General features: G+C 41.7%; 3 protein-coding genes and 1 pseudogene across 3 annotated transcripts; 2 read left to right on the top strand and 2 right to left on the bottom strand.

The window, feature by feature from the left end:
- The first annotated feature begins 5,741 nt into the window (after positions 1-5,741).
- Positions 5,742-6,698, top strand: LOC129515132 (olfactory receptor 6P1). The gene has a single exon (XM_055333860.1). It carries the CDS (start codon positions 5,742-5,744, stop codon positions 6,696-6,698), a length of 957 nt encoding a protein of 318 aa, XP_055189835.1.
- Positions 6,699-13,941: 7,243 nt separating this feature from the next.
- On the top strand, positions 13,942-16,666 carry LOC129515131 (olfactory receptor 6Y1). The gene is made up of 3 exons (XM_055333859.1): positions 13,942-14,062; positions 14,503-14,531; positions 15,683-16,666. Exons 1-3 carry the CDS (start codon positions 13,942-13,944, stop codon positions 16,664-16,666), a joined length of 1,134 nt encoding a protein of 377 aa, XP_055189834.1.
- Positions 16,667-24,673: 8,007 nt separating this feature from the next.
- LOC129515130 (olfactory receptor 10R2-like) lies at positions 24,674-29,536 on the bottom strand (annotated as a pseudogene).
- A 23,062-nt stretch (positions 29,537-52,598) lies between these two features.
- LOC129515129 (olfactory receptor 10R2-like) lies at positions 52,599-53,540 on the bottom strand. Its single transcript, XM_055333858.1, has one exon. The coding sequence runs from the start codon at positions 53,538-53,540 to the stop codon at positions 52,599-52,601; it is 942 nt and encodes a 313-aa protein (XP_055189833.1).
- Between the last annotated feature and the right edge of the window lie 7,408 nt (positions 53,541-60,948).

The raw sequence follows: 60,948 nt of genomic DNA, 5'->3' as shown, positions 1-60,948 counted from the left end.
TAAAGAATACTCAGCCATTAGAAATGACAAATACCCACCATTTGCTTCGACATGGATGGACCTGGAGGGTATGATGCTGAGTGAAGTAAGTCAATCAGAGAAGGACAAACATTGTATGGTCTCATTTATTTGGGGAATATAAAAAGTAGTGAAAGGAAATAAAGGGGAAAGTAGAAAAAATGAGTGGGAAATATCAGAGAGGGAGACAGAACATGAGAGACTCTTAACTCTGGGAAACGAACTAGGGGTGGTGGAAGGGGAGGTGGGCGGGGGGTGGGGGTGACTGGGTGACGGGCACTGAGGGGGGCACTTGATGGGATGAGCACTGGGTGTTATTCTATATGTTGGTAAATTGAATTTAAATTTAAAAATGTAAAAAAAAAAAAAAAAAGCAGCTGGGAGTTTCCTGGAGGGACTTGTACTCCGCCCGCCTCAAGTATGTGTCAATGGGCTGCAGGTTATAAGGACGTTTAACTGCATCTACACTTCCTTCTACCTTAGCTTCCCGCATCAACTTGACCTCTGCTTGGACACTGCCAGGGATGGGGACATCACCACCTAGCACGGGAGGTAACTGGCCCGTCTGTGGCAGCTCCAGGAGACCGAGAGGCCCAGGAGCTCCCTGGGCCTGCAAGGCAGGCAGGAACCCAGAGCTGTGAGATGAGGAAAACCCCTCATTTTCAGAAGCAGACTCCGATCTGAGCCAGGAATCTGGAGTCTGAAATAACCCCCTGCCCACCCTCGGTCCCCGGCCTCCCCTGCGCCCCCTCCTAGCCCAGGGTTATTCACAAAGGGACGTGAAAAGGGGTGAGCGGGGAAAGACGCCTCCCCTGTTGGATCCCCCTGATGTATGGACAGGAGAGGAAGCACCTCTTCTCATCTGGAAGCAGACAAATAATACAGACGGTCCAGGTTTGATGAGTATTTTCTCAAAAAAATTTAACGATCTGAAACACCAATTAATTCGTCTGTAACTTTCTTATTTTCTTGTTCTCCTTCCCCAAAGGACCTTAAACTTGAATCATCATTATGTCTGTGGACGTAGACATGGAGTGGGAAGACTCGGGCGGTGGAGTCGACGTCAGTTTGCTTCCCTCCAGGGCCGTGTCCCCCCAGGCTTGGCCTTTCCGTTGTACCGAGCATGGCCCGTGTGGCTTGGCCCAGCCTTGTGGGGGGAGGTGGGTCACCATGACAATGTGTCCTGAGGGGCCCTGTCCCTGAAGATGAAGGCATAAGAGCCGGCTACTGCTGCCCCTGTCTGCTTCACGGCTCACCTGCCACACCTCTGTGCCGTCACGCCACGGACGGACGACTCAGCTTGAAAAATCATGAAGAATCAGCTTTCTTGAAGAGCCGCTGGGTCTGACTGCACCTGCCCAGAAGGAGAGGAAAAAGCAGACCGGGGACAAAGCCCGAAGGCAGGGCGCGTGGGTGGTGAGTGCAGAGGTGAGGCAAGCCAAGAGGTAAGCAAACCTGCCCGAGAAGCTCTTGCCTCACTCAGGTCAGGTGTGAGGGCCTCGTTCACCCACTACGCGGCCCAGAGCGCTCATAATCCTGAAGATCTCTTGAATTTCTCCAGATGTTCAATTGGCTTGACATAAAAAATAAATAAATAAAAAAGAAAAAGCTCAGTGATGCCGACGTCTCATCCTGAGAGCCCAGCTATTTTACTGGCAGTCACATGTGTATGGCCGGGAGCGGATGCTAAGCAGCACATCAGCGGGCTCACAAGCATGAGGCATGTGCTCAGCTGCACCGGAGCCCGGGCTGGACGTGTGTGTCGAGGAGGACGGGAGACCGCGTGTGGAAGGGCCTGTGCGAGCAGAGGCGGTGGGGGCGTGTGGGGACCTGTCTCAGCACCTCGGGATCCGCACCCGCCCCACCCCGGTGCACGACCCATGTCCTATCTCCCGAGCCAACCTCGTGGTGCTGCAGCTGCAAACCACTCTGGTTGTGCTCAGTGACAAGCCTAGCATCCAAAAGGGTAGTACCCGGGGCTACACAGACCCAGGCTGTGCCCGGGTGCCGGGCCTTGCAGCGCCCGGGCCCCCTGGCCCTCACCTCCAGCCCTGCTCTCTGCAGATCATCTAATGCCTTAAATCCGCTTCCCGGACCCAGGCTTACGGGCGCTGGCGGATGCAAAAGGGCTCCTGGTGGGTGCAAAGGGCTCTTGGAGCCTGCAAAAGGGCTCCTGGTGGGTGCAAAAGGGCTCTTGGCAGGTTCAAAAGAGCTCTTGGCAGATGCAAAAGTGCCCCTGGCGGCTGCAAAAGGGCTCTTGGCGGGTGCAAAGGGCTCTTGGCTGGTGCAAAAGGGCTCCTGGAGCCTGCAAAAGGGCTCTTGGTGGGTGCAAAAGGCTCTTGGTGGGTGCAAAAGGGCTCCTGGTGCCTGCCAAAGTGCTCCTGGCAGCTGCGAAAAGGCTCCTGGTGGGTGCAAAAGGGCTCTTGGCAGGTGCAAAAGAGCTCTTGGCAGATGCAAAAGTGCTCCTGGCAGCTGCAAAAGGGCTCCTGGCAGCTGCAAAAGGGCTCCTGGCAGCTGCAAAAGGGCTCCTGGCAGCTGCAAAAGGGCTCCTGGTGGGTCCAAAAGGGCTCTTGGCAGGTGCAAAAGGGCTCCTGGTGGGTCCAAAAGGCTCTTGGTGGGTGCAAAAGGGCTCCTGGCAGCTGCAAAAGGGCTCCTGGTTGGGTGCAAAAGGGCTCTTGATCGGTGCAAAGGGCTCTTGGTGGGTGCAAAGGGCTCTCGGAGATGCAGGGATGGGGCACCCCAGGGAATCATTCGCTGGGCTGCAAATGTCTGATCAGCTCTTCTTAGAACTGATCCGCTAGACGAAGTATCCCTTCTCCTTCCCCCTTTGCTTTTCAAAACCTGTTGTCCCTCGGGTGAGGGAAGGCACAACCAACCCAGTGTGCGCAAGGGACGCGGGGGACGTCGGTGCGGTGCCAGCTGGGCGCTGGGGGACAGAAGGACCAATGCCGGGCAGCCCGTCCTTTCTCAAGTCCGCCGTTTCCAGTCCACTTCTTTCAACACAATTGAAGGGGAGCTGATGGAGTTGTCAGCTAATAGATCAATAAAAGCCATTTTCATGATAGATGACTCTGCAATTTCTGGCACATAACTAATAGAAAGTTCAAATAATTTAGTGTTATTACTATAACAAAACGACTTCCATTCCCCGAGCTGTGGTGTATCAATGTCATTTATTTCCGCGAACTGCTTTCCTCAGTGTTTATATCTCCAAAATGAAAAATAAGAATGGAATGGATTTGGAAACTGCTCTCATTCTGATGATAAGTCGTCTTCACGGATGTGCACGAGAACTGAGAAAAAGTGCAGTCCGCGTTATTATAAAATGATACGCCAGTAAAAAAAAAATAACATTTTTGAAGTATGTCATATATTTTTATTGTTTTGGTGAAATGTATGCTGATTACAGAATAAAAGCTAATAGGAAATCTTTTCAAAACATTCATAGCCTCCAGAGTACAAGAAACAAACCAACAACATTCAGATGGATATAGAGAAATCGACAAAAGGCTTGTAATTATAAAAATATATTACAATGTCTTGAATTATGAGTTCAGTGAGAAAAATAATGTAAAATTTCCATTTTTTTAAACGACTCATGCACTCATGTAATTTTTGAAACAAGTATTCGTGGCACCAATGTTAAGATTTCACTGACCAAAAAAAAAAAAATTAAAGAAAAAAGGATTTCACTGACTGATAAAGGACCGATATAATAATTTCACTTAAAAAAATAAATAAATACAAATAAAAATCAAAAAAATAATAATTTCACTTAAAATGTAATTACTCACATGTGGTGGACATTAGGTTTCGTGCAATTATTTAAATGTATGACCAAAAATAATTGATGTCTAGTTTACAATATGCAAGCTGATATATTATCATCTTATTTTGTGTTTGTGGTTGGGAATGGGTTTGTTGTGGTTGTTTTTGTCTTAATTTTTTTTTTTTTAAACCTGAATAGAGTTGAGCCACAGGGTTGCATGAGTGCTGGGTGCACAACACCCTGATTCAGCTTCTCTACAGGTCGTGCCGGGCCACGCCGAGTGCACCTGCCATCTGTCACCACGCAGCCATTACGATGGTGTATTGTTTTTTCATGTTTGCATAAAGAAAAACAAATGTTAAGTTCCGCCAAAAATGAGAAGGCTTGATGATACGTAGCACATGACCCAATCTCAAGTCAGATGTCCGTGTTTATCAGGAGCCCCCCGCTGGCAGTATTGAGAGGAGGAGGCTGGCCAGGCTCAGAAGGGAGGTCAGGAGGCGTGAGATGCTCTCTTCCAACCTGGTGCCTCAAAAGCGTATCAGCTTTCTGTTACGTTGCACACAAATTCCACACACTTGGTGGCACAGCAGTTGAAATCTACTCTGTCTGTGGGTTCTGGAGGCCAGCAGTGTGGAATCAACGTGAAGACGTCGCCAGGCTGCACGTCCTCTGGAGGCTCCGGGGGAGAACCCGCTCCTCGTCTCTGGGGGCTGCGGGCTTTCTTCAGATTAGAGTCACACCACTTCCAGTCCTCAAGGCCAGCATCTTCCAACCTCTGTGCCACCTCTGTGGGGCCTTCTTCTCTGTGTGTCTACTTCACGTTGCTCTCTGCCTCTTTCTTGTAAGGAAATTACAAGCAATCACACTTAAGGTCCAACTGAATAACGCAGGATAGACTACCATCTCCATAGCCTTAACTTAATCACACCCACAAAGACTTTGTCAGACGATGTAAAGTTTACAGGTTCTGGAGATCAGGGTGTGGGTGCATTTAGGGGGTCCATGTTTCAACCTACAGCACCACACCTAGCATGAGACAATCCCGGCACAGAAAATGTGCTCCAAAACAGCTATAAAATGAATGGGAAAATAATTCTTTTTTTTTTTTTTTTGGAGCAGGACTCTTTTAGTTCTCACACATCCTGCCTCTCTCAAAATAATTAATTAATCGATTAATTAATTAAAAAATAGGGCACCTGGGTGACTCAGTAGGTTGGACATCTGACTCTTGATTTCAGTTCAGTTCGTGATCTCAGGTTTGTGAGATCAGCCCCACACTGGGGCTCCGAAATGAGTGTGGGGCCTGCTTAGGATTCTTTCTCTCTCTCTCTTCCTCTCCCCCACTCCCCTACTTGCACTCTCCCTCTCTCTCTTTCTAAAAATAATAATAAATTTTTTAAGAAAGAACATTTTTAGCTGATCTGTATTGAATTATCTCTCCAACTGAGAGATAGTGGATATTTCCCAAACCAACCCTTCTTTATCCCATGCTTCTTTATGTCTTTGAGCTACTAATTCCCCATTCCCTGGAGAGTAAAGCCCTCAGGCTCCAGCTTGCTATCCCTCCTTCTTTTATTCACTCACCCAACAAATATTGAATCCAGGTACTATGGGGTTACGGCTTTGCAGGAAGTGAAGGAAGAGCATGTTATGGTTAAGAAAACAAGAATTGAAATATTAAGACTTGTTCCGAAGTCACCCAGCAAGCACTTACCAAATTTCTACTGTAGTTAAGATCACTAAATCGTTGAGCACAATCCTCAAGTCTCTTCCCTTGAGGTGGGAGATGAAACGGCAAAGTGAAGGAGCTAAATGTTGTACTAATAATCAATAGCATACTATGGAGCATCTTCAGAGGGTTGTAACCTGGGGTTGTGGGGACCCCAGTTTGGACCCCCTGTCTCTCAGCATCTTGTTCTTCCTTTCCTTTCAGGTAGGCAGGTGGACGGAGATGATAGGAAATTTGAGTGGAGGCCACATAGCAGAGTTTATTTTGGTGGGCTTCCCAACCTCTCCACCCCTCCAGTTACTTCTCTTTGTCCTCTTCTTTGCAATTTACCTGTTGACACTGTTGGAGAATGCACTCATCGTTTCCACAATCTGGCTCACTCCAAGCCTTCACCGCCCGATGTACTTTTTCCTTGGCCATCTGTCCTTCCTGGAGCTGTGGTACATCAATGTCACAGTTCCTCGTCTTTTGGGAGCATTTCTTACCCAGGACCGTAGAGTCTCCTATGTAGGCTGCATGACCCAGCTCTACTTCTTCATTGCCCTAGCCTGCACCGAATGTGTCCTGCTGGCAGTCATGGCCTATGACCGCTACCTGGCCATCTGTGAGCCCCTCCGTTATCCTAGTCTCATGCCGTCCAGCCTGGCCATTCGCCTGGCTGTTTCCTCTTGGGGTGGTGGCTTCTTCAGCTCCATGATGAAGCTTCTTTTCATTTCCCGACTGTCCTACTGTGGGCCCAACATCATCAACCATTTTTTCTGTGATATCTCCCCGCTACTCAACCTTACCTGCTCTGACAAGGAGCAAGCAGAACTAGTAGACTTCCTGTTGGCCCTGATGATGATCCTGCTTCCTCTACTGGCTGTGGTTTCATCATATGCTGCCATCATTGCCACCATCCTGAGGATCCCTACTGCCCAGGGACGTCGCAAAGCCTTTTCCACCTGTGCCTCTCACCTGGCAGTGGTTGTCATCTACTACTCCTCCACCCTCTTCACCTATGCAAGGCCCCGGGCCATGTACACCTTCAACCACAACAAGATCATCTCTGTGCTCTATACGGTCATTGTACCATTCCTCAATCCAGCCATCTACTGCCTGAGGAACAAGGAGGTGAAGGATGCTCTCAGGAAGTTGGTTCTGGGCAGATGCCACTATCCTAGCGATGTCCCAGATTGATGTACAGCAGAACCTAGCCAGGGTTCAAAGTCTTAAGGAAGGAACAGGGTCCTAATAGTGCCACCCCAAGGAATCATAAAACAGGCTGAGAGAACACAGATATCAACTAGTATGCAGTTTTGCTAGATAGTGTCTGGGAATCTCCTGATACAAACAAAAGTTTATGAATCATTAGTCTTGTACAGGGTTTCCAAACTATGGTTGAATTAGCTGCATAAGACTCTCCTGGGGGTTTAGTAAGACATGAATTCCCCCACCCTGCTGCCCTCAAATTGTATAGAGTCTGGTAGAGCACGTCTAGGTTGCAACTCCACCATGCACAATTTCCAACGTCTTAGCAACTCTTGTTTCATAGCCCGTTTGAAAGTCCCTACTCTAGACCAACTTCTTATTTCATAAATGAGAAAATATAAGAAAGGGGATTTACTGGTCGATATGTCAAAGTGATATAGGCTTTATTGCAGCAGTTTTCAAGGTCCAAATTCTCAATCCCATTTCCATGAGAAATCACAGAAGTACAATTATTATACCCCAAGAACTGAAACTCGTGTCACCTAATCGATATTCTGTACAAGTCTCACACCCACTGCAAGTCAAGGAGGAGGAAGATGTAGTGTTGATATTCAGTGGTGTGTCTACCAATGAACATGGATAAATATCCACCTGCATCTTCCTTCTTTGACTCCCAGTGGGACACCAAGATGGTTGACCTAATGAGTGTTGATTCAGTAGTAGGTAAAATGCAGTAGAAAGCTTTTATGTAGGTTGGTCTCAGAATCTTCTCCAGCACTATGGGCAGCTTTTGCCTTAATTAGTTGGGACCTGGATTATACCATTTGCTAAATATTTTAAGTTTTTCTCCTGGGGCAAAAGAACAGAAAATGTCTTAATAAGAGACAGAATGAAGGAGTGAGGGGAGCGATGCAGATATCCATCTGTAGAGTAAGTAACATGCCTCAAACTCAAAGCCTGAATTATAGGCATTCTTCCAAGTTCCTTTGATTTTTGGAAACTTGCTTGAATTGCTTACAGAGATTTTCACATCCCGACTCAGGGTTACATTCTGTACATTTGAACCATAGCCAATGTTTCTTTAGTAGTGGGATATGTAGAAGAGAAAAAAAATAGCAATATTGAACAAATATTCATAAATACAAATTGTCCTAATTGATGCATCTGCTCATTCTGGACTAGGCTTGGGGGGAGAAAAAGATGATTGTTTATTAAAGAATCTACTTGCTCAATAATCATTTTAGGTTTTCCAGAATCTAAAATGAAATAACAACAACAGAAACAAAGAAATCTGACACTTTTAAAAGTGTAAGTTGGTTTATTTCCGTGAAATTCCTAAATAGCCTTTTAAAGAATCATCTCTGGGATTGGCTCCGTGTACCTTCCCCTCATTATGTTCTCTTTTCCTTTCATAGAGTTATGGAAGGCACGGTGTTTTATGGGAAGAATTCTGCTCCTAAAACCAAGAAATGTCGCTTTGATCCTAGTTTTACTTCTGATAAGTCCCTGTTACAATCAAAATATTATCACCTACCTCATACGCTTGCTGCAAATATCAAATAAATAATGTATGTGGGAGTGAAGTGTTAAAAATCTCTTCTCTCTGTAGGTAAATTTCACCTTGAATTAGCTTTCTTTTCTTCCCCCAGCTTTATCGAAACACAGCTGACAAATAAAATTGAAAGTGTATAATGCGACGACTTGACATTCATACACACTGCGAAAAAATTCACCTTCCGTTAACTTTCTAGCTCAGGGCCCTCGGAAGCCTGGTAAATGCTACTAAGCAGCATTGTCTAGGGTACAAATGAGCTCCGATGAGTAAAAGTCCTCTGGACTGGGAAAATAATGACAGTATTAAAAGCTTCTGGGGTCAGTCACAGCTTCAGGCTACTTTTGAGACTTGGGGTGCCTTTCGTTGGGAGCCCTGGACACCGGGGACATCGCAGAACTGTTAGCAGAGACAACAGCTCTTTGGGCCTTGAGGGCTCCAAGTCAAGGTGGACCAGGTGTCCCTGTGTGAGAACCTCATGGCCTCACCCCTGCCCTGTGACTTTGAATTCCAGAGACTACTTCCCGAGTCGGCTTCCAGCACTCCTTCCCTGGAAGAGAAATCCCGGGTGTCGCCCTGCCCGCCTGCTGTGTCACTGTCCTGTTTTATTCTAAGGGAAGCTGATGCCGAGAGAGCATGCGTGCAAGTGGGCAGAGGGGCCGGGGGAGAGGGGGAGGGAATCACACACAGATGGCCTTGCTGAACCCAGAGCCCAGGCGGGGCTTGATCCCAAGGCCCCGAGATCATGACCTGAGATGAAATCAAGAGTTGGACACTTAACTGACGGAGCCACCCAGGAGCCCCTCAAGTATTTTTTTTAATTAAATGATAAAAATTAATTCTCATTTGTTGGAGTCACTGTAATGTGTGCTTTCTTTTATTTTCACCCTAATACACCCGATATAACATATTCATCTAATTTTTGCCTTGTGTTCTTTTAGAATTTTTCAATTGATTTTTTGTTTTAGGGTTTTTTTAAAAAAATTCAAATGAAATGTATTTTTCTAAGTTGCCAGATTAAGATCATGATGTCTCCCCCCCCCACCTCCTCTCTCGTCATTCCATGAAACGTGAGATTTACTGTCTCTTCAAAGTTGTAATTCATAGGTTAGCCTGAGAGAGGTTGGCCATTTCCCCGACGCTACACCACAGTCCCAGGCGCTACTACAAGTCAATTTTATATTCTTTTATTTTACCACACTTTATTTTATTTCATTTTGTTTTCTTTCTTTCTTTCTTTTTTTTATAATAAATTTATTTTTTATTGGTGTTCAATTAGCCTGCAAATGATGTATCAGAGAAAAGGCTAGTTTCCAAGATCTATTTCTTTGTCTTTAGGTTATGAACGTGCTCAGTGGAGCCGACTTTCCATGGGAGAGGGATAACAGAAAGGGAAAAAGGGAGGGCGTTGTGTTCATTATGAATCTTTAAATAAATATAATTTATTTTACAACAGGGGCACTATTCATCACAATTAACTAAAAATGCTCAAACACTTAAGAAGAAACCATAAGCTGTGTGATTTTTCATTCTTAAAACAATGCATAGAAGACACAAAATGTGGTTATTTGCCTCAAAATTTTTATAATGAGAGGAAATAGAAAACATACGATTTTCAGAAACGATGATAAAATGAAAGGAAAAATATGGATTTTTCCAGTAAACTTCAACTTTTACATTTAAAAATCCCTCTATTTCTCCTTTCCAAAGCTAAAGGCCTTATTGATCCTGAATATGCTTCCAGAGTCAGACATATCACAATATATAACCTCTGCGCTTTTTCTTGCTCAGCTGAAAGCTTGGTCTCTATATTTTTAAATATGATAATTAACTTTTTTCTTCTGTGACAAGAAACAATAAAGAGCTACTTAGAATTTCTTTTTTTGCTTTAAGCACTCAGAGTTCTAACTGCAGCTTTCTTCTTTGTACCAAGGAATGACTGTATACAGTCATAACAAGAAAAGATGCTATTTTGTTTTATTAACTTTTGGGTTAATGTTAGCACTGCCTTTTAAAGATGAGGAACGTGGTGCTTGGAGAGGCTTGGGAATTTGCCTCACAGAGCTAACAGAGAGCAGTGAAAACTCATGTGTTTCTTTTTTTATTGACTACATTTGATTTGACATGACATTGTGTGGATTTAAGTGTGTACAACGTGTTAAAATTTGATAATGTTTACATATTGTAATATGATTGTCTTCGTAGCTATATTCATCGCATTACATGATTATAGTCCCACATTGTTGTCTATACTCCTTATACTGTGCATTGAAAACTATGGCTTGTTTGCTCTCCGTTCAAGCGTGTACCCTAAACACTGTGAGTCTTACCACCTCCTCACCCCCGCTCCCCAGTAATCGCATCCTGACATCTGTTTTGTATGAGTTTGACGTTTTCTTTCAAGGTTCCATACATTAGCGATATCGTTTAGTACTTGTCTTTATCTGACTTAACTCACTGACCATAATGTTCTCAAGGTTCATCTGTGTTGTCTCAAAAGGCAGGATTCTCTCCTTTCTCGTGGCCAAATTCTCATGACATGTCTTTTTTCATCTATTCATCCACTGATGGGCATTTAGGTTGATTTCTTGGCTACGCGTCTTGGCTACTGTGAATAATGCTGTAATAATGAACGTGGGGATGTGTATGTCTCTTTGAAATGCATACGTGTCCCTTTAGCTATTGAGTTCCTGATGCGTGAGAGTCGCGTAGGTGTGTAGAGCTGATACTTGTGTGCATAACACCTAAGATGTTTGAAGTTTGTATGTGTGTGTGTGTATACTTGGGCCCCCAAATAAGAGTCCATGAATGCCATTCTGACTTTCTGCTGAATGACTTTGGTTATAGCGCTATCTTCTAGTATAAGAATGTGTAAGTATAAAGGATCCTGTTATTTGTGAGCCCATTCTCCGGAAAGAGAATACATGTGCACACACATGCACACACAGGCTTCTCCTCACCTTCCTCTGCCCCAGAGTCTGGCAGGGAGGAAGGCCATGTGCGTCAAGCCTAAGATCTCTCTTGAGCCATTTAGCTTGCCAGCTCTTCCCTTAGTATTCCACTCAGGTCCCCTCGGGGAGGCGAGGCGAAAGGCCAAATACTTTCCTGAGGGCTGTGTCTGCAGAGAGGTCCCCTGTGGGTGGGAGGGGGTTGGTGTGTGCTCCTCCAGTAGCTTGGAGGCAGGCAGAGCACAAATAGCTCATTCTGTGCCTTCTTCAAGCTGAGCAGAGACACAACCAGCACCTCTTGAGCTTGGGGATATTGTCTTCTTCCTTTTGGTCTACATAGTCTCTCCTCTTTTCTCAGTCCAAAGTGGCCATGTCTGACGAGGCTGGGAGAAGAGTCCTAAGTTATATCCCTGGGAAAATGGTGGGTTGAAAAAAGACTCTCAGGTATTTCCAGGGGATGACGGACAATCATTTTTATCTCAATCACTGATTCTTGGGAGCTTTCGTTTTATTGATATTTAAAACTAGTTGTCTTCTTTGAGCTTATCATGGAAGTAGCTACAGGGTATAGCTGGGGAGTGAACTTAGTACACATCTGCATTCATTCCACTTCAACAATATCTGTCTATCGCCTGTATATATTAAGCCACAGGAAGAGGTATTGTGTAATAAAGGTTGTCGTGTCATTTTAAGACTCTACTGTAATAACCCACTCTAGATAAAATAAGCCTGAGTCTGAACAGTTGTTCAGGGATGTGTGCTCCTGAAGATACCTCCCTTTAATGCATCAGCCCACCTGTATGCCTTGCAAAGTGCAGAGTTCATGCGTACTGTGACCTAGGGAACAGACAGAGAGAAAATGGCAGAGATAATAGAACTATTATGAGAGAACACGAAAGAGTATGTGTGTTGGGGGGGCGGGGGGTGGAAGACAGGTATGTGAGTATGTGTGTGTGTTTCTCCATTAAATGAGGACAGGGTCTGGCAAAGGGGATGGTGCCTGCAGGTTTGGTGACTTACAACTCCTTAGAAGATTTCACTTCTCTTCGTGCGTGGTTCCATAAGAGGAAGTTGGTGACAGTCACCTCTGGGTCAACTGGGCACCATGATGTTTGTCCTGGTTAATGCCCTATGGTGTGGATCACGTGAAATAATGCTCCTTCGGATATTGTACAGTGATATGCAAATGTGAGGCCTCAACTGGCTGTGAAAATGCTGCCCTAGAGTCAGCACATTATCCTCAGGGATGCACCTGCTGCCTAACTTCTGCTGGAACAAAGGCTGTAACTCTGAGCCTTGCTCTCTTCCTCCTCTATCTGTCAGACGGACCCAATAAAGGACCTTGGAAGCCACAAGATGGGACTAAGATGACCTAGTTCTGGAGATTTGAGACCTAGACCCCTCACTACATTTACATTGCGTGGGACTATTGGCAAAGCATACTACATATTCAGCTCTATATGTCTACATATATATACATACACATATATACGTGCTATGTATATGGAGGGTTTCAACTCTCAAATATGATCATACTGTACCTCCAATTCTTTCCCTCTTTTGTTTGACTTTTCCTCTTTTTTAAAGATTTTATTTATTTACTCATGAGAGACAGAGAGAGAGAGAGAGAGAGAGAGAGAGAGAGAGAGAAACTGAGGGAGAAGCAGGCTCCATGAAGGGAGACCGACGCACGACTCGATTCCAGGTCTCCAGGATCACACCCCGGGCAGAAGGCAGCGCTAAACCCCTGAGCCACTGGGGCTGCCCTGACTTTTCCTCTTTTATTTGACTTTATTTGACCTTTCCTCCTTTATTTGACTGTTGGAAAACAAAGCTAATTCCATGCTTAAATGATAAAACTTGCTCAGTCCAATGGTTTTGATATGATTCTATATACTTCCTTCTTTTCCCTTTTCCCCCATCCTCATCTTGTGCTCATGTACCCGTCAGTACTGCCTCTGGACGCTTACATTCCTGTGGGGAGTACAGGAAGGAGATCACAGCAGCTGTAAGAACATCCCCCGCTCACTGTATGTGCTAATTCTTAGTCTTAAATTCCATGCACTGCCTTCATTTCCAGCTTCAGGTCTGAGGCATCTCCTCTGAGAATGACAGTGCCTGTTGCTAAAGTCCTGACAATAATACATTGCATCATCCTATTTGCGGGGGACCCTGGGATGGGTTCCAGGGAGACAGGACTTCTGGGTATAATGCCCTCCCTACCCTTAGCTGGAATATAAAAATGCAAGTGGGAAGGAGCCCAGGGACATGGTTCTGGAGACCGGTATCTTATTACGGTGAATCAAAGATGTGCCTCCCAAACAGAAATGTCGCCCCCCTGTCCCCCACCCCCAGTAGCTGGAAAGAGGTTGATTCCAAGTGTCCATTTTCCAGGACAGAGGTGTGCTGAGGAAAAGCCTGGCTGGAGGGTGGGCCTCAACTATTCATTAATAGGCTTCAGGCTGGTTGGACTCTCGGACTCAGAGAAGAGAAGAAAGTAGCTGAGAGAAGCTCGGGGTTCACAGACCTTGCCTTGTTTGTGAGCTCCACCATCCCCACTCTGCCTCGTGAATGCTAGGCCATGGCAAGCAGGGGCCATTCTGGGGTGTGTGTGTGTGTGTGTGTGTGTGTGTATGGGGGTGTGGGTGTGTGTGAATTAAAGGCTGAGTTCCAACAGAAAACAAATTAGTTGAATTTGCACTATTAGACATTGTGTGGTTTTGGTTTATCCATGTCTGTTTTCCTCTCGAACGTGGATAACTACGAGGTGACCGTTATGCCTTTCTGTAGGGGCCTAGCGCGAGGTGTCGGTAGCAAGAGGCCAGAGCATGGCGTGGGAAGCCATTGTCCAGGTCAGGAAAAACAGACCACCTTCCCCGGTGTGCCCCACGTGTCCTGCACACAGCAGGGTTGTTGGGAAACAGAGAATAAGAGAGGCCGTTTCTGGAGAAGTGTGGGAGGGAGGAATCAGGCCGTAGGACCCAGGGAGAGTCTGGGGAGGGTGAAACATGCAGCATGGGAGGTGCAGGGTGATGCTCAGCTGGCCTGGAAGGAGACTGTACCCTGGGGCGGGGGGGCGAGGGGAATGCAGGAGGCTCACTGAACGCATAAGGCACTGGAGTTCTCCGTTTTTTTTCTGATACTATTTTCAAGCAACTTGTGTGTCCTTTAATCTAATACCCCTGGGAAGGACCTACAGTCCCCTCCCTTCTCATTAACCAGGGCTGTGGTTTCCACCACGTAGACCTGCGTTGGTTTTTTTGTCTTTCTGTTTTTTTTTTTTGTTTTTCAGGGGAGCAGACTGTTGGGAGAATTAGCCGGGTATCCTGGAAAGGCCACAGCAAATGTCCACAGGATTTTTTATTTATTTATTTATTTATTTATTTATTTATTTATTTATTTATTTTAATAATAAATTCATTTTTTATTGGTGTTCAATTTGCCAACATACAGAATAACACCCGGTGCTCATCCCGTCAAGTGCCCCCCTCAGTGCCCGTCACCCATTCACCCCCACCCCCCGCCCTCCTCCCCCTCCACCACCCCTACTTCGTTTCCCAGAGTTAGGAGTCTTCCATGTTCTGTCTCCCTTTCTGATATTTCCTACCCATTTCTTCTCCCTTCCCCTCTATTCCCTTTCACTATTATTTAAACTCGAAAGCTCATTTGATGTTTACAGATGTAATGAAATTATATTATACCCACCTTGAAAATAGAAGAACTAGTATTCTGAAAATGAAGTCGTATGCTCATTTTGTTGGAATGAGACCAAGGTGTGATTTGATGTGTTTTTTTTCCAAATTCCTAATCAAGACTCCATACAATGGATTGGATCAAAGAGAACATTACCTTTTAAGTTATCTGTTTGGTTTTGCTTTCCAAGAAGCTGGTGAATATTCATATCAAATGTGCTATGAACCCTGTGTGTTTGCTCAAATATTGCCTCATTCAAGCTTTCTGATCTTGTTAAATAGAAAAAAAAAAAAGAAACAAAGCAAAATAGCAGAATTCTTTCCTTACAGGTAAGTGGGCTTATAAGACTTCTCCAGAGTCATACAGATTATCCCTGGGGGATGGACACCTGAATCGCCTGCCTCCTTTCCATATGTAGTAGATTGGGTTTCTTGCTTATAGTGAAGGCGTGGTTTGAAGGCCATCCTCCTATGCCCAACAGAGATGTTCTAGAAAGGCACAGAACTAACTGGGAGTCATAAGTTTCCAATTTCACTTCTGTAGGACCTTGAATGTGTTCTCTCTCTCTTGGCTTAATTTGAAAAAAAAAATTAAAACATAACCTCCCTAAAGTACATTTTTTGCTCAAAAGCTATGGTTCTGATCACCAACGAAGGAAGTAAGGTCAAAAGGCAGGAGAACTATTGTGCTGAGTTTTCTGGGCGCGTGCTCTATCAATGTCAGTAACCACGGGCTGGTGCTCAGGCCCTGGACAAAACTGATTTTGTCTGTGCCCACAGCCAGTGACGATCACCAAGGTTCTGGAAGTGGATAACGATACAGCGACCATCCGTTTCATTCTCCTGGGATTTCCAACACGGCCAGCCTTCCAGCTGTTCCTCTTTTTTGTGTTCCTGGCAGCTTACCTGCTGACCCTGCTGGAGAACGCTCTCATCATCCTGGCCATTCGCAGTGATGGACAGTTGCACAAACCCATGTACTTCTTCCTGAGCAATCTCTCCTTCCTGGAGATGTGGTATGTCACGGTCATCAGCCCCAAGATGCTGGTCGACTTCCTCAGCCATGACAAGACCATCTCCTTCAATGGCTGCATGACTCAACTGTACTTCTTTGTAACCTTTGTCTGCACGGAGTACATCCTCCTTGCTGTTATGGCCTTTGACCGCCATGTAGCCATTTGTAATCCTCTACGCTATCCAGTCATCATGACCAGCCAGCTGTGTGGTACATTGGCTGTGGGATGCTGGCTCTGTGGGCTTGTGACTGCCATGATCAAGATGGTTTTCATAGCCCGACTCCACTACTGTGGCACCCCCCACATCAATCACTACTTTTGTGACATTTCTCCACTCCTCAATGTCTCCTGTGAGGACTCCTCACAGGCTGAGCTAGTGGACTTCTTCTTGGCCCTCATGGTCATTGCCGTCCCCCTTTGTGTAGTGGTGGCATCTTACGCCACCATTCTCAGTGCCATCCTCAGGATCCATTCTACACAGGGCCGCCAAAAGGCGTTTTCCACCTGTGCCTCTCACCTGACAGTTGTAATCCTCTTCTACTCTACAACCCTTTTCACCTATGCCCGCCCCAAGCTCATGTATGCCTATAACTCCAACAAAGCGGTGTCTGTGCTCTACACTGTCATCGTCCCCCTGCTCAACCCCATCATCTACTGTCTGAGGAACCGTGAAGTAAAGGCAGCCCTCAAGAAGACCATACTTTGCAAAGGAAGTGGGCCCAGGGAAGACGTGGCTTTGAGGAATTAAAAACTTTATAGAGTCCCTTCAGGCCTGGGTGCGGAGATGACTCTACACCCCACAGTCCACACTCAGCCCTTTGCTTATCTATCAGCCTCCAGTATCGATCCTCTGTGTGTGCATGCATGCATGAATGCGGCTATAGAACCATATCCCCAAGAGGCAGCCTCTTCTTCCACCTCAGCAGATAAGTCCTAAACATTTTCCAAAAATTATTTGAAATGAGGACAGATTTTTTTTCTTCCACTAAAATACAAAGTCCATGAGAGCACAGATTTGTGTCTCTTTTACCAACGTGTCATCTGTGCATTCAGCTGTGTCTGTCACACAGTAGGTGCTTAATACACATTTGTTGAAAGGATGGTTGACTAAATACACGTTTTGAACACAGAAGATGAAGATGGCAATTGTGAACCCATTTTGACATTTTGGCCCTTCCAGTTCTTCTCTCTCTCCCTTCTGACTGTTTCTGTTCTACCTCTTTTTCCTTCTTCTCTGCTAACTCGGTTTCATCTTTCCTCTTACAGACTTGGAGATTTGCTCGCTCTCTCCCTGCCCCCTTCCTTCCCTCCTCACTTCCTCCCATCTGTCTATTTTTCCAGAGACACTGGCATGTGTTCATCCAAATAAACTCATCACCTTATCTTAAGTGACTTGTTTGTGGATTCAAAAGTTCAAAGCCAGTGAGTGGCCCAAGCATATCATGTGTTTTCAAAAGTTAAGCATGAAAAAAGAAGCTTTTCTATATTTCCCTACCAGAGATTTTATTAACAATTACTTTTCACTTCTTATATTGCAGTTAGGCTTTTTTAAATTAGCTTTGTAAAGTATAATTCCATTCAACAACTTTCACCTTTTTAAAGTGTACTGAATTTTGGAAAAGTGAAGTGTACAGTTGTCAAACAACAACCAACACTATGTAGAACATTTCCATCAATCTCAAAAGTTTCTTTGTGCCTTTTTTCATTAAATCTCTTACTCATACCCCTAGACCTAGCCGCTGGCGAGAGATAGGCTTTTTGTCACTGTAGCTTTGCCTTTTGTCATTGTAGCTTTGCCTTTTCTAGAAATTCATATAAACGGAATCACACAATCTGTAGTCTTTTGTGTCAGGCTCATTTATCATAATGCCTTTAAGTTTCTTAAAATTCTTTTTATTTTTTATTTCTTTTATTTTTTATTTTTTTTTTGATAGAGAGAGAGAGAGAGAGAGAGAGAGAGAGAGAGGCAGAGACACAGGCAGAGGGAGAAGCAGGCTCCATGCACCGGGAGCCCGATGTGGGATTTGATCCCGTGTCTCCAGGATCGCACCCTGGGCCAAAGGCAGGCGCCAAACCGCTGCGCCACCCAGGGATCCCAAAATTTTTTTTATTGAAGTATAATTAACATGCAGTGTTATGTCATTTTCAGGTGCGCAACATGATTATTTAACAATTCTCTACATTTCTCAGTACTCATCATAATAAGTGGACTCTTAATCCCCTTTCTCTATGACCCTCAACCCCACAGATGTTATCTGTCTCTCTCTGTCTGGTTTATTCCGTGTAGCAGTGTACCCTCTAGCTCCACCCGTGCTGATGCCACCAACAAAACCCACCAACAAAAACCCCTCGGGGCACCCCCACCAAAAAAAACCCTCGGTGCAGCGCCAAGAGAGCCCCCTGCCATCTGTGAGACTGCAGCCCCATAGGGGGCCTGTGGACAGGCATCTGGCCCCACTGCGGACCCACCCAGCTACAAGCCCACACATGCCTTGAAGATCCTTCCATGTTGTTGTGCATATGGGTTACCTGGCTCTGGTGAGTGCTAGTCTACCGTATGGACAGAGCACACTTTGTCTCTCTATCCACCAGTTGATGGGCATTTAGGCTGTTTCTAGTCTATTATCAATAAAGCTACTGTGCATGTTTAAAATCAGTTTTGTTGTGACCGTCGACTTTAATGTCTCTTCAGGAGATGAGGCTTGTTACGGTATTGTCACCACACAGTAGGACAAGTTTCTGCTTAAGTTCACGAAGATTGTCAAATATCCCAAAGTACCCCAACTCTTCTATATTCCTACATAACGTGTGAGAATTCTAGATGTTCACAGCCTCCTCGATGGTTGGTAATGCCAAACTTTTCACGTGGTCATCTAGGAGGGTATATGATGGTCTCACGTGGGCTGTAACTTCTATTGCCTTAATGTTGAACACCTTTTCTTTTTTTTTTTTTAAAGATTTTATTTATTTATTCATGAGAGACACACACACAGAGAGAGAGAGGCAGAGACACAGACAGAGGGAGAAGCAGGCTCCATGTAGGCAGCCTGATATGGGACTCGATCCCCGGTTTCCAGGATCATACCCCAGGCTGAAGGCGGTGCTAAACCGCTAAGCCACCGGGGCTGCCCTTGAACACCTTTTCATTTAATTATTTGAAATTTTGAAAACTTCCTTGTGGAAGTGTCTGATCAAATAGTTCCCCCAACTTTTAAACTAGGTGTTTTTTTTTGTCTTGCTATTATATATAACCTTTAAGATGCAATTGTTTCTTTATTTTTATTTTTTTTTTATTATTTATTCATGACAGTCATAGAGAGAGGAGAGAGAGGCAGAGACACAGGCAGAGGGAGAAGCGGGCTCCATGCTGGGAGCCCAACTGGGATTCGATCCCGGGACTCCGGGATCATGCCCTGGGCCAAAGGCAGGCGCTAAACTGCTGAGCCACCCAGGGATCCCCTGATGCAATTATTTCTTATACTCAGATGCAATTATTTCTCAGATACATGTTTTGCTAATACATTCTCCCACTTGGTGGCTGGCCTTTCATTTTCTTAAAAGGGTGTTTTGAAGAGCCTTTTGGTTTTTCATCGTTTTGGGGGCTCAAAGCCCCAGATCCAGATCCCTGCTAATCCAGTTCCTGATGAGGACTCATCCAGGCTTGCAGATGGGCTCCCTCTTGTGTGCTCACGTGGTGGAGAGAGAACATAACCACCTTCAGCCTTACTGATCTGCATAAAGGGCCATGTCCAGATACATGTCAGGGGCTTCCACACAGGAGTTTGAGAGACCACAAACAGTCAGTCCATAAGAAAGTGTGTAGAAAGTGCGTATTCATACCACTTTCTCCTCAAATATTTAGTTAAAATTAACTGCTGAACTAATCTGGACTGGGACATTCATTTGTAAAAAGTTTTAAACTATAAAACCTGTTTTTAATAAGATTTAGGAATATTCAGGTTATTAGTTTATTCTTGAGCTTTGAAACTACTTTTTTCACGTAATATGACATTTATTTTGTCAGATTTATTAGCATAAAGTTATCCATGATATTTCTTTAAATGTCTACAGTAGGGAGGCCTGGGGGGCTCAGTGGTTGAGCCTCTGCCTTCAGCCCAGGGCATGACCCCGAGGTCCTGGGATCGAGTCCCACATCGAGCTCCCTGCAGGGAGCCTGCTTCTCCCTCTGTCCGTGTCTCTGTCTCTCTGTGTCTCTCATGAATAAATAAATAAAAATATAAATAAATAAATATCTACAGTGCATGTAAGGTAGCTTCTGCTTATTGCTTAATATTGATAATTTGTGTCTTCTCTCTTTTATCTTGATCAGTTTCCCTAGAGATTTATCAATTTTTAAATTTTTTTTCAATAAAATTTCTTTGATTTTATTGGTTTTGTTGATTTTCTCTTTACTATTTTATCATGTGAAGAACATACATAATATTCTTTCTTTTGCTTGACTTACTAGAATTAGTTCTTTTTTCTTGTTTCTTAAGACAGAAATTTAGCCTATATATTTGGATCTCTTCTTTTGTATTATAAGTATTTAATGCTATACATTTACCCCTAAACCCTGTTCTAATTGCCCCCAAATAATTTTGATATGTCATGTTTTCATTTTATTCAGTTTAAAATAATTCTAATTTCTTTTGTGATTTCCCGCCTTTGGCCTATCAGCTATTTAGGAGTAATTTAACTGTAAATAATCTGATTGATATGTTCTAGATATCTTTGTGTTTTTTAGTTTTTAACTTAATTGTAACCAGAGAACATATCTTTACATATTAATTAAATCTTACAAAATATTGTTCATGGCTATGTATGTGGTCTATCTTGGTAACTATTCCTTGCACATTTTAAAAGAATGTGCATTCTGTTTTGGGATGGAACATGCCAAAAATATCAATTAGATCATATTGGTTAAGAGTATTGCTAAAATATTCTACATTTTTATTTTATCCTTATATATTATATTACATTGATTATATTTTATCCTTATATATTTTATAGCTACATATATAGTATATCCTAGTCATTTTATATCCCTACTTTAGGTATCCTTATTCTTTCAGTTACTGAGACTAAAGTGTTGAACTCCTCAATGATAACTATGTGTTCATCTGTTTCTCATTATTTTTTATCAGTGTTTTACTTAATGAATTTTCAATTTTTGTGATTGTATGGATATACATTTGGGATTCACATGTTTTTTTGCTGGATTGAACTCTTTACTATTCTGAAATTACGTCCTTTGTCTCAAGGAATGTCCCTTGTTCTAAGGTTAACTTTATTAGCTGATATTAGTACAGTCACTTCTGATTATATTTCATTTGGGTGTCATGGTATGTTTTCTTTTTCTTTTTATCTTCAACTTACTTGTTGCTCATAATCAAAGTAGTCACCTTAGAGACTGTATATAAGTAGATCTTTTCTTATCCAATTGGATAATCTCTGGTCTTACATTTTTATCCCATTTTTACTGTCTTTTTAAAGTAACTGAATATATTCCAGCAATTCCATTTTACCTCATTTTTGGCTTACCAGTGTTTGTTTTAAGGCAACTTTCTATGATAATGGAAATGTTATACATCTGTCTGGTCTCTTCTCTGGGGGGCCTTATGCTGCCTGTTGTCCAATGTCTGAAAACTACTGTTTTATTTTTGTTTTTAAAGATTTTATTTATTTGTTCATGAGAGACACAGAGAGAGAGAGAGAAGCAGAGACACAGGCAGAGGGAGAAGCAGGCTCCCGGTGGGAACCCTGATGCAGGACTTTATCCCAGGACCCTCACCTGAGTCAAAGGCAGATGCTCAACCACTGAACCACCCAGGTGCCCTGAAAACTGTTGTTTTGTATATTTTTCCTAATATTTAATTTTTTTAAGGTGGGGGTTCAACTCCAATTTCTTTTTTTTTATAAATTTATTTTTTATTGGTGTTCAATTTGTCAACATATAGAATAACACCCAGTGCTCATCCAATTTCTATTAACCCATCTTGGTAGGAACAAGAGTTGTTACTTACCTTATTGATATTCATTAAGTTACTCAAGGTTGTGTGTGTGTGTGTGTGTGTGTGTGTGTGTGTGTGTATACACACACACATATATATAATGTACATGTATATGTACATGTATATATAATATTGGTATATATATAAACACATATATTTTAATATAAAAATGTGTAGGAAGAGGAGCCAAAAGAAAAAAAAAGAGAACACCACTTACAATGTATATAAATATCACAATCAAAATCTTTTATTTAATGAGATAGAACCACCATCCTTGTCTGTGTGAAGAGTTTGAGGGAGAAAGTGCAGATTTAATATTTTGAAAAGAGGAGTGCTATTTCTTTTACCCTTGCATCTTCCCCCACATGGCAGGTGCTTAGTAAATATTTGAAGGAAGGATAAATCATGGATAGAGTTTGAAAGCTGGTGTATTAATTTATTGCATTGATATCAGCATGTTGATTCCTCCCCTCATTTTCCAATATCTATTCTGAGGCTGACTTTCCTGTCTAAAACTCCACAAATCAAGGAGAAATGAAAAAGTCTTTCTCTGGGATCAGTTGTCTGGGTTCCTTGGAGCTGCTCCAACTTCTCTTTATATCAACATTTGGGAAAGTGTGTGTGCTTTGGCATAACTGTGCTGAAAGCATCCAATCTGAAAAACATAGACACACTCCTACTTTGTGTCCATTTACATAATGTCAGATCCTGAACCCTGTTTGTCCAGGATGGGGGGAAAGCCCTAATTACATAGAAAGGGATTCGGAGAGCACCAATACATAGGGAATAGACAAAATGCAAGGAATAGAAAAAGGACTGATATTTGACAACACTGAAGGAGATGCCTTGTACTCGAACAGGAGTGGAAAAAATATTATTTTGTGGGGCAGGTACCTTTGTAAAGTCGGTGGCCAGAGGAACAGGGCGTTTCAGTCTGCTACGGTTGTGTTCCCTGTCCCTTCACCTCTGGAAGAAGGAACAGAATGCAGTGACAAGGGACATAACCAGTAGGCTCGATGTTATAAATTGTTGTGCCCAAGATTGCGAATCCGAGAAACCACCAAGGAGCCGACACCAATGCAAGTACATGAGGGTTTATTTACAAGCTCGAGCTTGGGTCCGTATATTCCATACAGCAGAGCAGGGACTTGGACCCCGAGACTAAGAAGCACAGCAGTGTTATAAGGGCCAGTGGCCAAGGAGATTGTGACACACATAGAAAGTTGCACAGTCATGTCAGTCCACACGCAGGTGGCCAATTGAATCAAAATTTACCCTATAGCAACCATTTGAACTAGCCTATCATTCTGGTTAGAATTGGCTTGCAGGTTTGGAGGGCAAAAGACGGGGTTTCCTTTTTTTTTTTTTTTTTTGGTTGTTAGAGGTTCCGCATTCCTATGAGGGTTGGTTTCCAATAAGACTGTGCTTAGTAGTTAGACTAGGGTGAGGGAGTGTCTTAAGCAATAGGCAGGTCGTGTGGGGGGTTTTACATGAGAGGGCGGGTGTAGCACAGAATGGAGTTAGTCCTGCTCTGCTTGTCTAGGGGTAGGGGATTTTTGTTAGATTTCCTGGGTCCCACAAAATGAACTATGAAAAGATCTGGATATTCTGGCCTAAAGTCGAACACAGATATTTAAGGAGAAAATACAAAGTATTAGGTTTCTTTAGAGGATAATACAACTAAACTAAACCAATGAAAAAAGGCTTTGTAAGGATAGGACTGTGGATGCACAACATGAAATCCTTTAGTCTAAAAGACATCGGAGTCACAGGAGAACACACAATTAACAGAAATTACCAGGAAAAGTGAGGGGCAAAAAAAAAATCCAAGCTGTACTGACCTAAAATTGACTTCCAGCACAAGGCAGATGACTGTCCTGTCACCTGGAATGTTGCACCCATTTCCTGATGAGTCATTGGAAGAATTCTATTAACAAAATGGGGAATATCTTGAGAATAATCCAGAGAATGATAACCAAGATTTTGAGGGGTCTGTGGACTCCTAGTTATCATAAAGGTCAAACGAGTCATCAGGGGAGTTAAAAGTCCTGCAAAGGGAAGTGCATTATCCTCTTCAAAGCTTTGAATTGCTGCTGCGTAAGTTAAATATTAGATATGAGACGTGCATCTCCAGAGATAATAACTAGGGCCAAAAGGAGGAAGAAACACAAAGCTGGGACTCAATAGCACATTGGGATATTTAATAGTGTCTGGGCCCCTAGTGAGTAGTCAGTCAGAGGCTGGGATACTGGAGGTGGGGCTCTGTATTGATAGTGCATGAGAGTGATGGCCTTGGATCCTTTGCAACACGGATGGCTCATCATTTCAGTAATAATTTTCAGTTAGATTTATTCCATTTTACCCACAGTTTTTGTGAAGGGCCCTACTAAGATCTTCCTAAATCTCCAAGAAGCTGTGATGGCTGAACCATCTAAACTGAATTACCTTTCCCAACGTGCTACCTATCCTTCCTGGAATGGAACAAAATCATTCTTAATTAAGTGTTCTGAAAAATCAAAATACTTACTTGTGCAACTTTAAAAGTATTTGAGATTTGTACCTGATTAACAATCAGCCCAAATTCACAGCTGCTCTCCACAATGCTCTCCAAAATAATACCCTGTGGAAGCTTGCACTGGGAAGCTACGCTATGCTGTGCAAATGGAAGAAGACAGTGTCATCAGCTCTATAATTGCCACTATGTCCTCAAGAAAGGAGGTTTTCAGGAATGCAAAGTATTCTCATCACAGAGCTTTAGGATAAAATCCTCCTCTGCCAATCACTTTCTGAATGGCCATCTGGACATCTTTGTTCCTGAGGCTATAAATCATTGGGCTCAACAATGGAGTCACAACTGTATAGGTCATTGTCACAAGCCTGACTTTGTTAGATGAGAACTCAGCTGAGGGCCGCAGGTAGACAGAGGAGGCACAGCCATTGTGGACGATGACCACAGTGGGGTGGGAGACACAGGTGGAGAAGGCTTTCTGCTTGCCATCTGGGTGAGATCTTCAGGATGGTATGGACAATGCAGCAGTAAGAGATGCAGATGTAAGTCAGGGGGACCAGGAGGGCTAGAACTCCACCAATGAGGACGACTGGCTCATTGACATAGGTTTCAATACAGGCAAGCCAGGAGATGTCACAGAAGTAGTGGTTGATTTTATTGGGGCCACAAAAAGGGAGTTCAAAGACTAAGCGGGAGCCTGTCAATGAGGATAAAAAAACAATGACAGCACAGGTGGCTGCCAGTTGTCCACATACCTGCGAGCTCATTAAGGTAGGGTACCAAAGTGGATGACAAGTGGCAGCAGAGCGGTCATAACCCATGACCCTGAGCAGCATGTAATCAGTGACAGCAAAACCGAGGAAGAACAAGATCTGAGTGGCACAGTTAATAAATGAGATTGTTCTGAGCAGAGACAACAGATTTATGAGCATCTTGGGCAGGATGACAAAGACGTAGCATGTCTCAGAGATGGAGAGGATCCCCAGGAAGAAGTACATAGGTCCTTGGAGACTGCCATCCAGGCGTATGACAATGACAACGGCGATGTTCCCCTTCAGAATAATCAGATACAGGCAGAGAAACACAGCAAAGGGGACGAGCTGGATTTCTCCAAGGTTGGAGAACCCCAGCAATAGGAACACTGTGATGGAGGAGGGAGAAATTAGCTTGGTTGGCTTGGTCCCCAAGACTGACCTACAGAGAACGGGAATAAACGAACAGGCTATTTATTTACCCTGAAAGATGCTGGTAGTTCATCCCACTATGATCGAGAAACAACCAAAAGAAGAGGAAAGGCAAATGCTCACAGGGAATGGCCTGTCAATCCTGTCACTTTGTGGAGCTGTTTCAAAACTCAGAGTACACCTACTTCCAGTGACGTACCTGCATCCCTTATAGTGCTGAAGTCTAGGTAATTTTTTTCACGCTGCCTATTTTGAATAGCAGTTAGGGAATGGAAATATCTGCAGAGTTCCCATGTGACAATCTCAGCTCTACTCAGCTCTGCATCTGCGTGGTCCTCCGTGCGTCCACATTCCCATCTGTAACATAAAGATGCTAACAGCGCCTCTGTCCCCAGTTCCTTATAGAAGTTAAAGCACGTGGCACAGCACATGCTCATGGTAGACTGTCAGTAGATGTCAGCTTCTGCTCCCCATGTTGTTGGATCTTCTGGAAGTGGTGGTTACTTCTCCTGACATTACCTTCTGGATGTGTGTTCAGTGTATTTCCAACTACGATTTTCTTTTTAACCCTGTAAGTTCATTTCTACAAAACTATTGAACCAACATTCAAACCCAACTCTTATTTGTGCATATTTTTAGTGACAATAATAATAATGTGTTGGGCAGCCCAGGTGGCTCAGTGGTTTAGCACCTGCCTTTGGCCCAGGGCATGATCCTGTGGTCCCGGGATCGAGTCCCACGTTGGGCTCCCTGCGTGGAGCCAGCTTCTCCCTCTGCCTGCCTCTCTCTCTCTGTGTGTGTCTTTCATGAGTAAATAAATAAAATCTTTAAAAAAAATAATGTGTTGATGTCAGTTTATCTTCTGATTGAATCCCACAACCTGTTTGGCCCACTGGAGAGGGGGAAGTTGGAGGGGGACTTAGTGCCCTGAAGTAGCTCTAGAACCATCTAGGTTCTCACAATCAAGCTGGTCATTGGTTTTCCCACCTGCATACCACTCTGCCAGGAAAAGCAACGTGGTTTAGAGTTCTGCTGTAATTGTAGTTTTAAGATTTATTTATTTATTTATTTATTTATTTATTTATTTATTTATGATAAACATAGAAAAGAGAGAGAGAGGCAGGGACACAGGCAGAGGGAGAAGCAGGCTCCATGCAAGGAGCCCGACATGGGCCTCGATCCCAAGATTCCAGGATCGCGCCCTGGGCCAAAGGCAGGCGCTAAACCGTTGAGCCACCCAGGGATCCCCTAATTGTAGTTTTAAACTTCAGACAGAAATCCATCCAATCCATGAGACCTTTCCTCAGTATGAGCCATTATATCTCTGCACATTTTCCCTGGATTTCCAACAGAACTCGCTGCTGTGTTGGCGACATCTGGCATTGAGGGGTTCGGCTCCTGCAATTTTTCTCCACTAAATGATGGGCGGATGCTTTCCCCTCAATTCAATTAAAACCAAGTTTGAATTTATTGAATTTAATAAAGTAATTAGCAATAAGCAAACATCCAGAACAACTAAATGATGGAAGAAAATAAAAACACAGTGTGGATTACAGAATGAAATTCCTTAGCTAATGCAGCTCAAAATTCAAGAGATCAACAGACTGCTGATCCCACACCCCCGGGGTATAGTTCCTTCATTCGTGGCAACTCTGAGTGCTTTCCCTTTAGATTCCCTGACTCTGGCTCTTCACAGTCCTCTGTGCATCTCTTGATGGCTAACAAGACCACCAGGACCGTCCCTGAGGAATATCATTCATTTACCTCCTCAGCTCCCATCTCTAAGGCTTATGCAGTAGGTTTTTGTCCACACGAGTTTTGGATAGTGAGGTCCAAAGATAGCAGGGCGTCTGTCTATAAGGAAAAGCATCTCAGTTAGACACTCCTTTTACTCTTTTGTCACCTGTTAGACTTTTCTGGTATATCGCACTCACCAGGTAATAGTTTCATGTGGCATTTGAGAATGGACGTTTAATGAACTAAATGTGGGAAGCTCACAGAGAATTTAGATATTTGACAGAGAGTTTTAGGTATTTGCTCTTTCTTTTTCAATTACGCAGGGAAGACTTCCCAAAGGAGCCAGTCTTTCAGGGATGGTGGATGAGAAGGAGCCTATTCCATGGGCTCTAGGAAACAAACTTTATGGCATTGGTTTGAAGCCGTCTCTGTGCCTGTTACAGTTCAGTTGGTGATGCCCTATTTTATTTTATTTATCTGCCTCCCAGAGGCATGTACTAGCCTCCATTTTTTAAGTTGCCATATACATGCGTGCCTTGCTCTCCTCACATGCTCTTTGCAACGTCACTAACAAGACTAGAGCTCATGGAATCATCAGAACATTTCTAAAATCATTATTTGTGAATGGCACTTGTCTAGAGGACCTAAACACTATCTTCAGTGTTATTTTCTCACATAGAATATTTTTCAATAATAAAATTTCAATAATTTCTTCAATTAATATTTTCTCACATAGAATATGTTTCAGTAATAAAATTTCAATAATTTCTTCAGTTAATATTTTCTCACATAGAATTACCCAACAGGGGCTACTCCTCTTTGTTCCCTCAGCACACGGCTATTAGAATCCAGTGACACCCAGAGATCCTCTAATCAAATGAGACTAAAATATTAATGTTACTACACAATCGTTTCTGTCCTGAAATGCCTTGTTCTATTCCTTTCTCGGACTGACATCCCAATGCCCCAAACTGTGGATTCCTACTTCCTCCGCTGAGAATTGTGAGAAGTATCCCCTCAAGCATCATTGAAAAACTTTTCTTTGGTCTCTTATTAGCTATGGTGCCAACATGCTGGTATATATTTATACTTTCCAAAACACCAGGGAGTCATTATTTCAATATTATTTTTGGCACAGTTCCAATCCTTTCCATGAGGAGAGAGGATGCAGGAAACACCATGGACCTCAAATCTCACAGGTCCAATTGGATAAAAATGGAACAGGGAAAAAACTGGTGTCGGCAATTAGTTGGCAATTAGTCCCAGGGTGCCTGGTAGCTCATTAGGAGCTGAAAGCTGTTGCTGATTAAGGAAAGCTAGGTGAATGTCAAAACCCATACTGGAGGAGGTGACACGGGGCTATCTCTTCCGAGGCCTGGCAGGCAGGGAAGAAGCCCGTTCTTTCCCTGGGCTTCCCCAGGACAAATCAAGTCTTATTCTGTCCTTGCAAAAGAAGAAACAAAGCTCTCCCTGTTAGTCGAGGTTCACCTGCACCCCACAAATTCTGCACTGAGGAAAGGGCATGGAAGCATAGTGTGAGGGAAGGGGAAACATATGATGTCTTAGCAGGCAGAGCTGAGACCTCACAGAACCGCAGTGAAGAGCAGATTTGAGGACTGACGGAAGGGTGGAGTGTTTGCAGGTCACAGACCTGACACTGCTTTTCTCTGGCTTCCTACAGATGTCAAGATCTCTAACCAGTGTCTCCCCCAAGAGTGGGGATTAGGATGAAAACCCATGGGTAACACCCACCATGGCCTGAGGAGTCATCCGGTGATCCTCATTCATCCCTGCAGTTCTCTGACAGCCTGACCCAAGACAGAGGAGAATGGCTGCGACATTGGAGAAAAACCAACAAAGTGCCCGTTCTGTGCGTTTGTGTGCCACTGCTCCCCTCTGCTGCATTGGGGAGGGTGGTCAGAGTCACACTCCTCTATTGCTGGACTCAGCCAACACAGTTTCCAGAACTGCAAGTTTGCTGGAAATTGTTATGCTTCCTCTTCACTGAAATATAATATAATATAATATAATATAATATAATATAATAATATAATATAATATAATAATATAATATAAATAATATAAAAATCCCACCCTCTGTACCTTCTCTCATGAGTCGTGGGTGACTCACACTGGGATGTGAGAGAGGATTCAGGGTACTTGTCAGCAATGTCCATCCCCACAGGGCTGTCTGCTGCAGGCCCGGGGGTGGCTCCAGGCAGAGCTGTTCCTATTGGCAGTACCCGGCAGCTGCCTGCTGAGCAGCAGAAACTCCTAAATGAGCTCATTCCTCACTCAAGACTTTTTTCTTTGCAGTCCTATCACATTCAGAGGCTGCCAGCGAGATCTGACGGTAGCTCCTGCTGCTTCCAGCAAGTGTCAGATGTGCACGTGAGTCCTGCCGAAGAGCTGCTGGATCCTGGGGTTTCTAAGACACCTCGTCCATTCAGTGCATCTTCCTGAATAAATATTTCCTCCCAGGGAAACTTCCTCAGCCTTGCTGCTGCACAGCACCCATTCAAAGACCCCTAAGGTTTCGAAGCAGAAAGAAATCTTAAAAATACTGTAGTAAAAAAAAAAATACTGTAGTCAGTCATATTTTTAGAGTCACATTTTGATACAATTATGGATTTAAGACCTGCCTCTTATTTCCTTCTCAGGCAGTGGAAGATACTTTTTAGGAAGTTAAAAATAGCCATTTTTTAAAAAAAGATTTATTTATTTATTTATTTATTTATTTATTTATTTATTTATTATAGACATAAATAATGAGAGAGAGAGAAAGAGGCAGAGACACAGGCAGAGGGAGAAGCAGGCTCCATGCAGGGAGCCCGATGTGGGACTCAATCCCGGGACTCCAGGATCGCCCCCTGGGCCAAAAGCAGGTGCTAAACCACTGAGCCACCCAGGGATCCCCGCCATTTTTTTAAAATTACAGTTTAAACTCAGGTTTCCAGTAAACTTAGATGGATCATAATGCCGTCGCAAATATTTTAATACAGTTCATTCATGTAAGCAAAGAAGTATCCCTGGCCATCCTTTAATTCCACATTCAGAGAAAAGTATATAAACTAAACTCAAATTGAGGAACTTTGTGTCAAATCAAGTTTTGCTTGTAAATGCTATGTATCATCTCCAAAGCAGCAGGTTCACACGGCTGTTAGGGTGGCTTTCTTGGCCATGGAAACGTGGTAATTGGGCGCCAATCCCAAGTATGAACAATGTGAACATATGAAGCATAGGTTCTAGTTGTATTTTCCAGCAACTGCTATAGGAAATTAATTCTGATTTCTATATTTACATTCTTTAGGATTCTATGAGATGAAAGTGGTCAAGAATCTTCATTTCCATTGTTCTTCTCTCTGCCCCGGAGAGTGAAGAAGAGAAGAAACAAACAATATTGCTTTGCATTAAAGTAAAAGAAAAAATATATTAGGTGAAGAAAAAGAAGGAAGTTCATATCAAAGGTACAATTTAAAATCTTTTTAAGGGATGCCGGATGGCTCAGTGTTTGAGCACCTGCCTTTAGCTCAGGGCATGACCCCGGAGTCCTGGGATGAGTCCCACATTGAGCTCCCCACAGGGAGTCTGTTCTCCCTCTGTCTGTGTCTCTGTCTCTCTCTGTGTCTCCCATGAATAAATAAATAAACTCTTTAAAAAAAACTTTTAAAGGTATGGCATCTCTGAGCTAAAAATGAAATCAAAAATTTCTAATACATAAAATTATAATCAGTTTTGAACGGAAAAAGAAATTTTTGTATTTGATATAATGAAAGTGGCTATTAGAGGATACTTAAACTTTAGTTACTATTTAATATAAACACTAATAAGATATGATGGTTGGTTTTTTTTTTCATATAAACTTGACTAGGTCATGTGGTGCCCAGGTATTTGGTTGTATATTATTCTGGGTGTGCCTGAGAGTTTTCTGGATGAGATTAACATTTAAATTAATAGACTGAGAAAAGCAGATTGCACTCCCTTATGTGGGTGGGCCTCATCCAACTGGATGAAGGTCTGAGTAGACCAAAAAGGCTGAGTAGGAGAGATTTCTCTCTCTCAGCCTGTGTTGGAGGTAGGACATTAGTCTTCAATTTCTAATCTGCCAGCTAAAGATCGTGGGGCTTGTCAGCTTCCATATTTACTTGACCCAAATCCTTATAGTATCTATCTATCTATCTATCTATCTATCTATCATCATCATCATCATCATCTATTTATCATTTATCTACCTGACACATCTGTATGATCTACCTATATAAGATATATAGATATTCTATTGGTTCAGGTTATATTATAAAAAGGAGACTGTTATGTTAGCACTTTGGTTTCCAAGTGAAAGAAGTATGGTGCTATTCACCATAAGAAAAGGGAATTGGTTAGCTTAAACAGTTCTGGACAAATCTGATCAGATGTGCTCATTTCAGGAATTTGAATTACATCATTATGCTGAGTCCTGACTCAGAGATCAACCTCTGAGAAGTGTCTTCATCCATAATTTATTTCTCTCTAACATGCCTCACAATGTTTTGTATAGTTATGATTATTTTTTTCCTCTACATATTTGTTTTCCAACTCTATGGGGTATCTCTCTTCCCATTTTGCTAAATGTATAAGCCCCATCTCTAGGATATTGGCTGATACATAACAAATATTCGATAATTCTTTGTTGAGTAAATGAATGTTTAACGAATAAATATTTTCCTCTTTCTCTCTTTTACTTGACTTAGCTTCACTCTTTGTGCTAGATTTCTTTCTCCACAAGCTGGCTTTATCCAAACAACAGGATAAAAATGGAGATTAAAGTCTTAAACCTCCATTCTTAGTGATGCAATTAAAAAGGCTGAGAGTCAGTCTACACAGCTATATATGGAATCTAATCAAGATTCCTCCTAGATAGAATAGAAGGTGGAACACTGTGCAGTTGACTTCACAGCCCTTTTTACCCAACCCTGTACCAAGGGTGGAGGGAGTAGGATTTGTATCTCAACTGAAACATTTGTAATGTTTTCTAGCTAAATTATGTCTTATTGCACTGCTGAAAATGGAACAAAAATATAACTTAAATTGGATTCAGTTCATACAAAAGAAGAGGAATCCATCATCCCTGAATCTGAGCATACAGCAGCATATCAAGATATTAGCAGCAGACAAACTATGAGTCACAGATGGTGATGTCATCTGACCATGATGTCATCAGGTCATGGTGTCGTGGGACCAATATCAGCAGATCATAAGGTCATTAGACCACAATATCATCAGATCTCAGTCTGTTCTCCTAGCTCTCCTCTCTTCTCTCTCAGTTTCACCCTCTACATGGGGTTTTCTTCATAGCACTGAAAATGGGAAACAAAACTGAGGTCATCTTTCTTTTATACTGCCTGTATAGAGAAACAAAATAGTAAGAATCTGAGTATATTGTAGGAATTAGACTCAGTTTCTGCTCCCAGAAACTGAATTATTGAGAGAAATCAGTAAAAATATGACAGCTACATGTTTCAGCTATTATCTTTTTCTTAAAAGATTTTATTTAGTTATTTGAGAGAGAGAGCACAAGCAGGGAAGCAGTAGATGGAGAGGGAGAAGCAGACTCCCCACTGAACAGGGAGCCTGACATGGGGCTCAATCCCAGGACTCTGAGATCAGGACCTAAGGCAAAGCAGCCACTCAAATGACGGAGGAACCCAGGTGCCCTAAGTCCTGTGTTGTTTAATCGGTAATTCCAGTAACAGGCTCTTGACCCTTTCAAACTTTCCAATAATTTATAGTTTCTTAAATTAAATTTTATTTTAAAAATAGTCATGTAATTTCCTGTTTCCAGCATTAATTTCCAACTTAATCAATGATTAAGTAGTAATTACAGGGCATTATTACATAAAAATATTCTATTTAAATAATGGGGTTAAAGCTTTCATAAAAGTAAAGGCAAGTATAAACCCTGCTTCTTTTTGGGGGAGCTACAGAAATTCTGCTTTGCGTGTCACTGAATAAGTCCCTAATAGATCAACCTTCCTGAAGATAACTACTACAAAATCTGGAAAAAAACACAAAGGGCAACTATTTGAAGGCACTAAAGACAGGATGACAGCAGGCAGATCTAGAGTATACTCAACACCTGGAAGAAGGTAAGTACACAGGATAAGCTTCTCTTTGATAAAACTTTCACTTTTAATTAAGGCCACAGTCAGCATTGTTTGTAAAACAAGTAAAACTCAAAAAGGAAACCGACAGGCTTTCTGGCACAAAGAACTAGGAGACAGAGTTTGGGGCAACCAGAATGCTGCCAGATGAGGATAGAATCCTGGAAATGGGAAAGTGAAACAGGGAGAGATTCATTCTACATATATATTCCGCCCAAGTGTCTGCTGATCCTTGAAGCACATCTGTCTGGGCAAGACTCAAAGCAGCCAAGAATATGAAACACTTAAACAGACATTTGAACCACCACCCAAGGGAACACATTTTCAGTTTTTGTCTAACCTAGTTACTTGCCTACTAAAACTGAAAACAGCAACAATTGTCAAATTATTTTTTAAAGGTTTTATTTATTCATGAGAGACACACGCAGAGAGAGGCAGAGACGCAGGCAGAGGGAGAAGCAGGCTCCATGCAGGGAGCCCGACGTGGGACTCAATCCCGGGTCTCCAGAATCATGCCCTGGACTGAAGGCGGCACTAAACCACTGAGCCACCCAGGCTGCCCAACAATTCTCAAATTATTATAACAGAGTCTCTACAACATAAACTTACCAAGTAACACTTTAAATAAAAAATTATTTTACATGAACAGAACCACAAAAATATCATAATTTTTAGGAAAGAAGGCAGTCAATATAGACCCAATGGGATGTAACTTGATGTTGAAATTAGTAGGCCAAGGCTTTAAAATATCTATGATAACTGTGTCCAGTTATGTAAACTAAAATGCGCTTGCAATGCGTGAACATATAACAAGTCTCAGAGGAGAAATAGAAACTACAGGAAAAAAACTAAAACTAAAACAAAACAACCCTGAAGATATACTATCTGGGGGAAAAAAAAACACAAAACACCAATGGGTGAGATTGGCATCAGGATAAAGGTAACAAAGGAAAGAAGCAATGAATGTGAAGATAGAGCAATAGAAGTTATTTAGTGTAAACAAATGAGAAAATGATAAAATGAGACGAACAGAACCTCAATCATGTGGGGAACCATACTGGTCAGTTTGATATGTGTGTAATTGGAGCTCTAGATAGGAATGAGCTAGAGAATAAGGCAGAAAAATTTTGAAAGAATAATGGCCAGAAATTTCACAAATGTTCTTGAATACATGAATTTACAGATTCAAGAATCCCAACAAATCTCAAGCAGGGTAAATATGAAGAAATCCATGCCTCAGCACATCAGGTCCAAACTATAAAAATTAATAAAATAAAAAGAACATTATATGAATGTTTCATTCCCCAGTGAATGAATTGCACTAAATATGTAGACTGCTCTGCATATCATGGACATTTTAACATTTGTTTTTCTAATCCATGAGCATGGAATATTTGTTTTTCCATTTCTTTGCATCTTCCCTAATTTCTTTCATGAGTGTTCTGTAATTTTCAGACTATAGATTCTTTGTCTCTTTGGTTAGGTTTATTTCTAGGTTTCTTATGGTTTTTGGTGCAGTTGTAGATGGGATTGATTCCTTAATTTCTCTTTATTCTGCCTCATTGTTTGTGTATAGAAATGCAATTGATTTCTGTGCATTGATTTTATATCCTAACACGTTGCTGAATTCCCACATAATATCTGGCAATATTTGGGGGGAGTCTTTTGGGTTTTCCTCATACAGTATGATGTCATCTGTGAAGAGTGGAGTTTTACTTCTTTGTCAAGCTTTTTTTTTAAGATTTTATTTATTCTTGAGACAGAGAGAGAGAGAGAGAGAAGCAGAGGGAGAAGCAGGCTCCACGCAGGGAGCCCAATGTGGGACTCGATCCCTGGTCCCCAGGATCACGCCCCAGGCTGAAGGCATTACTAAACTGCTGAGCCACTCAGGCTGCCCCTTATTTGTCAATTTGGATGCCTTTCATTTCTCTTAGTTGTATGTTGCTAGAACCCTCTTACACTGTGGGTGGGAATGCAGGCTCGTGCAGCCACTCTGGAAAACAGTATAGAGGTTCCTCAAGGAGTTAAAAATAGAGCTACTGTATGACTCAGCAACTGCACTAGTAGGTATTTACTCCAAAGATACAAGTGTAGTGATCTGAAGGGCACCCACTCCCCAATGTTTATAGCAGCAATGTCCACAATAGCCAAACTGTGGAAAGAGCCAAGATGTCTATCAACAGATGAATGGATAAAGAAGATGTGGTCTATGTATATACAATGGAATGTTAATCAGCCATTAAAAAAAGAAATGAAATCTTACCATTTACAATGATATGGATAGAACTGGAGGGTATTATACTGAGTGAAAAAACTCAATCAGAGAAAGATGATTATCATATAGTTTCACTCATATGTGGAATATAAGAAATAGTATATAGGATCATAGGGGAAGGGAGGGAAAACTGAATGGGAAGAAATCAGAGGAGGAGACAAATCATGAAAGACTCCTAACTCTAGGAAACAAACAGGATTGCTGGAGGAGAGGTGGGTGGGGCAATGGGTTAACTGGGAGATAGGCATTAAGGAGGACATGAGATGTGATGAGCCATGGGTGTTATACGCAACTGATAAATTCCTCAATTCTACATCTGAAATTAATGATGTACTATATGTTGGCTAAATGAATTTTTAAAAAAATCTTGAAAGCAGACCAAAAAAAAAAAAAAAAAGAAGAAGAAGAAAGAAATAGGACCAGAAAACAGTAGAACACAAACTTAAAAATGTTAAAAGGAAAAAAAATTAATAAAACTACCAATTTGGGATTCTATTTCCACTCAAAATTCTCTTTAGGATTGAAGGTAAAGATCATTATGTTTAGGGAAAGCTGGTGCAGGAGCAGGGTCCTCACCTCACCTGGCCCCCAACTCACCTGGATGACTTTCACACCATCCTGAGCACCTGCAAATCTGACCCGAGATTTAAAGAGAGAACAACCAGATGCTACAGAGAGAAGGGATTTCACTTCTAACAAGGTAGGAAGGTGGAAAAAAATATAAAAAAGAATCACGTGGGGGAGGGACCATGAGGGCGGGGCCTCGGGGACAGGAGAGTGCCCCCTGGAGAGGCGGGAACTTTAACTCTGCGCTGGATTCTTCCGGGAGGGAAAGGTGCTCATCAGGGAACTCAGGCGGGACCGCAGGGGGGGCGGGATCACCTTCAGTCCCCGGGGTCCCTGCTAGAGGAGGGGCGCCCGGAAGGAGCGCACACCTGGGGGGCCTCGGGGAGAAGCTGGGGGGGGTGGTCCGGAGGAGGGGGCTGTGCCCTGCTGCCTTCGGGAGCTTGATTCCAGCAGCACAGGCCCCAGATCCCAGTGTGCCGGGGGACACAGACCAGGATCCTGCGCTCCCCCAGGTGGGGCAGAGGCGGGGAGGGCACAGGACGGGGGGACCCTCCTGCCCCCGGGTGTCCCCAGGGGATGGGGGAGGGCCCAGGACAGTGAGGACCCTCCTGCCCTCGGGTGCCCCCAGGGGAGTGGGGAGAACATAGGACAGTGAGGATGCTCCTGCCCCAGGGTGCCCCCCAGTTGTGCAGGTCAGCGCCCCCCGCTGGCCGGGAGCATCCAGGCCAGTGCGGACTAGGAGCTGCAGGAGTTACTGCGGGAGCTGACTCCAGGGCTGGAGAGCTGGCCACCGCCAGTGTGGTTATTCGTCCTGGTGTCACCCTGTGCCTGGGAGGGGGCGGCCTCGGGGAACAGAGGTCTCCCGGGATACACAGCTCCCACTGATCCCAGCACCTGGCAGGGGTGGGGCAGCTCACCCAGGTGCACGCACCTGAGAATCAGACAGCAGCCCCTCCCCCAGAAGACCAGCTGGAAGGACAGAGGAAGAGCAAGTTCTTGACCAAACAGCCCTGGGAAGCTCCAGGGGAAGTCGAGCAATTTACAGTATATAGAACCAGAGGGTGCCCCTCCTACTTTTTCCCGTTTTTCCAGTACAACTCGTTTTTATATCAGACTATAAATTTCCAATTTTTTCTCTTTTCCCACCTTAACTACAATATTTTACCACCTCTTCATTTTTAAGTTTCTTCCTTTTTGACTTTCATATTTCTACAATTATGGGTCCTAGATATATTTTCCACTTCTAGATTCCCTTCAACATACTCAATTCAATTTTGGGAGATATACAAGACAAGCTTTTTTGTTTTGTGTTTTTTGTTCTCTCTGCCTCATTTTGTTTTCCAATGGCAGAAGGTAATACCTTCTAAAACATGAACAGCATGCACCCAGAACCCTTCACAAGAAGAAATTTGGAAGAAACTCAAACATGTGGAGGTTAAAGAACATCCTACTAAAAGATGAATGGGTCAACCAGGAAATTAGAGAAGAATTAAAAAGATTCATGGAAACTAATGAAAATGAAGATACAACCACTCAAAATCTTTGGGATACAGCAAAATCAGTCCTAAGAGGGAAATACATCACAATACAAGCCTCCCTCAAAAAATTGGAAAAAAACCAAATACACAAGCTAACCTCACAACTAAAGGAACTGGAGAAAGAACAGCAAATAAAAACTACACCAAGCAAAAAAAAAAAAAAAAAGAGTTAATAAAGATTCAAGCAGAACTCAATGAAATAGAGACCAGAAGAACTATGGAACACATCAACAAAACCAGGAGTTGGTTCTTTGAAAGAATTAATAAGATAGATAAATCATTAGCCAGCCTTATTAAAAAGAAAAAAAGATCTATTGAAAGGATCACATGGTTCTTCTTTTTTCTCTTGTTGATATGATCTATCACATTGATTACTCTATGAGTGTTGAACCAGCTGTGCATCCCGGGGATAAATCCCACTTGGTCATGGTGAATAATATTCTTAATGTACTGTTGGGTCCTATTGGCTAGTACCTTGTTCAGAATTTTTGCATCTGTGTTCATCAGGGATATTGGTCTATATTCTCCTTTTTGGTGGGGTCTTTGTCTGGTTTTGGAATCAAGGTGATGCTGGCCTCATAAAACGAGTTTGGAAGTATTCTATCCCTTTCTATCTTTCAGAACAGCTTTAGGTATTATTTCTTTAAATGTTCCCTCTATCCCTACACTCTGAAGAGTTTTGATCAGGAATGGATGCTGTATTTTGTCAAATGCTTTCCCTGCATCTATTGAAAGGAAAAAAGACTCAAATTAATAAAATCATGAATGAAAAGAGAGATATCACAACCAATACCAAGGAAATTAGGCAATCTACAAGAAACGGATGCATTTTTGGAAAACCACAAATTACCAAAACTGGAACAGGCAGAAATAGAAAACCTGAACAGGTGAATAACCAGCGAGGAAATTGAAGCAGGCATCAAACATCTTCCAAGACACAAAAGTCCAGGGCCAGATGGCTTCCCAGGGGAATTCTATCAAACATTTAAAGAAATAATACCCGGGATGCACAGCTGGTTCAACACTCATAGAGTAATCAATGTGATCATATCAACAAGAGAAAAAAGAAGAACCATGTGATCCTTTCAATAGATGCAGAGAAAGCATTTGACAAAATACAGCATCCATTCCTGATCAAAACTCTTCAGAGTGTAGGGATAGAGGGAACATTCCTCAGCATCTTAAAGGGCTAGTATCCAAGATCTTTAAAGAATTTATTCAACTCAACAGCAAAGAAACAAACAATCCAATCATGAAAAGGGCAAAAGACATGAACAGACATTTCACAGAGGAACACATAGACATGGCCAACAAGCACATGAGAAAATGCTCCACATCACTTGCCCTCAGGGAAATACAGATCAAAACCACAATGATATCCCACCTCACCCCAGTGAGAATGGGGAAAATTAACAAGACAGGAAACAACAAATGTTGGGAGGATGCAGAGAAAGGGGAACCCTCTTGCACTGTTGGTGGGAATGTGAACTGGTGCAGCCACTCTGGAAAACTGTGTGGAGGTTCCTCAAAGAGTTAAAAATAGATCTGCCCTACGACCCAGCAATTGCCCTGCTGGGGATTTACCCCAAAGATACAGATGCAGTGAAACACCGGGACACCTGCACCCCGATGTTTATAGCAGCAATGTCCACAATAGCCAAATGTAGAAGGAGCCTCAATGTCCAACAAAAGTGAATGGATAAAGAAGCTGTGGTCTATGTATACAATGGGATATTCCTCAGCCATTAGAAACTACGCATACCCACCATTTGCTTCAACATGGATAGAACTGGAGGGTATTATGCTGAGTAAAGTAAGTCAATCCGAGATGGACAATAATCATATGGTTTCACTCATACGGGGAATATAAGAAATAGTGAAAGGGACTATGAGGGAAAGGAGGGGAACTGAGTGGGGAAAAATTAGAGAGGGAGACAAACCATGGGAGACTCCTAACTCTGGGAAATGAACAAGGGGTAGTGGTAAGGGAGTTGGCAGGGGGATGGGGTGATGGGCACTGAAAGGGGCACTTGACAGGATAAGCACTGGGTGTTACACTATATGTTGGCAAATCAAACCCCAATAAAAAAATATGCCAAAAAAATGATTGGAGGTAAAATAAAGACATGTCTACGTAATAGGAAGCTAAGAAAATTTGTCTCAAAAGACTTGGACTACCTTAAATACTGGAGGAAGGTTTTTGAAAGAAAGGAAAATTATATTAGACAGTCAAGTAGTTCGGTTTCAGAAAGTACATATTTTCATTTTCCTTCATAATAGGGCTTCTTGAGTAAATAAACCTGCAACCTACCTTGAAGGACAAGCCTTGAAACATAAAATATGCTAAATAATTAGTGGCAGGTCAACCTTAGAAGTATACATTTCTGTTCAAAGGGAATGAAACCTAGAACCTTGGAACCAGTTATTCATCTTCCAAAGAATTGCAAATTGCAAGGGAGCTCATGTCACTCTCCCTCTCTCAGGAGGAGAGGGTAATAACTATTTCACTCCTATATAAGCTCCCAGATTCCTGATTTCAGGGTTGTTCATGTGTGTGAACTTCCCTGTGTATATGGTGACATCTGGCTGTCATCACACAATCCAGAAGGATTAGGTCAATAGGAACTTAGTCATTGCTCTAAGTAATCTATCCATTCTCTGAGAACCTCATGTTTACTTTCAGAACATGAACAAATATAGATATTTAAAAAGCTATCATGGGCAGCCCCGTTGGCTCAACGGTTTAGTGCTGCCTTTAGCCCAGGGTGTGATCCTGGAGACCTGGGATCCAGTCCCACGTCGGGCTCCCTGCATGGAGCCTGCTTCTCCCTCTGCCTGTGTTTCTGCCTCTCTCTCTCTCTGTGTGTCTGTCATGAAAAACAAATAAAATATCTTTTTAAAAAAACTAAAGAAAAGCTTTCATGAAGAAGAAATGAACATTAAAATTATAAATATTTGAGTAAACATAAAAGATAATTTTGGGGGTGGGCATTGGGTGGCTCAGTTGGTTAAGCATCTGCCTTCAGCTCAAGTCATGATCTCAGGGTCTTGGGATCAAGCCCTGTATTGGCTTCTCTCTGTCCTGCTCCTCTTGCTTGTGCTCTCTCTGTCAAATAAATAAATAAAATCTAAAAAAAAAAGATATTTTTTTTCTTCTTTAGAACACTTATGAATAAATAAAAAAATACTACATTTTCCTATGGGTTTTTATTTCTTTTTTTTTTTTTTTGAGAGAGAGAGAGAGATAGAGGAAAGAATACAGGCAAAGAGAGGGAGAGAGAGAGAGAGTCTCATGCAGACTTCACCCCCAGTGCAGAGCCTGACACAGCTCCATCTCAGGACCCTGAGATCATGAACTGAGCTAAAACCAAGAGTTGGATGTTTAACCAACTAAGCCATCCTGGCGCCCCTTTTATTATTTTTATTTTTATTTTTATTTTTATATTTTATTTTATTTTATTTTATTTTATTTTATTTATTTTATGGGAGAGGAAGAGAGGAGGGCCTATGGGTTTTTAATATACAGAAATGTCATGTACTTTAGCATAAAGGATAAAGTGGGATAGATGGATCTATGTAATTCCAAAGCTTCTACATTTCAAGTATAGTCACAACATTAACCCTAATTAGACTGCAGTTATGGATGGAATCATCCTTCAGCTCTAAACCTTTCTGTAATTGTTCTTGTTGTGATGCTGGAACACTTCTCTCTTGCCAGCTGACATGATGGTAAGCTTTGTCAATAGAAGATGCTGAGGGGACAGCAGCGCTAGAAGGGGACCCTGTCCCTGGTTCTGGTGTACTTTCCTCCATCTGGGGGCTGGCAGTGCAAGGGACACCCAGTGACGCTCCCTCCTGCCATTTCAGTTGCACTGTCCCCACTGGCAGTTCTCCCAGAAATTTTCATACTGATGCACTTCTCACTGATGCTTCTCCAGTGCCTCAGAGGGTGGCTCCCCAGCACTTTCTGAGGTGTATCCCCTCCCCTGGATAGCTTCCCTGAGAAACCTAGAGGGTGGAATCCAGAGGGAATTGCACTAATTCTAAAGCTACCTCTAAAAAGATAGTTTGCAATTAGTATAAACATGGACAAATATATCAAAGTAGGGTGTCCAGAAATGGATCCACATTTGTATGGGCAATTAATTTTCTACAAGGCTGCCAAGAAATTCAGTTCAATAATCTTTCCAACAATGATGCATTTGGGTGGAAAAAAAATCTCATTCTCTTCTCTCACCATATAAAAATTTACCTGGAAATGAATCATTACCCTGCCTGGAAAGCTGATATTATAAAACTTCTTAAAAATCACATTGGATAAAGTCTTAGTGAGCTTGGGTTTTGCAAATATTTCATAATATGACTCAAAATGTATGAGCTATAAAACTCAAAATCAATAAATTAGACTACTGAAATGAAAGAAAACTGTTCTTCAAAGACAGTGGTAGAAAATTAAAAATAAATCACAACATGGTGGAAATATTTTGATAATATATATGTGACCCCAAAAAAGGTATGTAGAAAATAGAAAGAACTCCTGCAATCTAATAAGAGGACAAATAATCCAATCCCAAAACTGAAAAGGCAGATACATTTCAATTGAGAAATGAATAAAAGATGTTGGAAATACTCAGCTAAAGAAAACACAGAAATAGCTGATGGACATGCACAAAGATATTTAGTACTTTTAGTCATGAAGGAAATTCCACTTCAGCCACAGTCAGATCTCATTATACATCTACATGATGGATGAATTTAAGACTGATAGGTTGTGTTGAGTATGACAGGCAACTGGTAACTCTCAGGCATTGCTGTGGAGAGGGTGAGATGGCAAACTGCTTTGCCTAATTGTCAGGCAAATTCTTAGAAAGTTAGCATATATTTACTACATGGCTCCTCAATTCCACACCTAGATTTGCTTAAAATAATGAAAAAACTCCATGCATCATGGAAACATGTGCATGCAAATGTTTGTGCAGCTCTGTACCTGAGAGCTGAAAACTGAGAAAGAGCTGCATATCCATCATCAGGGGCCTGCATAGACACACTGCAATGTATTTGTACAATGGGACAAAAAAATAATAAACTCCAAAGTCACACATAGCATGGATAAATTTCAAAAATATGCTTAATGAAAGCGGCCAAAAAGCAAAAAACTGGATACTATGTGGTTCTATTGGTATGAGATTCTTGTATTGTCAAGTGTAGTGGTGATCTAGGCCACTGCTTGGGAGGGGACCTGCAGGACAATTTTGGGGTGATGGAAATGTTTTATATTGATCATGGTGATGAGTACATGGGTATATGTATATGTCAAAACACAGAAAGCCCTACACTTAAAGTGGGTGTCTTTTATTATATATAAACAATGTCTTGATATCTTTGGCTAAGACATGGAACGTAAATAAACCTGACACCACATACAAAAGCTAATGCTGGCAAGTTGCTAGAAGCAAATGTGAGAGGTCTCCTTCACTTTGGTTTAGGAAAGTGTTTCTGAGACAAGACCCAAGAAACACTAAACATAAAAGAATAAATTTATAAGTAAATTTAATCAAAATTTAAAAACTCATTCTCATTAAAAACACTATTGAGAAAACAAAAATGCAAGCTATAGACTTGAGGAGAATAGGAGAATATTCACAATACATGTATCTTACAAACAACTTTAATCCAGTATTTATAAATAAGTCCTAGAATTAATTAATTAAAAAGCCATCTTATTAAAATAGGTAGAAGACTAGAACAATTTACTAAAAAGATATATGAATAGCCAATAAGAAAATGAAAAAAAATTTCAACACAAGTAGATATCAGGTTAATACAAAATAAAACTAAATGAGGTGCTATGTACCCCAATGGAATGACTAATATATTTAGAAAACAAATACAAAACAAAACACCTGGCAGTACCAAAAGTTGGAAAGCATATGAAGAAACTGATGGGAGAATCATCTAGCATGCCTGCTTTGAAAACCACTGGGCGGCATCTTAGGGATTTAAATATGTATTTACCCAGATAGAAGAGAGAGGAATAAAAGCAAATGTCCACAAAAGACCTTTAGGAAAAAATGTTCATGGCAGGTTTTTTCATAACAGCCAGTAATAGTCAAGAACCCAAAAACCCAAATCTCTATTAACATATAAATGGATAAGTATTTTTTGCATATTCATACAAGAGAATCCTATGCTGTAATGAAAGAACAGAACACCCTGAGTTTTTTTAAACAATAAAAAAGAAAGAAATCCTGCCATTTGCAACATCATGGAAGGAAGTTGAAAAAGTGTCCTAAATAAAATAAGTCAGACAAGATAAATACTGTAAGACCTCACTTATATGTGGAGTCTCAACAAGCTGAACTCATAGACACAGAGAGTAGAACGGGGGCTGTCAGGGGAGGAGGGCGGGGAAGATGGGAGATACGGGTCAAAGGGCACACGCAGCTATGAGATGAATACGTTCTGGAATCTAAGGTAGCACTTGATGACCTTAGCTAACAACACTGTCATACCATAAACTTGAACATCGCTGAGAATGTAGATTGTAAATGTTCTTACCACACACACAGAAAAGGGAATTTGTGAAGAGATGGAGCTGTTAGCTGACCTGACTGCGGTGATCACTTCACAATATACATGTGTATCATTGTTACATCACACACCGTCACCTTACACAATGCTATATGCCAGTATATCTCAATTAAGCCAGAAAAAAAGAGAAATCCATGCTGTGTTGTCTCAAGGCAGGAAGCCAGCTGGAAAGTGGCATGGAATAATATTTAGAGTGATACAACGGCTTTATTTCTTCATTGCTGTGGTGGGTAAGTAGGTGAATATATTTGCAAAAACTCATAAATAACTTGCACTTAAAATATTTGAATTTTTTATTTATTTTATTTTATTTTTTTTTATAAATTAATTTTTATTGGTGTTCAATTTACCAACATACAGAATAACACCCAGTGCTCATCCCGTCAAGTGTCCCCCTCCGTGCCCGTCACCCATTCACCCCCACCCCCCGCCCTCCTCCCCTTCCACCACCCCTAGTTCATTTCCCAGAGTTAGAAGTCTTTATGTTCTGTGTCCCTTTCTGATATCTCCCACACATTTCTTCTCCCTTCCCTTATATTCCCCTTCACTATTATTCATATTCCCCAAATGAGTGAGAACATACACTGTTTGTCCTTCTCCGATTGACTTACTTCACTCAGCATAATACCCTCCAGTTCCAAATATTTGAATTTTTTAATGTAAATCATTCCTCAATTTAAAATCAAGTTAAGGGAAAAGTGAATGCAAAGGGGAAGGTAATATCCCCATGGGCACATTTTTAAGAATTGAATCAACAAAATATACTCAAGAAGCTCAACATATGGGATTAAAATATGTGAAAGAGGAAGCAGAGGGAAAGACTGACTTTCATCTGATAGTCCTAGCATTGTGAGAACAAGAATAAAAAAGAATTGCCTGTGGTAAGAAGCTAAAGATCAATTGACCAACCTGAGAATGTCATCCCAAAGAAGGAAAGCTTAGGGTCTCTGTTAACAGTTGGATAATTTCCGGCGGTAGCACAACAGGGGCTCCAGTGACAAGGCTAGAGGTGTAAAGGTGGCCCTACCATCCCTCTGGGAGTGCAGGACAACCAGTCTCACACAGATGAGCTCGAAGGTCATGAAGATCGCTCACAAAGTTATTACAGTGGAAAACCCAGCAGAACAACACCCTTGTGGGAGTCAGCAGAGTGCCCGTGCAGTGACAATGTGGATGCAGATTCTCCTGCACATAAAGGCTTACTGCCCCAGTGGGGGCCATGCTATGGGTGGGGAGGCTTTAGCTGTCTGCCTGTCCAGGTATTTCATTAGCAGCACGGACACTTTACCCTAAGTAACAACCTCTCCCACACCAACCCATACAGAACACTGACAGATGCGCATTCATGAAGTTCTGGTCATCTTGGCCCAACACAGGCCCCTCTGAATGGTTATTGTGCTACAGCACCCACCTCCAGGGCACTGACGCTGCCCCTGGGAGTCCCTTCAGCACGACCTCCTTCTCTGCCCAAGTCCACCACCCCACAGGTGTGAATCCCTTGCATTTATTATAAACTCTCTGAGCGTGCTTCCTGGGGAGCTCACCTTACAAAACCTTGTAAAATTTATCCATGATACAGATGGAAACTCCTACCCAATATTTCAGAATACGCTGAAAGGAACAAAAGAAGCAAGAGAATGTGCAAAGTACTAGCAAAGATCAGAATTTAAAAGAATTCACTTATGAGTGATTAGAGGAAGAGAAGTCTTGGAAAGCAAAGCGATAGTTCAGGAAGCAACTACAAATGAATGAAAATCCACTTCACACACCAAGTGTAAACTTGGGAGAATATACACCTGAATAAATGTCATGGATACGACCATCAACAGGAAAAGTAGACACGAAAGAGGGAGAAATAGAGAAAGGATGAAAATAACTCTGGAGAATACAGCCTCTTATAAAGTCTGAAGCCAGCCAAGCAGCGAGGCCTGACATGTGAAGCCACAAGAGTTGTGTCTGTTGGACGAGACACAGAGTGTGAAGTGTTGGGGATATTCCACATTTGACCTCTTCATGGTCACTCTGTGAACATTCATTCATTGAATATTCATTCATTGCTGTGCCAATTATGATTTGTTTTTTGTTTTTTTATATAAATTTATTTTTTTATTGGTGTTCAAATTGCCAACATATAGAATAACACCCATGCTCATCCCATCAAGTGCCTCCCTCAGTGCCCGTCACCCAGTCACCCCCACCCCCGCCCACCTCCCCTTCCACCACCCTAGTTGTTTCCCAGAGTTAAGAGTCTCTCATATTCTGTCTCCCTTTCTGATATTTCCCACTCATTTTTTCTCCTTTCCTCTTTATTCCCTTTCACTAGTTTCTATATTCCCCAAATGAATGAGACCATGTAATGTTTGTTCTTCTCCGATTGACTTACTTCACTCAGCATCATACCCTCCAGTTCCATCCATGTTGAAGCAAATGGTGGGTATTTGTCATTTCTAATGGCTGAGGAATATTCCATTGTATACATAAACCACATCTTCTTTATCCATCATCTGTCGATGGACACTGAGGCTCCTTCCACAGTATGGCTATTGTGGACATTGCCTCTGTGAACATCGGGGTGCAGGTGTCCCAGCGTTTCACTGCATCTGTATCTTTGGGGTAAATCCCAGCAGTGCAATTGCTGGGTCGTAGGGCAGGTCTATTTTTAACTCTGAGGAACCTCCACACAGTTTTCCAGAGTGGCTGCACCAGTTCACATTCCCACCAACAGTGCAGGAGGGTTCTCTTTTCTCCGCATCCTCTCCAACATTTGTTGTTTCCTGCCTTGTTAATTTTCCCCATTCTCACTGGTGTGAGGTGGTATCTCATTGTGGTTTTGATTTGTATTTCCCTGATAGCAAGATTTATCCCCGGGATGCAAGGCTGGTTCAACACTCGTAAAACAATCAATGTGATTCATCTTATCAGCAAGAGAAAAAAGAACCATATGATCCTCTCATTAGATGCAGAGAAAGCATTTGACAAAATACAGCATCCATTCCTGATCAAAACTCTTCAGAGTGTAGGGATAGAGGGAACATTCCTCAACATCTTAAAAGCCATCTACGAAAAGTCCACAGCGAATATCATTCTCAATGGGGAAGCACTGGGAGCCTTTCCCCTAAGATCAGAAACAAGACAGGGATGTCCACTCTCACCACTGCTATTCAACATAGTACTAGAAGTCCTAGCCTCAGCAAGCAGACAACAAAAAGAAATAAAAGGCATTCAAATTGGCAAAGAAGAAGTCAAACTCTCCCTCTTCGCCGATGACATGATACTCTACCTAGAAAACCCAAAAGACTCCACCCCAAGATTGCTAGAACTCATACAGCAATTTGGCAGTGTGGCAGGATACAAAATCAATGCCCAGAAATCAATGGCATTTCTATACACTAACAATGAGACTGAAGAAAGAGAACTTAAGGAGTCAATCCCATTTACAATTGCACCCAAAAGCATAAGATACCTAGGAATAAACCTAACCAAAGAGGTAAAGGATCTATACCCTAAAAACTACAGAACACTTCTGAAAGAAATTGAGGAAGATGCAAAGAGAGGGAAAAATATTCCATGCTCATGGATTGGAAGAATTAATATTGTGAAAATGTCAATGTTACCCAGGGCAATTTACACGTTTAATGCAATCCCTATCAACATACCATGGACTTTCTTCAGAGAATTGGAACAAATTATTTTAAGATTTGTGTGGAATCAGAAAAGACCCCGAATAGCCAGGGGAATATTGAAAAAGAAAACCATATCTGGGGGCATCACAATGCCAGATTTCAGGTTGTACTACAAAGCTGTGGTCATCAAGACAGTGTGGGACTGGCACAAAAAAAAGACACATAGATCAATGGAACAGAATAGAGAACCCAGAAGTGGGCCCTCAACTTTATGGTCAACTAATATTCGACAAAGGAGGAAAGACTCTCCACTGGAAAAAAAAAAGACAGTCTCTTCAATAAATGGTGCTGGGAAAATTGGACATCCACATGCATAAGAATGAAACTAGACCACTCTCTTGCACCATACACAAAGATAAACTCAAAATGGATGAAAGTTCTAAATGTGAGACAAGATTCCATCAAAATCCTAGAGGAGAACACAGGCAACACCCTTTTTGAACTTGGCCACAGTAACTTCTTGCAAGATACATCCATGAAGGCAAGAGAAACAAAAGCAAAAATGAATTATTGGGACTTCATCAAGATAAAAAGCTCCTGCACAGCAAAAGAAACAGTCAACAAAACTACAGGACAACCTACAGAATGGAGAAGATATTCTCAAATGACGTATCAGATAAAGGGCTAGTTGCCAAGATCTATAAAGAACTTATTAAACTCAACAGCAAAGAAACAAGCAATCCAATCATGAAATGGGCAAAAGACATGAAGAGAAATCTCACAGAGGAAGACATAGACATGGCCAACAAGCACATGAGAAAATGCTCCGCATCACTTGCCAATCATGATTTGTACACTTTTCTGTCAGTGAGTTTTGATTCCAAAATGTGAACGTGACATACTGTTCTTTAATGAGCATAATATGTTTTATATGAAGGTATTAATTATAATATTTTCTGTCCTATGCAGTTTTATATTTTCCATGAAAAAAATTTTGCCCTTTCTATATTTTCCCTGAAAACATTTTGCCCTCATGTCTTGACCTCTGTGTTTTCACATTCAAGCCTTCTTCAAATGTCTGGCAAGCCTTCGATGTTCAAATATATTCTGAACTGTGGCACTGAAAAGCTTGCTAGAAGCTCTATGTGTGTGGGTGCATCTCAGACAGGCGAGCTCCCTGTAGGTAGAGAGCCAGGCAGAGCAGCGTCACTCATTTTGTTGAGGTGACCCCTAGATCCCCGTCACTACTGGCAGAAAGAGATTGTCCTGTTTCCTAAGGGACTTGTTATGGAGGGGCTGTCACTTCTGGGAGACAAGGTGGGGAGAGCCCCGTGACCCTCCTTGCTGGGGGCACACTCACGCTCACACTCATTCCTGCTTCAAGTACGGCTCCTGGTGCACAGGAGTATCTCCACTCCAGGAAGGAAACCCCCAGGCTCACCTCCCCGTGGACAATATAGAAAGCAGTGCTATCAGATGAGAGTCTGGGGTCTAGTCTCTGAGCTCCTTGTTATCAACCTCTGATGGGATGGGTATGATATGTGATGCAGTGAGCAACTGTTAAAGAGCGTGCTTCACTGAGACATCCCATCAGTGCACGCACACCTTTTGTACACGCAACAGGACACTCAGATGCTTTTCCTTTCATTTCCCTCAATACTTATTGATTTTTTCATTTAAATTTCAGGTAGTTAACATACGGTGCCATATTGGTCTCTGGAGTAGAACTCACTTGTTCATCATTTACATACAACTCTCAGTGCTCATCACAACAGGTGCCCTCCTTAATCCCCATCACCCATTTAACCCATCCCCCCCACCTCCCCTCTATCAACCTTCAATTTGTTCTCGATTGATAGGAGTCCCTTATGGCTTGTTTCCCTCTCTCCTTTTTCTCTTTTCCCCTTCCCATATGTTCATCTGCTTTCTTTTTTAATTTCCACATATGGCTGAGATCATATGGTATTTGTTTTTCTCTGATTGACTTATTTCACTTAGCATTTTTATTGTATTTTACTGAAGTACTGGCTCAAGATGAAATGGACAAAGAAAAGAAATCAGTCCTTCCTGCAGGTGATCTCTGAAGCTGTGCTCTTTCCTGAGACGTTAAGAAATCTAGCTCTTTTCTACAGCCTTGGGGAGGCAGGAGTGAGAGACAGTAAAGACACAGTTCCATACCATGACCTGGTTTTCTTTTGGTGGGTTTCTCTCCTTGTACAGGTTTCCCAGCTTTTGGCTTTGTCTTTCTCCTTAGAATCATTGTTTTTGGCTCTTTAACTTTTTTTTAATCCTTCCTGTGTACTACTTTCTCCTGTTTGCGTTTAGATGTTTTAGTGAGTTTCAAGAAAGAATATATGTGTTGAGACCCAAAAAGTTAATTTTAGCTTTTACAAAATAGATTCCACAACAAAATCCATGTCAGTATTGCTAGAAATATAATAGTGAAGTATTTGAAATCAACCCAATGAAACCATGAGAAGACATGTACACATCAAATAAATCATGATCGTGCATACTAAGATGGCTTAATTACAAAATTAAGATAACATCTATAATATATTCTTATAAATAAAAATATTTCATAGGAAAAAAATAGAAAAGTGTAAAACACAATGGATTCTAAAAATAGAACTTGTACCAGTCACAGTCTGTCACTAACACACATAAAAAACTATAAATAACTAATGGAACTTTTAAAATATTAGCAAGGAAATAATTATAAATAAACTATAAATAAACAAATAACCATAAATAACTATAAATAAACAAATACTTGTTCCTAAAAACCATTTGGTCAATAAATGGCAACTGGAAACACAGTATGAGGAAATAAGAAAGAACAGAGTGTTTTAATGAGGATGGCTTAATCCGTACTTACAGAGATATGTGGTGTTTTAAAATGCCTTCATTTGTCAATAACTAAGAATGAGAGTAATATAAAAAGACTTAATCTAAAATCTGAAAAATGGGAGACAGAAGAATAGAGGTAACAACTTTTAAATATAAGAGCATTATTGATGATTATACATTTGATTTCTTTAGGGATTCATTTATTTGAGAGAGAGAATGAGGAAGAGAGCACAAGTGGGGGGAGGAACTGAGGGAGAGGGCGAAACGGACTCCTTACTGAGCACAGAACTGGACATGAAGCTTGATCCCAGAACCCTGAGATCAAGACCTGAGCCTGAGACAGATGCTTACCCTACTGAGCCGCTCAGACGCCCTCGATGATTATACACTTTAATTTGAAAATCTAAATAAACTTAACAGGAGAGAAGTAGTCTCATTTTGCATTCAAGAGAATACTGATGGGCTCTAGCATGTGCAGAGGGCCTAAGCAAGAAGACGAGGTGTCTGAAATTCAGGTCATGTAGATCTCAGGAAAGGTCTCAGTGGTCGTAACCACCTCAAACAACTGTGAGCCAAGATTGGAGTCAGTGGAGGATACGAGAGACAGAGAGGGTGATAATCATAGAATGACGAGCATGTGCCACAGCAAAGGGAAAGCAGCAGGTACCGGGTCAGTGAAGGTGGGGTCCATGAGGGGTACTGAGGAAGGACCTTCTGTACAGGGGACATGTAGGGCAAGATGACCACCAGAGTCAGTCTCTCATAAAGTACCGGCCTGATGACCACTCTGAACTGGGTCGCTCCCTCTTCTGAACACATTCCATGTGGAACGGCATGGAGACCTCTCCTCCAGCCTTTCTCCAGGGACTGGATGGTGGGTTATTTTCCCCTCTCACTCAGGTAGCATATCTCTATGTTCCATAACAAGTAATTTAAAGGGGGAGTTGGAAAAGGCACCTATAGGGATCAATTTCAGAGAATTGGAAGACTTGTAAGGTCCTTACAAAGATGCACAAAGCTCTGATTACCATGAGCTACACTCTGTGCAGTTGTATACTTTACACATATTTTCTTTCAAGTTATGCATTAGATACAAACAAAAACCCTGTGAAATAAAAAAAGGAAAATTATACTATCTTTATGTAACATATGTTAAATTCTAGATTAGGGACCAACCATGACTTCCTTAAAGTCATGACTTAAACGAGTGTCAGGCTGAAACCTGATTCCTTAGTGCATTACGACTACCTTGTCATCTCTCATGTCATCTAAGCCATCTTCAGACTCAAGCACCTCCTTTTAAGCTGGACATAACTTTAAAGAAAGAGCACAAACACAGCTTGGGGCAAATGAACGAAAGAATGAGCAGGAGATACAGGTTTTTAAGAGCCTTTTGAGAACCCCAAGTCAAAAGGAGGAAAGGAGAAGGAGGAGAGCTGCAGATGCTATGCTATCCCCCTTTCATCCTTACAGCAGCCTTGAAAAGACACATTGTCTTTTCCTATTGTCTGCTTTACGTCAGAGAGCATTTAGACCCTGCAACATCACACAAGTGGTCCAAGGCCGCACATTATACTGACAGATATTCCCAGAGGCTATCATGACTTGAACACTTAGTGACACATTCCACTCAAACGTGTGGGAACACAGTCCAACTATAAAGTCTTAAGAGAAACCGCAGTCTTCCCAATCACTTTCCGAATGGCCAGCTGTACATCTTTGTTCCTAAGGCTGTATACCATAGGGTTCAACAGTGGGGTGACAATGGTGTAGGTCACTGTCACCAGACTGTCTTTATCTGATGAATATTTGGCTGAGGGCCGCAGGTAGACGGAGGAGGCACAGCCATAGTGGACGATGACCACAATAAGATGGGAGGCGCAAGTGGAGAAGGCTTTTCGCTTGCCATCAGCAGATGGGATCTTCAGGATGGTGTGGACTATGAAGCCATAAGAGATGCAGATGAAGATCAAGGGCACAACAAGCACCAGGACACCACCGATGAAGATGACCAGCTCGTTGATGTAGGTTTCAGCACAGGCAAGTTGAATGACTGGGGAGATGTCACAGAAGTAGTGGTTGACCCTGTTGGAGCCACAGAAAGGGAGGCTGAAGACCAATGTCGTTCCCACCAGAGATATCAGGAAGCCACTGACAATACAAGTTGCTGCCAGCTGTGCACACACCCTCCAGTTCACGAGAACGGGGTAGCGCAAAGGCTGGCAGATGGCAGTGTAGCGGTCATAACCCATAACTCCCAGAAGCAGGCAGTTCGTGACAGCAAAGCCAAGGAAGAAGAACATCTGTGTGGCACAGCTGATGAAGGAGAGTGTCCTGAGGACAGAGAGCAGGTTAATAAGCATCTTGGGCAGGATAACAATTGTGTAGAAGACTTCCGAGGTGGACAGGACACAGAGAAAGAAGTACATGGGCGTGTGGAGGCTGCGGTCCAGGTGGATGACGGAGATGATGGTGAAGTTTCCACTCAGGATGATCAAGTAGAGGCCGAGAAAGAGCACAAAGAGCACAGGCTGCAATTCGCCAAAGCTGGAGAAACCGAGCAGCAGGAACTCAGTGACCCGGGAAGAATTGGCCATGAGGGTGGACTCCAAGGGACAAAGCCAGCGTGGTCACGTCCAGAGATCTTGGGATGGAGGGATCAGAGAGACTTTCCTTCCTAACGTAGTTGCATTGTCTGGCTGGTGTGAGTGAGAACAGGTGGCAGGAAAGAGAAAGAAAAGGATCACAAATTGATCAAAAATTTTCTTTAATTAATATGGCACCCATGGTGTCATTTTTTCCGCAATGATTTAGCGGTGAATTTGGGGTAAGTGTTCACACCAAGGTATTGGTATTTGCTCACATAAAGCCTATCTTCTAGACCCCACTCCACTCCTCCAGATTTACTCAGTCTCCACTTAAGTCTTAGGTAATCTAATATTTTTTAAAAACTTTATCTTAACTAGGATTTCCTGTGGTCATAGATTTATCCCTATTGCTAACACAGATATTCCATATGCAACAGCACCAATGTCTGAGGTTTGTCCTCCCGCCCTCTTTTGACACATTCCTCATGTAGGGAAACAGCCTTGATCTGTCGTGATGTCTCTGCCGTCGTCGGAAGCGTGCAGCTCCTTATCATTACTAACCCTTTACCCCATTCTCATGCCCTCACTCCTGCATTATCTACAAAGTTGAGGCAATCTCACTCTGCGTCTCACACTTTTCCCAAATGTACCTTTCTGCTCATAACTAATGGTGTATTCCTCACATGTGCTTTAGCATGGAGAACCTTTGAACAATCGTGTCATTGTTATCCTACCTTCTAAATCTGGGAATCGTCCGTGCCTTAAGCTGTGGTTGTTGTCTTTTTCTCCTTGTAATGGGACCTTCTGCAGATTCTCAGTCAAAGCAACAAGTGCACATTGAGTCCCCCCTATAACTTCTATAGTGTCACTTTCTCTTGGGTTCCTTAGAATCTCATTGGTCACTAGCGTTAAGCTTTTGTCTTCAACTTCACAACTTGTCAATCACCAGACATACAGCAGCGTCTCATCTACACCACGTGCCTAAAACCTTGCTGAAGAAATAAGTGACCTCAAATCCCAGGGTTTCTTCTAAATTATTTTCGACCGTCCCCAGAGGTTTGAGTCCTGAAATTTTCCAAACTTGTTCCCTTAATATTCATATACCATGTAATTTTAGCCCTCTGCTTCAACATGTTGGGATAAAACAATCTCTCTAATGTCATTCTCTACATGCAGAGACAAAAGGTCCCTTAAATATTCTGCTTTTCTGGGGCACCTGAGTGGTGCAGGTGGTTAAGTGTCCAGTGAGGTCATGATCCCAGGGACCTTGATGGAGCCCTGTGTCAGGCTCCTGCTCAGCAGGGCAGCCGGTTTCTCCCTCTCCCTCTGCCCCTCCCTCATTTTTGATCTCTATCACTCACTCTCTCCTAAATAAATAAAATCTTTTTTAAAAAAGAATTTTTGCTTTTCTATTACATGGTTTCCTCCATTGTATCAACTAGCCAAACTTTGCATTTCAATTGAAATAGCACTCTGTGAGTCTAAAAGACTTTTGCAAATAACATTACTTCTTCTATCATTGCTTACTCTTTTGCTTAGACTAAGGTAAAGCCCAATTTGAAATGGGACCAAAATCAAGAGATTTCAGTCCTATTCTGGCCTCTTTGAAGTGCCCGTCTCTAAACTTTATATGTAAGGAATACACACCGTGCATTGGACTGGAACAAAGTCCTCGCCAGTGCTCCTCCAGAGATGTCATCTCCACCTTTCCAGTGTCCTGGTCTCTGTCCTTTGAGTTTGTTCTTTTATAGGACCTTCCCTGGGAAGAGCAGTGACCTGTTATGCAGGGAGGGTTGGGGTTTGGGAAGGTAAGAAAGGCCCTTTTTCTGGGTGACCCTTATGTGACCCTCCCCCACAGCACTCACAAGTCATTGCCTACTTTTTCAGAGTCAGCCTTGGAACCTATGCAGGAGTGAAATTTGAAAACAAATTCAGTATAAAAAACTTTGGCTCTCCTGAACCCAATTGGGGATGCTGCATAAACCATTTGGTGAACAGTAGAGCTTAGGATGGCGAATGCTGTGGAGTCAGAGAAAAGCATTTGGAAAATAAGGAGTGGAGGCGATAAATAAAAGGGAAAATTGGGCAATTTAATTGTCTTCTTAACAAGTGGATAAAGTAAATTGATATTTCATTACATTGCTTAATGACTTCAACAGTGCAGGTGAACCTAGTTCCTTAAGCTGGTTAAAAAGACAGCTAATTTTTAATTCCCAATCACTTTTATTACATCCTTTCTAAATCTCCATCACCCAAGAATTAACTGAAACACCTACAGTTTTCTATCCATACTTTGCCTTTTAAGGCTTTATGCTGAGAAAGTACATGTGTAGGAGACAGAGGTATTGGGGAGAGGAGAAAGAGATAGAAAGAGAGGGAGAAAGGGGAAGGAGAGAAAGTGAGATGGGGAGACAGGGAGAGGGAAAGGGAAAGGGAGAGAGAGAGAGACAGAGAGAAGGATGGAGAGAGATTTGGAGAGAGACAGGATGGGGGGAGAGGTTGGGAAGGAAAGAGACAGAGGTGAGAGAGGAAGAGAGAGAGAGAAAGAGAGAGATGTAGAAGGAATTATCAGCCTCTGTATTCTGTGCCCTTCATCAGGGCTCATTAAACATTTACTTTTTTTTAAAGACAAAGTTACTGAACTTTCTCTAATCGGTACAGGGAGAGTTTGCTGTTTCTAAAATATTTAACAATTAGTATGTTTCAAGCTTGTTTCCTATGTCTTTATCAAATTCTCAACTTCTTATATCCAAATTATTTTTTCTTGATTGTATCTCTAGTAGCCTTGAAAAACTCAGGAATAAAGACCATACCTTATTCCCCATGCATCCTTACCCTTCATCAAATATTTAAATTAATGAGATATAAATGCTTGAGGAATAAATAAGCCCATGAATGAATTAGTAATGATCCCAAATAGTTCCCTTTACAGCAGCCAGTTTTCCCTGTGCATCACCATGTGCCTGTAAGGGGAAACAATGGCTGAGTCTCTATCCATTCCATGTTCTGTATACATTTCATTGTATTCTATCTGTTTATCTATCTATCTATCTATCTATCTATCTATCTATCTATCAATCATCTATCTATCATCTATCTATCGAAGGGAGGAACAGCAGATGGATAGAGTAAAAGAGAATCCTAAGAAGACTCCCTGCTGAGTGTGGAGGCTGACACAAGATTCCATTCCACAACCCTGAAATCATGACCTAAGCCAAAACAAGAGTCAGATGCTTAACTTACTGAGCCTCGCATGCACCCCTCATTTTTTCCTTTCTATACCTAATTCTGTACTCCTCTTATGAAGCAATGGAGCTTATTCTGTGTCCTTGCCTTCTTGATGACCTCCATCTGTACCCCCACTGATTCCACCATCTAGTTGTCCCTTCTGACATATCATATTCCCCACTTCTGATCATAGTGGGATAAGTAGATCACTGACACATGAGAAAACTCAAAAATGTAAATTTTGCCATACAAGAAATGCTTGGATGGTCATTATTCTTCTCAATTAGGAAATCAAAGTCCCTAAATGAAAATAAAAATGTTATAATCCTTCAAATCATAGAGCTTTATGCAGTGACATGCAGTCCTCTTTATTTTCAGACACTTCTGCAAAGCTTCTATGCAGTTTTCTAGGTGAGATTTGCCAAAATTGTCTTGACATAAAGAAAGAAGAACCTGCGTTCTCCTTTCAACTTTTATAAACTCAGTTTCCTTACATAAGGAAACTGTCTACATGACTCCACAGAAAACTATCACCTGTGCCTCTTCTCCGTGGACAGTTTAGCTAACGTCTCAATGAGCATCATCAAGGGTGCTTTTCCATCCTGCCCTGGCATGACCTCAGTGCCTTGTTGTAACTGAGACCCCCTCCTCCATAGGGAGCTAATTACCATATTGTGCCCAATGCTTGTCCATAATTTCCTCAATTAGCAAGTAGATCTATGGTAACACACTCAGAGAGTTTGTTGGCCAAAGAGAAGACCGTTTCTCATACACCATGGGGATTAGTCAGTTTTCCCTTCAACATTCTCTGGGGAATCATTGAATGCTGGAAGTTTTCTGGGTATCATTTGTTAAACCAAATGACAATGGAAGGGCCTCCTTAGAGCCTCCCTGTCTAACGACTCTAAATTTTCATCCTTGGGTTGGAAGAAAATGTGAATTTTGCATTCTCAATTCTGACATCTGTAAGAAGGGAAGTAGAAATAAAGGACAAAAATATTGGAATGGCAGAGGCAGCATAAGTGTTTCAGACTCATGGGAAACATACTTATTCCTAGAATAGAATGTGAGCAAGATTAGTACTTGTTCAATAAATATTTTTAAATGTTTTTAATAGTCAACATATAATTAATAAATTAAAGTTAAATAAAAATGAGATTATGGAGGAAAATGAGGAGATGCCCTAATATAGGTAGGTTTTAGCTGAGTCATCTCCTTTGGTAGAAAGTCCTCCTGCTTTCAGATTGCATATCTATTTCTTCTCCCAGTGAGTGGAGACACTAGGGCCAAAAACAGGGCAAATGCTAGACACTGATGGAAATGATTCAAAAGACTAAAAGTAGAAAGATGGGAAATCAAGCCCAGCATTGACAAACCAAATGAGCAAGGGAAGTATCTTGATATTTGACAGTTTAACATTCAGACCTAAATGGGTGCTTGGGTTAAGCTTCCAACTTATGGATTTCATTAAGATCATGATTTCATGGTCATGATTTCATGTGTCATGCGATTGAGACCCTAACTGGGCTGTGCACTCAGTGGGAGTCTTGGCTTGAAGTCTCTCCCTCAACCCCTCTCTTACAGGCATGGGAGTGTATGTGTGAGGGTGCATGCTCTCTCTAGAATAAATAATTTTAAAATCTCAAAAAAAATGATTCAGACCAGGAGAATAAAATGAACAATAAAAGACAGTAAGAAAAAATTATTTTAATGCTAATTACTATAATTATCAATGAAATTATAATCAATACGCACTTACATCTCCTCAAATAACAGAGGTGCCACTTTCATAAGAAAGAAAATATAGAATGTTTGCAAGGAGACACAGTAATAATGAGTAACTTTCATAAACCACTCTGCTCAATCAGGTCAGGAAGAAAAATATAGTTAAGAATATAGAAGGTCTAAGGCTCATAAAGTGAAGCATATCTGGTGAGTATTTATTGGAATTGTGTTCTAATGAAAGAGGACACATGTTCTTTTCAAGGCACATGAAGAAAGTATGAATATTGGCTGTGTATCAGGTCACAATAAAAACTGGAACCAAGGTCACAAAGTGGTTAAGAATACAAATAATCATCCTTAGTCCCAGCATAATAAGCTATTAATGAGGACCAAAGTAAAGAAAATTCTAAAATCTATTAAGTAATTGTTGGGTCAAAAGGAAAATACAAAGCAAAATGCAATAAGTTTCACTAGATAATATCAAATACAATATGTGTAGCAAAAATTGTTGGGTTAAGTTTAAAGCAGAGATGAGAGGATATTTCATATATGTATAAGAATATATATAATATATCTTAAATATATATATATACAATACTTTAAAAATGAGTTTGTAGAAAGCATCAATATGTTAAATAGAACAGCAAACTAAAAGAAATTTCATAAGAAAAATAACACCATATACAGATAAAAACAAAAAATGCAAATAAAAATAGTACAAAAATAAAAATAAAAACATGATAAGGGAAAAAAAAACTAGAATGCCTCTATTCATTCACATCTACTTTAAGCTCTTTAACAACAACTGACAAAACAAACTACCACAATATGAACCAGAAAAAAATTTAAAGCACAACTGTACATGGCATACAATGCCATAAAAGAAACATTTGTAAGAAATTTTCAAATGTCAGAATACATCATACAATTTCTACAAAGAATTTTAAGAGCCTAGATGGAATCAATAATCTTGTAGAACACTAAATTCCATATTTGATCCACTAAAAATAAAATAGTTATAGAAGTCAATTTTCTTAGAAGAAAGAGAGGACATTACCGCAGGGTCAGGCCTCAGAAAAGACTGTGCCTGGATTATTTCACAGAATTTCAACATATCTACAAACATGAGATGATACAACCCAACATATAATAACAATTCAATAAACACTTCTTTAAGTTAAAGAGAAAACCCCCTTTCAAACTTCAACTCACATAACATAAAAAACACTTGTGGCTATGTCAATAAAATATACAAACTTTGAATGTTTAGAAAAAATAAATCACTGAAGGAAAACATTAGAGACTGAGCTTAAAGATAATGACAGATTCTCTGAGTAGTCATAAACAACACTTTGACTGTATAACATGAAATATTTACTTCCTACAAAAGTGCAGTTAAAGATCTTAGAAAACAAACAATTGGGAAATTTCTCGAAAGCATCAGAATGTTGTAGTGGCTGTGTTTCAGTAGGTTGAGTGTCTGATTCTTGGTTTCAGATTAAGGCATGATCTCAGGATTTGGGATCAAGTCTCACCTCAGACTCTACTCTGGAAGGAATCTGCTGGTCCCTATCCCTCTGCTTCTCTTCTCTCTCTCTAATGTGAATGACTATAAAATGTTAAAAAATTATTGAAATATTAATAAAAAATTAGGAAAAGCTGACAGAGGAAATAACTAAAACACTAAAGTAGGAGAGACTATAGGCATACAATTGATACAATCAAAGTGACTTAAAAGGCATACATTCACTGACCAGTTAAAAATTCAGGGTAACAAATTAATTTAGTGAAGAGGATACGAAGTCTGGCCCATTACTCTTCGAAAGGCTGCCTTGAATTCCTGGTTCCTCAGGCTGTAAATCATTGGATTGAAGAGTGGAGTGAGGATGGTGTAGGACACAGATATGAGCGTGTCCTGACTTGAAGAGTAGCTGGATTTGGGCCTTAAGTAGATGAAAGAGGCACAACTGTAATGCACAGTAACCACAGTGAGGTGGGAGGCACAGGTGGAGAAGGCCTTGTACCTGAGTGAGTGTTGTTTGTTTTCCACACATTTGTGAATTTTCGGTTTTTCTTATTGTTTCTGATTTCTTGTTTAATTCCTTTGAAATCAGAAAAAAATTGTGGAATGATTTTGTCCTTCAATTTATTAAGAATTGTTTTGAGACATACTGAATGATCTATCTGGGAGGATTTTCCACATGCACTGGAAAAGAAAGTGTATTCTTGGCAGTGAGGTACAAAGTTTTGTATGCAGGCCCCTGGTCCTATGGTGTTGCTCCCCATTCTTCTGTTTTCCTGCCAACATTCTGTCTGAAAAGATCCTTTTACGGAAGGTGGGGCACTGAAGTCTCATGTCATTATGTCATTGCTGTCTGTTTCTCACTTCAGACCTGTCAATATTTGTTTTTTCTATTTTGGTGATTTAATGTAAGATGAACATTTTTTATAATTGTGATATCTT

The sequence above is a fragment of the Nyctereutes procyonoides genome, unplaced genomic scaffold (genome assembly GCF_905146905.1).
Source record: "Nyctereutes procyonoides isolate TBG_1078 unplaced genomic scaffold, NYPRO_anot_genome, whole genome shotgun sequence".
NCBI lineage: Eukaryota > Metazoa > Chordata > Mammalia > Carnivora > Canidae > Nyctereutes > Nyctereutes procyonoides.
Note: the sequence above shows the minus strand (reverse complement) of the source record. Positions and strands in the feature narration are given on the sequence as shown.

What these genes read in the sequence shown, in the direction of transcription:
- LOC129515132 (XM_055333860.1), top strand. Translation starts at nt 5,742, where the DNA reads ATGATAGGAAATTTGAGTGGAGGCCACATAGCAGAGTTTATTTTGGTG.
- LOC129515131 (XM_055333859.1), top strand. Translation starts at nt 13,942, where the DNA reads ATGTCTGTTTTCCTCTCGAACGTGGATAACTACGAGGTGACCGTTATG. An exon ending in CGTGGGAAGCCATTGTCCAG is followed by an intron (nt 14,063 to 14,502) that starts GTCAGGAAAAAC and finishes TTTGTTTTTCAG; the next exon opens with GGGAGCAGACTGTTGGGAGA. An exon ending in CTGTTGGGAGAATTAGCCGG is followed by an intron (nt 14,532 to 15,682) that starts GTATCCTGGAAA and finishes CTGTGCCCACAG; the next exon opens with CCAGTGACGATCACCAAGGT.
- LOC129515129 (XM_055333858.1), bottom strand. Translation starts at nt 53,540, where the DNA reads ATGGCCAATTCTTCCCGGGTCACTGAGTTCCTGCTGCTCGGTTTCTCC.